The sequence below is a fragment of the Aulonocara sp. 'chitande type north' Nkhata Bay genome, linkage group LG2, assembly GCF_057382095.1.
Source record: "Aulonocara sp. 'chitande type north' Nkhata Bay isolate Kocher_YH1m ecotype deep benthic linkage group LG2, A_spYH_male_GT1.1, whole genome shotgun sequence".
NCBI classification, from domain to species: Eukaryota; Metazoa; Chordata; class Actinopteri; order Cichliformes; family Cichlidae; genus Aulonocara; species Aulonocara sp. 'chitande type north' Nkhata Bay.
Window position 1 is genome coordinate 5295674 of NC_141345.1, and position 72089 is coordinate 5367762.

Here is a 72089-nt window from a genome sequence, read left to right on the forward strand (position 1 = left end):
TAGTTCAAATTGTGGGTAGATAATGCTGTGCTGTCATGTGACCTGTTCTCTCATGTGTGCCTTTCTCTTGTTTTGTATGTATTTCTCGTTTGTTATTTATTCCTATTTTATTCCTGCAATTGGTATGGAATTCATTTTTTTTAAATTGATCAGTGTTTTGAAATTAGATGTGATGAAGATGTGACCTTAATTTACAAAATCAACATCATGTTGGATTCAATGAGACATGAAACTAGTGCATGAAACAGGTCTCAGTAAATGTTCTGATAGACTGCAATACACTGCCCCCTGCTGGTCATTATAAAGTCTGCAGATGTCATTTGACATGAATGTCATATTTGTGAAACAAAATAAAGGACTCTGTAAAATAAATGAAAATCAAATATTTATATACAGAATATTTATGTACAAATGCTGAAAAAGACATTTGAACAAGATGCACACCCAGTAAAATTAAAAAAAAAAAAGAAAAGTCAGTTTTATCATGTGACTATCATGCTGTCATTTCTGCACAATGCACTTTACACCAGATCAAAATAAAACACTGTGAGGTCGTTCTAACCGGAAGCCCAGAGAGCGTCGACAATGCAGCACAATGCCCTGAAGCATCAGCATCAAAATATACTTCAAGTACCAAAAAGTACTCATTGTGCAGAATGCCCTATTTTTGAATAGCTGGACATTTAATTACTTTATCACCAGCTGTGACTACAGCTGATAATCAACCATGTTTCATAGGGATGTGACTACATTTAGAAATGTCACGCATTTTTAGGTATAAAGCAAAAGATGCAATGAAATAAATAAGCTATCACATATTAATCCAAATGAATTCACTGAAATACATCTGCACATTTCTGCAGCCTGACTTATTACACACGTGAACACAGTACACATTTGTTTACTGCAAGCTTGTTTCAGAGATGTGATGCAGTTAAATCTGTATGCGTCTGTTTCCTTGTAGTGTTAGTAGAGATGGTGAACCTGACACAATCCTGTGTTTGGTGTGAAGGAAACCAGTTAACAGCCGGTTTAGTAAAATTCTCTTGAACTCATGGAAAACTCATCGTCGTCTCGAAGTGAGCAGCTGAAGCGTCCCGTGTGATCAGAGGTCCTCGTCGTCCTCGCTCACCATGACGTCGAGCTCTTTGTCTTTCCGTACGACGCTCTCGGTGATGAACTCCTTGTGCTGCTCCTCCAGCTCACGCAGCTCCGCCTGCAGGCGCTCCAGGTGGAGCACTCGCCAGTTCCTCAGCAGCCGGCTGGGGAATGGGTTCATGTCGTTGAAGGCGATGCTGGTCAGCTTCCTGCATGGACACACGCAGGTGGAAAGGACTCGATCACCAACACAGAGGAACTGGAAACTGATCAGCTTGAGTGTTTCTGTTTTATGCTGCTTGATACTTCAGGTACTGCAGTTTGAGCAGGAAATACTGGACTGACTGGACCACATGTATCCGAGAGCTGCAGATACTTAAAAATCTTTAAATCGTTGTTACTGTGATCAGGGAAATTTAAACTTCTCACAAAATTTCAGTAAAAAGGGTTTGAAGCTCAAAGATTCAACAGCTACATCCGCTACACTTCTGAGAGTGTAACAGCTCGTAGATTAAGGCGGGTGGAGGCGAGTGCGTACCTGGCATTGGAGACGGTCTTTGTGAAGAAGCGTAGGTACTGGTAGATCTCCACGCTGTCGTGAATCTTCAGGATGTCGTCCTCTTTGTATTTGAACAGAGCCAGAGTGTATCTGAAGATCACCTGCAGCACAGACACGCATTTCATAACAGGACACTCACGCCACACAATTAATTGGAAACTTTGAGGAGGTGAGTCATAAAATTACTCTTTCAGTTGTGGTGCAGTTGGGCCCTTTACTCATTACAGCTCTGATCGATTTCCAATAAGCCACTTGGTTCCTCAGTTGCCAGATAATATTAACTTACTTGGTAGTTGAGCTTTAAGTTTAAATTAAACTTTTGGGTTGGATCTACGTGGCTGAAGCTGTTGTCAGCATTTATCCCTGTGTGGTATATATTTCTGTGTCTGAACTGTGATTTTATTTCCTGAGACAAACGATGTAAAAGCTGTGCTGCATTTGTCACATTGCAGAAACAAGCCCAAAGCCATTGTCCCGCTCATCGTCTGGATTTACGCTGCTTGTGGTAGACTGTGAGGTCGTTACTAGAATGATCTGCTTTCCCACTCCTATTTCATGTCACATGACAGTTCCCCATGCTTAGTAAACAATGTCTTATTACTCCTAAAATGTAAATAAAGACATCTAAAGGTGAAAACAAAATCATTTTTGTTTCCATGGACACTACTGTGGTGCATTCAAGTGTTGTCTGCATTTCTGTCATGGTGTGTTCGGGTGTATGGTACCTTGGTACCCTCATACAGGAAGGCGTCCCACAGAGGCATCAGGATGTCGCTGGGCAGACTCTCCACAAAAACCACCAGGAACCAGTTGAAGGTGACCAGAGAGACGTCAATGTTGTGATCCTCAAAGTGAGATGCCAGGCGAGGAAGCTTCTCCGCCATGAAGTCCTTCAGCACGCGCTGGTCCGCCTGAGCACAAAGACTCACAGAGATCAGCCTCACTGATCACTAAAACAGATCACAGCAGGCAAGCAGGTGAGTGTGTCTGCTGACCTGAGAGGCCACCAGATTCTTGGTGTAGTAGTCCTGAGGCATGATGGCTTCCACCACTGCCACCAGACACCAGAAGGCGTCTTCGTCACTTTGGAGGACCAGCAGAGCGAGGGCCGCTAACCTGTGGACATTGATGGAAGGTGAGGTTCTGCCTGGAAGGCGGGTCCACATAAGAACTCAGATATAAAATTTATACTTTTGTTCTGACCTGTTGAGTACCTGGCAGTAGCCAATGGCAGGGTTATGCCCGGAGAAGGCCAGAAGGATGCGGCGGAGCTGCTGGAGGGCGGGGCTGGAGGGCGGGGCTGGACGGCGAGGAGAAGTGCTGATTGGTCGTCAGGGTTCGGTGAAGGTCCAGCTGGACCTGCCTGGAGGCAGGATTAGGAGCTGTCCGACTCTTCTCACACAGCTGGAAACAGAACAGGATTACTGAGTGCTCGCCAGCATTCCCAACAGGAAGGAGGAGGAGCCACCTGTGCTCAGGTGCGGATAAAGCACTCTGTTGGCAGAGGTATGAAAATGCGCAGTAAAATCTAACGTGCATAGCTAACTTCATCAACGACATTTTGGGAGGAATAATCACACATCAGCCTTCGGCCATTTTTTGATGAACGCATACGCCCCCTAGAGCGCGCTAACTTTATTAACAGCCACACAAATGTAAAGCACACATCAAACATAAATAAACCATTTGACTGTCTCCATAATTGAGAGCATTTTCTCTTCTTATTTCAACACCCCCACTTGCTCTCATATTATGATGCTCTTAAGTAAACAAAAAAAAACAACAAACAAAAGGTTTCTTCCTCAGTACTGTATACATGTTCGTATACCATGTTAATGCCCAAACATAAACTTCTCAAACTTGAACAGCTTAACTTTTGTTGCAGGCTTTGTCATTACATCTGCAACCATCTCTTCTGTTGAACAATAATCCAGAGTTATTTTTCCTGCACTCACAGTTGATCTCACAAAGTTGTACTTTATGTCAACATGTTTACATCTCTGTCTCGTCACAGGATTCTTCGCCAACGCAATTGCACCCTGATTATCTTCATGAACTTTTGGCGGTGCATATTTTTGTCCATCAATACCTTGTAACAGTTGCATTAGGTACAAAACTTCTTGTAGGGTCGCAGCTAAAGCCATGTACTCCGCTTCACAGGTAGATAATGCAACAGTAGGTTGTCTTTTGGTTTTCCATGAGATTAAAGGACCATCTACAGACAAGCTTATGCAATAACCAGTTGTACTCCGTCTGTCTGTTACATCAGCTGCCCAATCAGCATCGCTGTATGCCCACAACCTCAGTTCTTTGTTGTCACATTTCCTGTAACACAGTTCTTTCTCGGTTGTCCCTTTCAGATACCTCAGTACTAGAGCAGGGCGATATGGCCAAAAATATTTATCATGATATATATTTGAAAATTTGCGATAACGATATAACTGACGATATAATTGATGCGAGACAAAATACAACTCCACAACATTACTAGCGCAAAAAGAAAACCTTCCATTTATTTTCACTTAAATAAGAAGCTGGTTTTTATGTACATTAAAGCTTTATAAAAATGTAACAGTGCAAATACAAATTCCTTGCTGAAAGTTTAACCAAAAGGCATTTCCAGTAGAAATGGGCTGACATATCCTGAGCATAACCATATATAATATCCACTGAAGTTAAAAAGAGGTGCTTTGCAACACTAAACTGCAGTATGCAATACGTATTTTTCGGACCATAAGGTGCACGGGATTATAACGCACATCAAGCGAAACAAAGCAGTCAGATAAATCAAACTTTATTAAACTCATTCTCAGAGGTGGGACCAAGTCATTGTTTTGCAAGTCTCAAGTAAGTCTCAAGTCTTTATCCTCAAGTCTCAAGTCAAGTCTCAAGTAATGTCAGGCAAGTCAGAGTCGAGTCTCAAGTCACTGGTGTAAAAGTCCGAGTAAAGTCACAAGTCTGAAACTTTGAATTTCAAGTCCTTTCGAGTCTTTAAAAAAAACAAACGAAAAAATAATGTTGCAGTTATATGCTAAATGTAAATATTAGACCATGTAATTTTAAAATCTGTGTTTTTCTCAACACATGACAAAATAGTGAACTTAGAAAATATACACAAATTGTGAAATTGCACCTCTTTAAAATGCAGCTCAATTAAACTTAGCTCCAAGAATAATTTTCACCGACAGTTCTGAGATAAGCTGCATGTCATTCTTGGATGCGGTTGTAGGACCAGCTTTAAAATCACATGACAAAAATATCATACACATTAAAAAAAACTGTATCACCAACGTAGCCTGGACAACATTTGCTAGTTAGATGAAGTCAGCTATCTCATCTTAGCATATTTATATGCATATTTATAATCATACGGTTCTTGGAGTGAGCGCATACGATCATGAAGTTTAGTAACTTCAGGTCACTGCAACAAGCCCAGGTACAGTTTACCGACGGATGGGTAGTAGTAGTAGTGGGTAGTAGTGGAAATAATTTCTGGTTCATTACAGAAATGTAGCAGTGACAATAATATTGTATGCTGTAATCGTACTGGGCAATTAGTGATACAAAAAACCTGTTTTATCCTGTGAATAAAAGTATATGTTTTTGTCAATGTACCATAATAACAGAAGCGAAACACAATATTGTGTCAGGACAATTCACTATTTATGCGCAATAAATAAAGGAGCATAGCGCGACAATTTCTGTTCAGCGCCAGACTTGCTTGTAACCTATATCACCAATTATGTTAAGAAAAATGACGCATTAACTACAACAGCAGACTGACCTTTGTGTAAATGCTTGGAGCAGACTAACCTGTGAGCTGGAGTGTTCTGGGACGTTATATTTGGTCTTTGAATGGCTGCAATCCAGTCGCGTCTTTGTTACTTCGGAAACATGGCTTGAACAATTTCTCTTCAATGACGTAATCCGATAACAACCGATCTCTTTACCCGTCGGCTTCCCGTGGCTGTCATGCGACCGGCTATTGCAGTTAATAATACAACAGCTTCTTGACATTTTTGTGTTTCTTTTTATCGCTGTATAACTGATTTTAATTGAAAGCCTGCATGCGCTAGTACCGCTTGCCACGAGTTCCCAGAATCCTTTGCGGTTCTACCCGTGAATGACGTCACATTTTCAATCTCTATATAATATGCATGTTAAATTTTATATTTGGGGTAAAATATCAAGTCTTTTCAAGTAAACCGGTTCAAGTCCAATTCAAGTCCCAAGTCATTGGTGTAAAAGTCCAAGTCAAGTCACAAGTCTTAGAACATTTTTTCAAGTCAAGTCTAAAGTCATAAAATTAATGACTCGAGTCTGACTCGAGTCCAAGTCATGTGACTCGAGTCCACACCTCTGCTCATTCTTCTTGCTTCCTCCACTTCTGTACCATTGATTCATTAATGTTGAATTCTCTGGCAGCTGCTCTATTCCCATGTTGTTGCAGTATATTAATGACTAACCTCGTATTGTGGATGGATTATCTCAGTTGTTCTCCTGACTGAAGTTTGGTCTGTTTACAGCACCCTGCCATGCGATTGCATTTGTCTCTAACCATGAAGAACCTTCACGTTAACCTTTATAAGTGGAAAAGTGTTAGTGTTCGTCCTCCAGCTTCACTGTTTATGTTATGCTAACATAGCTGTGTCGCTAGCGATTACCTAGCACATCATTATATACCAGCTAGCCCAACTTCAGTAACCCTACAAACGTCACTGCTGTTTAGTTTCCTGTCTTCATTTATGTTGGAAGTGATAGCAGAGCTGTACGTTTGATTTTTTTCAGAAATCTCTCAGTCAGAACATGCAATATCATGCTTAGGTAACTAGCGAGCTAACTTCCGCTAGCTTCCCGCTAACTTCTAACTCTGTTAAATGTAATAAATTTTGTTTTAATGGATGCCTGGAAGTTAAACTTTATAGTTACACCTGGTAAAGCAGCAATGCTGATCGTTTTATTAAAGATGAAAGAATTTAGACAGTTTTTAACGCTCAGTGATGCTGCAGTGTTCGTTTGAACTGAAGTATAAGGAGTTTAGGACCCAGATTACTCCCAGATTTAAGAGCATCTTAGTCCGACAAATACGACAATAACGACGGCCGCTTGCATGTTCTGCAAAAAAATGTGCTTTGTCGTGTATCTGATGGACAAACACCAAACCAGTTCCACATCACTGAAGTTGCACCATTTTTACAAACCAATTCTGGTTCATCTGTTTCACTCAACAATCGGCCATGTGCGTATGAAAACAAAGGCACTGCGCATGCGCGTTTTACTCATATTCTATCGCGATATTTCATTTTCCTATTGTTGCCTAACATTATACCGGTATTACTGTGAACGGTATAATATGGCCCAGCCCTACTCAGTACATGTTTTACTGTAGTCCATTTGTCTTCAGTTGGCTCAGTAAAGTACTGTGAAAGTTTACTGACTATAAAACTCAAGTCCGGTCTTGTGCATGTAGCCAAATAGATCAGACTACCAACTGCCTCTCTGTACCTTTTGACATCACTCATCTTTTCTGCATCATCAGCATAGTTCAGTTTTTGCTCACAAGGTGTCTGTCTTTCTTTACAATCCTGCATGTTGAATCTTTCAAGTATTTTTTCCACATATTGTTTTTGTGACATTTTTACACAGTTATCACTCTGGTCAAAATCTATACCAATGAAATGTCTCAGTTTACCCAAATCCTTCATTTTGAATTTTGCTGCAAGCATTTTCTTCACAACAGTTAGTTCACTTTCATCACTAGCAGCAATGATCAGGTCATCTACCCATACAATCAGAATCACCTTCTTATTTTCTGTCATTTTTGTGTAAACACAATGGTCAGCGGGGTTTTGCACAAAGTTGTTCTCACTCAGATATTCATGCAACAACTTGTTCCAATTCCGGCCTGATTGTTTTAGCCCATATAGCGACTTTTTCAACTTGCACACCAGTTTTTCATTTGTGTCGGATTTTACCTCATAACCCTCAGGTTGTTCCATGAATACCTCACAATCTATTGGTGCATGAAGATAGGCAGCTTTAACATCCATCTGGTGTAAAAGCATGTTTTCTTGTGCTGCCTTTTGCATCAACACTCTGATACTAGTCAGGTTAGCAGTAGGGGAAAATGTTTCTTCATAATCCACACCTATCCTCTGACTATATCCTTTAGCAACATAACGTGCCTTGTACTTCTCAGATCCATCAACATTGTTTTTGACTGCGTACACCCATCTACCCCCCACTGTCTTCTTACCCTCAGGCAAAGTGGTTAAGGTAAATGTGTCATTTTCTCTTAGTGATTGCATCTCTTCATCCATTGCACTGACCCATTTCTCTGAGTTAGATGAAGTTATTGCTTCCTTGAATGTTTGGGGAATGTTACACATTGCTCTGTAACAATAATCCATGTTTGTAAGTACTTGATCACAATCCTCCTTATCAGTAACATATTCACTTAAATACCCAGGCCTCTTTCTCACTCTGGAAGGATACCTTGCAGCCTCGCAGTCGAGTTCATTCTCCTGTGACTGGCTGCTCATCTCAGACATGCTTACTGGGATCTGTTCCTGAGTATCTGTGTGTTCTGTACTCACATCAGTCTGTTCTCTGGTCTTGGTGAACCTGTTTGGTGTCTCAAAGTCACCCTCATCATCTGGCACCTTGTCAGTCTGTGTTTGTCTCTCTACTCTTGTTTTAGTCTCAAACTTCACCAGTCTATGCTTCTGTACTTTCCCACTGCCCGGGTAGTAGACCATATAAGCTGGACTGTTCTTGTCATATCCAACAAAAATTCCTTTCTCACACCTTGAGTCTAGTTTTCTCTTGTTCTGCCTGTAGGCATAACACACTGACCCAAATGTCTGCATCCTGGAAAGGTTTGGCCTTCTTCCTGTCAGCATTAAATATGGTGTCTGTTCTGTGCGTCTGTTAAAACATCTATTCCTCACTACAGCTGCTGTTTGCACTGCGTAAGTCCACAACTCTTTAGGTAACTGTTTCTCTATTAACATAAGATAAGATAAGATAACTCTTTATTGTCATTGCACAGTCATACATAGTACAGTAGTACAATGAAATTGGAAAAAACTGTCCCACGTCGGCACTACATATAACACAACACGACACGATATGACACATCACAACGTAACAAACAACACAACACAGTATATTAACTTAGTATAAAAAAGAAGAATAAGTGTATGTGTATTGCACACTGTTATTATTGCACATTAATTATTATTGCACCTTGTTATAAATATAAATATTATTGTTATCGTTTTAAACATTGTTACCTCCCCCTAAAAAGTCCAGGGAGGTATCCAGTCAGGTCAGCTATTTACATTGATCAGGGCTATTGCCCTGTTGTAAAAGCTGTCCTTGAGTCTATTTGTTCGGGACCTCAGCAGCCTGAACCTCCTGCCAGACGGCAGCAGCTTAAACACCTTAAACAGCTTAAACATACACCTGGCCATATCAAAAAGAGTACGCCAATTGCGTTCTGCAGTACCATTTTGGTGTGGTGAGTATGGTGCTGAGGTCTCATGCCTGATTCCATTTTTGCTAAGGAGTGCCTGATACTCATTTCCCATAAACTCTGTTCCATTGTCAGACCTGATACATTTAACTTGCCCATACGGGGCTGTATCAGCCAAAAACTTCTGTGTTGCTTTTGCTGTGTCACTCTTATTTTTCAGAAAATACACAAACACTGCACTGGAATAGTCATCAGTGAATGATAGTGCAAATCTATATCCATCTCTGGACTCTGAGTCTACTGGACCAGCTAGATCTGTGTGTACCAGCTCTAAGGCGGTTTTGGCTCGTGCATCAGGGTCCCTGTTTCTAGTTTGAACAAACTTTCCCTGTGTGCACACTTCACACTTCACCAGCCGGCAGGTGTGGCAAGGCATCCAGCACCTAACCAACTATAAGATCAATCTCGGAGCTGCGGACGGTGACCTGGAGCTGGCAGAGGAGCTGAATATCTTCTTTGCCCGCTTTGAGACCAGGGTACCGGAGGTATTGGAGCCACAGCAGCAACACGCCACCCATAGCAGCACCACCCTCACCCTGGAAGAGCACGAGGTGAGGCGCATGCTGCAGGCTGTTAACCCGAGGAAGGCGGCGGGTCCTGATGGTGTGCCAGGTCGAATATTGAGGGATTGTGCAGGACAGCTGGCTGGGATCTTCACCAGGATTTTCAACAAATCCCTCGCACAGGCGACTGTCCCACTCTGCCTGAAGTCCTCCACCATAGTCCCCTTGCCTAAGAAGCCCCACATCACCGGCCTGAATGACTACAGACCGGTGGCACTCACCCCAGTGGTAATGAAATGCTTTGAGAAGCTGGTCCGCAGACACATCACAGCAGCCCTGCCCCGCAGCCTGGATCCACACCAGTTTGCCTACATAGCAAACCGGTCCACGGAAGACGCTGTAGCCACAGCACTCCATGCTGCATTAACTCACCTGGAAGAGCATGGTAGCTATGTGCGGATGCTCTTCGTGGATTACTGCTCAGCTTTTAACACCATCCTTCCACACAAACTGGTGGCCAAGCTACAAGACCTGGGGCTTCCATACAGCACCTGCATGTGGATCAATAGCTTCCTCTCGGGCCGTAGACAGAGAGTCAGAGTTGGCCATCACACATCCTCAGCCCTGAGTCTCAGTCCACTGCTCTACTCTCTCTACACACACGACTGCACTCCTCGCCACCACAGCAACATCTTTGTGAAATTTGCAGATGACACCACAGTGGTGGGGCTCATTTCCAAGGGAGACGAGTCTACGTACAGAGACGAGGTGGAGCAGCTGACGTCATGGTGTAAGGCCAATAACCTCCTCCTCAACACTTCAAAAACCAAAGAACTCATAATAGACTTCAGAAGGAAAAAGGCAGAGATCCAACCACTATTCATAAATGGGGACTGTGTAGAAAGGGTGGCAAGCTTCCGCTTCCTGGGAGTCAATATAGAGGAGAACCTTTCCTGGAGTGTGAACACCTCCGAGCTGCTGAAAAAGGCCCAACAGAGACTGTACTTCCTGAGAATTCTCAGGAGGAATAACATCACACAGAGACTGCTGGTGTCCTTCTACAGAGCCACCATTGAGAGTGTTCTAACTTACTGCATATGCATCTGGTACACTAGCTGCACAGGGGCTCAGAGGAAAGCACTCCAAGGGATCATTAACACCGCCCAAAAGATCACTGGCTGCCCTCTCCCCACACTGGAAGTTCTACACAACGCCCACTGTTTTAAAAAGGCCCAAAACATCATAAAAGACACCTCACATCCTGGCCACTCCCTGTTCGAACTGTTGCCCTCAGGCAGACGGTACAGGGCAATCAGAGCAAGGACTAATAGACTCAAACACAGCTGTTATCCAACTGCAATAACACATCTGAATACTACAAAAAAATGTCCATCACGCCACTCTTGTGTTAATCTATGCACGGTCTGAAGTAGGGCTGGGCGATATATCGAGTTTTTTAAAAATATCGATATATTTTCATACGAGATATAAGATGTGGCAATATCGTTTATATCGATATAGTCTATGTTACGTTATAATTATACTTGTGGAGCCGCAGGTTTGCCTCTCTTTCGTCCACTTTTGTCTCTACGCAACGTTACTCGGCCTCGCCTCTCCTTCACTGAACACAACTCCCCCTCCCCCATAGCTTCACCTGCAGGCAATGACAAGATGAAAGCGGAAAATCTCCGTTAGCGAGTTACCGTGCGTGGGGCTGGACGGCGTCAACGTGTTAGCGAGCTAACCGCGCTAACGACATGCAGCCAGGAGGGGCTGCACGGCCTAAAATCCTTTCATTTTCTCAAAAATCGACAGTGCGCCTTATGTATGAATTCTGGTTGTGCTTACTGACCGCGAACCGATTTTATGTGGTACACAGCGCTCGGCAATCTGTCAAAAAATGTTTTAATATGACTTTGCTAAGCTACGGAGCTGCACCACTTGATGGATTGTCGGAGGATTACGGCTACCGAGGAGGAGCCTCGCGGAGTGATACGTACTGTGTGTGTTTAAGGACCACAAGTGGCACCTGTTCAGAGACGTGGTGCAGCTGTGAAATCTGTCTCTTTGTTATTATGCTCAGCGTCTATTAGTTTACATTTTGACTGCACAATTGTGAGCTTTTTGTTATGCACAAAACCAACATTGTTTTCTTTTATTTATGGACCATGATTATTTAATAAATGCTGATAATTTATTTTTGAGTAATTTCTTCATGTACATCTACACTGTATGTAAATAAAAGTGCCCGTGTGACATCTGGGACACAGTGTGACTAAGAACTCTCTTTTTGTTCTTAACTTATGGCTTTAAAAAAAAAATCGAGATATATCTTATATCGCCATCCAGCTAAAAAATATCGAGATATGAATTTTGGGTCATATCGCCCAGCCCTAGTCTGAAGCATGTGTGTGGGAATGTATGTGAATGTTTTACTGTTATATCTTATTAGTATTTTAAGTATTCTATTTTATTTATTGAATTTTATTGTTTTATTTATATTTTGATATTGCTAGGGATGATGCAATGATCGGGGACCATTCTTAATTTCGTTGTTCTCATGACAATGAAGTTTCTGATTCTGATTCTGAAATGCAAGACAGATTTGTCTGTTTTTCCTTTGATTGCCATACCATCAACAACCCCCTGTAATTTCTGAATGTCATCATAATTACAGTGACCAAGAATTTCATGCCATGTTTGCATGTCATAGCAACCCTTACACTGGTCTTTACCTTCAGTGTTTACTGTTTGTAGGTAGTACAGTCTGTTGTACTCATATATTGGGAACCTTGTACCGTCTTTGTGTCGCAGGGTGTCTTTTCCTTGCTTGAAGATCATAGTTGCTCCATTTGAGGTAGCTGCTTTCACAGAGAAGATGTCTTGTGGATACGATGGGATGTACAGTGCCTGTTTCAAGGTTGTTTTGTGGCACTGCCCCCTGCTGTCCATCAAGCAAAACTCTGCCTCCCCTCTTTGCTCTGCAACTCCAGTGCACTTGGTGCCGTCAGCCAACTCTAGGTAGTGTGACTTGGGCTAGAAACTTTACATGTGCTGAATGCAGGTCAGCTTTGAAAGTTTATGAGACGTTAATAAGTGCGCCTTCTCCTCTCAGGACATTACGTCTGTGACGGCGTTCACCAGATGAGCGGAAGAGACGACGTCACAGACAGCCGGCTCACGTACGATGACGAGTTGGTCTGCCAGACCACGTGTGAGTCTGTGTGTGAGCAGCGGCAGAGAACAGCTTACCTGCTATTCTATAAAAGACAGGTGACGTCTCCCAGCAAACAGTCAGCATGTCTGTGCAAATATTCAGTGTAACTTGTAGAAAAACCCTCACACTCAGTTTATTTGTGTTTTTCTTTTTCTATTTCTTACTTTCTTTGCCGCACTAGAAAGGCAGCAGAGTCGGGACTCAGATCTGCAGCAACACCTTCATTGTTATTGTTATTATTGTTGTTAGTACTGTTGTTGTTATGATTGATATTGTTACTGTTATGATCAGTTTTATTATTATTATTATCATTATTAATTTTTTAATACATTTGTTTATCTTTATTATTATTAGTAGTAATGTTGTTGTTTATGTTGTTATTGTTATTATTATTACTGGTATTTTTGACATTATTATTATTATTTTGTTGTTATTGTCATTATTAGTAGAAGTAGTATTAGTTATATCATTTTTATATCAGCCTGGAGTGAACAACATGAAAGCATGGATCCATCCTCCCTCACATTCACAATTCAGGCTGCTGGTGTAATCGTGCGGGGGATATTTTCCTGGTACACTTTGGGACCTTTAAATGCTACAGTCTGAGTATTGTTATGACCACAGTGTACCCTCTTCTGATGGCTGAAAGTAAAAGGGGGTCCAGTACCGGTTCCGGTACCAGGCCTACTGACAATTTAACATAATGTAAAATGGTAACATCGTAAACACAATGTTACCATTTAACATAATGTAAAATGGTAACATTGTAAACAGAATGTTGCCATTTAACATAATGTAAAATGGTAACATTGTAAACATAATGTTACCATTTAACACAATGTGAAATGGTAACATTGTAAACAGAATGTTGCCATTTAACATAATGTAAAATGGTAACATTGTAAACAGAATGTTGCCATTTAACACAATGTTAAATGGTAACATTGTAAACATAATGTTACCATTTAACATAATGTAAAATGGTAACATTGTAAACAGAATGTTGCCATTTAACATAATGTAAAATGGTAACATTGTAAACAGAATGTTACCATTTAACACAATGTGAAATGGTAACATTGTAAACAGAATGTTACCATTTAACATAATGTAAAATGGTAACATTGTAAACAGAATGTTACCATTTAACATAATGTTAAATGGTAACATTGTAAACAGAATGTTACCATTTAACACAATGTTAAATGGTAACATTGTAAACAGAATGTTACCATTTAACATAATGTAAAATGGTAACATTGTAAACAGAATGTTACCATTTAACACAATGTAAAATGGTAACATTGTAAACAGAATGTTACCATTTAACATAATGTGAAATGGTAACATTGTAAACAGAATGTTGCCATTTAACATTATGTTAAATATAACTAACGGATTTACTTTACCAAATGGACCATCCCGGCCTTGCCGAATTGGTCTATTTGATTCACCTTTGTTTTTATTGTTTATTTTATTTTCACTTGCTACACATAGGACAGACATGACTGGGGGAAAGAAAGGGGAGAAAGAAAGAGGGAAAGAAAAACAGCAGGGAAGAGGAATGGTGATAAAGGGCAAAAAACAAAAACCAACAAAACAAACAGACAAAAAATATATATATCAGTCACTTCAACTCAAAGAAGTCCAGACGCTTTTCTTTCCAAGCTCCTTTGACTGACTGTTAGGACAACTTATTTATTGCAAGCATGCAGTACAAGAATAACTCGATGTTTCTGACTTTGCATTACGAATTGTTTACCCACTGACAAACATTTCAAATGAAATTAAATTAAAAAACAATTTGTGGTAACCTGATTTTAATTCAAAAAGAATCATTAACAACACTTCTTGTAATGGTGTCAAAATCAGCCCAACTTTTATTTTCAAATGCAAAAAGTAAAAGAAAATGAGCCAACATACTGGACACATATAATTGTCAATATAATTGTTTATAAACAATTATACTGTCATCATTGTTACAGATATGGAAACTTTATTAACAATTTGTCCAAGTAAAAAAATGCCCTGCTAATTGTTGGGGTTTTCTCTCCTATAGCCCTTTCCTTTAAGCTCTTCTTTACATCCCCCCACCCCCACCTTTTCTTTTTTCTTAATAATATAACAATAAAAACAATTGGCTGCATTTTAAATGTGTCAGATCAATGTCTTTATTCAAGAATACAAGAAATGGTAATAGCTGCATGTGTGTTTGTGTGTGTGCATAATATGCATACTTTACTTGTTGGATCCAAATCCCACAAGGAATCAAATAAAACAAGAAGACAAACAAAAACAAAACAAAAATATATTTCTCTCCCTTCCCAGGTCAGGTTCACAAAAGCATTGCAGCTCTTTATTCCTCTTGTACAGCTCCAGAGTCTGTCAGCCAAAAAGAAACTACTGAGGTTCCAACACCCAGTGTTTCTGTAAACACAGATGAAAATGAACAGTCATCCACATCTAAAAGATTTGTAGATTCGAGGGACCGGTATAATACATCTAGTACATCTTTGTTTAAACCTCAGAACACAAAAAGGGAACAAACCATTGTATACAGATTTAAAAGTGCGCAAAGCAACGAACAGTCACCCTCTGAAACAGCTGAGGTTATCACAACCATTGTTTCTGTAAATACACAGGAACAGTCACCCACCTCAAAAAGATTAGTATATTCAAGGGACCAGTGTATCTACTCTGGTCAAAAGAATCCATGCTTCGTACTGATGTCCACAATTCTTTTTTATTCCTCTCACAATCATGGAGCACCGTGAAAACTAGAAACGAGTAAAATAATATCAATAGCACATATGACATCCATCTCAGCCACTTATTTCTTTTCACAAGGTGCACAAGTGCTTAACAAATAACAGCATAATGTTTTTACCGTGTACGCCTTGTAAAACCAGTAGTAGAAAAGTTGTAGGTTCGTGCTCTTGTGGGGGAGACGTATGTTATCCACCACCTCGATAGCTAGCCGAGAGTTCGAGGGTCACTAGAGCCGCCGAGAACGCATGAACTACTTACGGTAGGACGTTTTGCCAAAGTAAGACGTTTTGTCAGAACACCGAGTCCTCAGGAGGATGCAGCCCATGAATTTGGACACGATCTCAGATGCACTTCTGGTGTTGTCATGGCAACCCACACAAACATTTCAGCGTCAGCTACAATGAGGCGGAGCCCTTACTGAAACACTGAGCTCAGGTAGAGTGAAAGACAACATTTTTCCGCATCCAAAACAGCAGCGCTGTTCCTGTGACCTCTAGTAAAGCCTCTACTTGGGAAAAGGGAGTCTTTCATCAAAGCATCCTGCAGAAGTTGAATAAAAATATGCAAATGTTTAAATGATGCAACTTAATGAAGGCTGACAGCAGTTGTACTATTTTACATTGCAGCGAACAGGGGTGACCATTATTTTCAACGTTTTTACAGCATTTTTCACATTGAAAGTGAAATAATATAAATAATGTCTCAATTAAATTGCGTTAATATTTAAAAATACAAAAACTACAGCTTTGTTCACAAGCCAATAAAAATGTACTTGGGCCAGTGGTAAATGAAAATAACACTTATTCAGCACCTGGTTGTTGCGGCTGCATCAGGACACCAGATGTTCAGCCTCCATCCTGTAGGCAGACTTATCCCCGTCTGAGAGGAGTCCAATAATGGTGGTGTCATCTGCAAGCTTAATTAATTTGACAGACTGGTGGTTGGAGGTGCGGCAGTTGGTGTACAGGGAGAAGGGCATAGAAGAAAGAACACAGCCCTGAGGGGAGCTCGTGCTGATGGTCCGGGAGTCCAAGACATTCTTCCCCAGCCTCACTGGTTGCTTCCTGTCCGTCAGGAAGTCAGTGATCCACCGGCAGATGGGATCAGGCACATTCATCTGGGAAAGCAATCCTTGAAGAAGGTCTGAAAGGATGGTGTTGAAGGTAGAGCTGAAGTCCACAAACAGGATCCTAGCATAGATTCTGCAGGACAAAGTGTAGGGCCATGTTGATGGCATCGTCTACAGACCTGTTGGCTCTGTATGCAAACTGCAGGGGGTCCAGGAGGGGGGCCGTGAGGGTCTTAAGATAGGAGAGAACCAGGCGCTCAAAAGACTTCCTGACCAGATGTCAGAGTAGTCTTTTCGTCCAGTGATCTTTGGCTTCTTGAAAGCTATATATGATATAAAAATTATATAAAAACTGTTAATCAGCAAAAGAAATGATATCATAGTTCTTATAAAGAAAGCCTCTATCAAACACCAGCAGTGTAGCAATGTTGTTCACTTACACTGTATATAAAACACTGATTTTGGCTACATCCAGTTTTTACTGTATTATAAACATTTTTTACCATGAAGAGTAAAGTGTTTGGCATTTTTGTCATTGTTATTGAGCTCAGAGATCAGGCCCAGCCCAGTATCTACCTGGTTATGAGCAAGGAGCTGCAGGTGATAACTCAACAATAACCAGGCCATGCATGCATGGATGGATGCATGGATGGATCAGTTTGTAGGCTGTGTGTGGTCAGCAGCAGGCTGCTGGGTGTGGACCAAGAGGGAAAGCCCAGCATGTGAAACCCATCAGCAGAAGGCCAGAACAAAGGTGCACAGACAAACGCAGCCCAGACACTCAGGCAGGACGAGTAAAATAAATGGCAGCAAACACAGTATGATGTGGTAAAATGTGCTTTCTTTCACAAACAGATAGCACAAACAAGAATCACAAGAATCTCCTTTGTGGTTCTTGTTTTTCTTTTGAGTACATTAATAAAAAGTTGAAATAAAGTGGCAATAAAATTCATGCACTGAAGACCACACGAAACCCTAATTCACCCTACTACCTGTTGCCTTCACATTCCATTTGCATCCCTTGTCCACAGAATCAAAAATGACCCTTCTTCACTAAAGATCGAACATAAAGCAATTGCATTTTAAATGGAAGCCCATTTTGCATTAAGAAACACTATCAGCAATCAGAAATTGTGTATATCAGAGTTCTCTGTTTTTACTGTCCTGAAAACTGCATTAATTCAGTGGATGCGGTTAGGTTCAAAACAACGTAATATAAGAGGGCAACCAATTCAATCTAAGAGGGATCCAATTTTTATCCATTCATGTACCAGCTACTGGCTTTTTGCTGTTATGTTCTCATATCGCGTGAGAGTTTATTTGCCAGGTGTCAGAAGTCTAATAATAAAGCTCCGGCACAACGTGGTCGAAGTTACCCGCATATCGGATCGCATCATGTCAGTGAAGATCGACGCCGACCCGACCGTCCTACGGATTATCTCCTGCTATGCACCACAGACCAACTGCCCCGACGAGGAGAAGACAGAATTCTGGCGCGCCCTCGACGACCACCTGCAAACGATTAGCCCTGAGGAACACGTGGCGGTAGGCGGCGACCTAAACGGACATGTAGGCAAGGGGAGAGACGGATATCACCGATTCCATGGCGGCCAAGGATTTGGGACCAGAAACGACGACGGTTGCCGGGTACTGGACTACGCAGAGGCCCACGATCTTGCCGTGACCAACACCTTCAAAAAGAAGCCGGCACACCTCATCACGTACTCCAGCGGCGGCAGAGACACCCAAATCGACTACTGGCTAGTCCGAAGACCCCATCTCAGCCTAGTCACGAACGTAAAAGTCATACCATCAACCAATATTGGCCCTCAACATCGGCTACTTGTGATGGATCTCCGACTCAACCTTGGCCAACGACGACGAAGAACACCAACCACGACGGTGGAGAAGATCAAGTGGTGGCGCCTCCCTGAGGGATCCAATTTTTATCCATTCATGTACCAGCTACTGGCTTTTTGCTGTTATGTTCTCATATCGCATGAGAGTTTATTTGCCAGGTGTCAGAAGTATAATAATGAATAAAGTTCAGGATATGCTTAAAAACTCACCTCAGTATAGCCGTCATCAGAAGGAAGTGCGCTTCACTGACTCATCAACTTGTCTCAGGCTTTCCACAAAGTTTCACAGTTGACCTTAAAGTAAGATGCTGCAAGCTTACCTTGCAGTGTATTACTTTTTAAGGTCTAAAGACCTTAAAGTGCGCTATAGATTGAAGTGATTTGAACTGACAACAGGGCTAATTCAGCACTTCAAGTTAACATCAATAAAAGTTTTTAAATTTTACTCTGATTTCCGTTTGTTTTCATTGCCTGTGCTATCTGTTATTTAGTTCAAATTGTGGGTAGATAATGCTGTGCTGTCATGTGACCTGTTCTCTCATGTGTGCCTTTCTCTTGTTTTGTATGTATTTCTCGTTTGTTATTTATTCCTATTTTATTCCTGCAATTGGTATGGAATTCATTTTTTTTAAAAATTGATCAGTGTTTTGAAATTAGATGTGATGAAGATGTGACCTTAATTTACAAAATCAACATCATGTTGGATTCAATGAGACATGAAACTAGTGCATGAAACAGGTCTCAGTAAATGTTCTCATAGACTGCAATACACTGCCCCCTGCTGGTCATTATAAAGTCTGCAGATGTCATTTGACATGAATGTCATATTTGTGAAACAAAATAAAGGACTCTGTAAAATAAATGAAAATCAAATATTTATATACAGAATATTTATGTACAAATGCTGAAAAAGACATTTGAACAAGATGCACACCCAGTAAAATTTAAAAAAAAAAGAAAAGTCAGTTTTATCATGTGACTATCATGCTGTCATTTCTGCACAATGCACTTTACACCAGATCAAAATAAAACACTGTGAGGTCGTTCTAACCAGAAGCCCAGAGAGCTTCGACAATGCAGCACAATGCCCTGAAGCATCAGCATCAAAATATACTTCAAGTACCAAAAAGTACTCATTGTGCAGAATGCCCTATTTTTGAATAGCTGGACATTTTAATTACTTTATCACCAGCTGTGACTACAGCTGATAATCAACCATGTTTGATAGGGATGTGACTACATTTAGAAATGTCACGCATTTTTAGGTATAAAGCAAAAGATGCAATGAAATAAATAAGCTATCACATATTAATCCAAATGAATTCACTGAAATACATCTGCACATTTCTGCAGCCTGACTTATTACACACGTGAACACAGTACACATTTGTTTACTGCAAGCTTGTTTCAGAGATGTGATGCAGTTAAATCTGTATGCGTCTGTTTCCTTGTAGTGTTAGTAGAGATGGTGAACCTGACACAATCCTGTGTTTGGTGTGAAGGAAACCAGTTAACAGCCGGTTTAGTAAAATTCTCTTGAACTCATGGAAAACTCATCGTCGTCTCGAAGTGAGCAGCTGAAGCGTCCCGTGTGATCAGAGGTCCTCGTCGTCCTCGCTCACCATGACGTCGAGCTCTTTGTCTTTCCGTACGACGCTCTCGGTGATGACCTCCTTGTGCTGCTCCTCCAGCTCACGCAGCTCCGCCTGCAGGCGCTCCAGGTGGAGCACTCGCCGGTTCCTCAGCAGCCGGCTGGGGAGTGGGTTCATGTCGTTGAAGGCGATGCTGGTCAGCTTCCTGCATGGACACACGCAGGTGGAAAGGACTCGATCACCAACACAGAGGAACTGGAAACTGATCAGCTTGAGTGTTTCTGTTTTATGCTGCTTGATACTTCAGGTACTGCAGTTTGAGCAGGAAATACTGGACTGACTGGACCACATGTATCCGAGAGCTGCAGATACTTAAAAATCTTTAAATCGTTGTTACTGTGATCAGGGAAATTTAAACTTCTCACAAAATTTCAGTAAAAAGGGTTTGAAGCTCAAAGATTCAACAGCTACATCCGCTACACTTCTGAGAGTGTAACAGCTCGTAGATTAAGGCGGGTGGAGGCGAGTGCGTACCTGGCATTGGAGACGGTCTTTGTGAAGAAGCGTAGGTACTGGTAGATCTCCACGCTGTCGTGAATCTTCAGGATGTCGTCCTCTTTGTATTTGAACAGAGCCAGAGTGTATCTGAAGATCACCTGCAGCACAGACACGCATTTCATAACAGGACACTCACGCCACACAATTAATTGGAAACTTTGAGGAGGTGAGTCATAAAATTACTCTTTCAGTTGTGGTGCAGTTGGGCCCTTTACTCATTACAGCTCTGATCGATTTCCAATAAGCCACTTGGTTCCTCAGTTGCCAGATAATATTAACTTACTTGGTAGTTGAGCTTTAAGTTTAAATTAAACTTTTGGGTTGGATCTACGTGGCTGAAGCTGTTGTCAGCATTTATCCCTGTGTGGTATATATTTCTGTGTCTGAACTGTGATTTTATTTCCTGAGACAAACGATGTAAAAGCTGTGCTGCATTTGTCACATTGCAGAAACAAGCCCAAAGCCATTGTCCCGCTCATCGTCTGGATTTACGCTGCTTGTGGTAGACTGTGAGGTCCTTACTAGAATTATCTGCTTTCCCACTCCTATTTCATGTCACATGACAGTTCCCCATGCTTAGTAAACAATGTCTTATTACTCCTAAAATGTAAATAAAGACATCTAAAGGTCAAAACAAAATCATTTTTGTTTCCATGGACACTACTGTGGTGCATTCAAGTGTTGTCTGCATTTCTGTCATGGTGTGTTCGGGTGTATGGTACCTTGGTACCCTCATACAGGAAGGCGTCCCACAGAGGCATCAGGATGTCGCTGGGCAGACTCTCCACAAAAACCACCAGGAACCAGTTGAAGGTGACCAGAGAGACGTCAATGTTGTGATCCTCAAAGTGAGATGCCAGGCGAGGAAGCTTCTCCGCCATGAAGTCCTTCAGCACGCGCTGGTCCGCCTGAGCACAAAGACTCACAGAGATCAGCCTCACTGATCACTAAAACAGATCACAGCAGGCAAGCAGATGAGTGTGTCTGCTGACCTGAGAGGCCACCAGATTCTTGGTGTAGTAGTCCTGAGGCATGATGGCTTCCACCACTGCCACCAGACACCAGAAGGCGTCTTCGTCACTTTGGAGGACCAGCAGAGCGAGGGCCGCTAACCTGTGGACATTGATGGAAGGTGAGGTTCTGCCTGGAAGGCGGGTCCACATAAGAACTCAGATATAAAATTTATACTTTTGTTCTGACCTGTTGAGTACCTGGCAGTAGCCAATGGCAGGGTTATGCCCGGAGAAGGCCAGAAGGATGCGGCGGAGCTGCTGGAGGGCAGGGCTGGAGGGCGGGGCTGGACGGCGAGGAGAAGTGCTGATTGGTCGTCAGGGTTCGGTGAAGGTCCAGCTGGACCTGCCTGGAGGCAGGATTAGGAGCTGTCCGACTCTTCTCACACAGCTGGAAACAGAACAGGATTACTGAGTGCTCGCCAGCATTCCCAACAGGAAGGAGGAGGAGCCACCTGTGTTCAGGTGCGGATAAAGCACTCTCTCTCTCTACAGCTGTACCTGCTGATAGCGTTGCATGTGGCACTCTTGGCTTGTCAAAGTTCTGGCTCGGAACAAACAGCGCCACACTCTCTGCCGATACTCCCGAGGGACGCCTTCACGCACCAGAATTTTGAGCTCAGGTGAGATGATGAAGTCATCGTCGGACCTGCCTGCAAGGTACTGAGCCCAGCGGCTCAGCAGGGGGTGCTCCAGACCCTCCTACAGAGACAATGATGTATGATATAAAAAGAGGATAACCATTATCTGTTAAGCATTATGTTACAATTTTACATAATGTAAAATTGTAATATTGTAAACATAATGTTACAATTTTACATTATGTTACAGTTTAACATCATATAAAATTGTAACATTATGTTTACAATGTTACAATTTACAAATTGTAACATTGTAAACATAATGTTACAATTTTACATTATGTAACAATTTAACATAATGTAAAATTGTAACATTGTAAACATAATGTTACAATTTTACATGATGTTAAATTGTAGCTGTTAAGGGTGGTGAGTTAGCGAACCTAGACGCGGACCTCTCGTTTAAGTTGAACAGTGTCTTTATTTACAGTGAAGCCAAAATCAATCCACAGTTATCCACAGTGCAAGTCCCTTCAGTGCTCCTCTCCCCGTCTCCCCTCGTGTGTCCACAAAACTCCCTAGAATCAGTGAAGTGTCCCCTTCCGTCTCTCCGTCTCGATCGCGTCCAGGCTTATTAGGCAGCTCAGAGTGGCAGCACTTACGGGTCGGAGGTAACAATCGCAGCGGAGAAAAAGTGGAGCGAGAGAGGAGAACAAAAAAACACACACACACAGGTCGACCGGTCGGGGCACCGTCCGACTCTGACAGTAACATAATGTAAAATTGTATTATGTTTACAATGTTACAATCCCTACCCTCACCTATGGCCACGAGCTGTGGGTAGTGACCGAAAGAACGAGATCGCGTATACAAGCGGCAGAAATGAGCTTCCTCCGAAGGGTGGCTGGCCTCTCCCTTAGAGATAGGGTGAGAAGTTCGGCCGTCCGGGAGGGGCTCAGAGTAGAGCAGCTGCTGCTCCACATCGAAAGGAGCCAGCTGAGGTGGTTCGGGCATCTGACAAGGATGCCCCCTGGGCGCCTCCTGGGTGAGGTGTTCCAGGCATGTCCCACCGGGAGCAGGCCCCGGGGCAGACCCAGGACACGCTGGAGAGATTATATCTCTCGGCTGGCCTGGGAACGCCTTGGGACGCTTGAGCGGTCAGCAAAAGTCGACTTCCCCCATCACCCACTCATTCACAAAATTTCCCTCGGGCCGTGAACAGGTGATATAGCAATCACTATTACTGACACCACGTGACCCAAAGCTACGCCTATCCACAACATTCCGGCCCCTAATTATTACATTTTTACAGTAATAATTACACATCCAACACCATAACTCACAACACACACTTCATCATATCACAGACACCCAGTGAGACAACATAACATACTCAAAAGTCCACCAAAGTTATTTTCTCATGTCTTCTCTTCTTTTCTTCTGTCTGCACATGGTCAGTCAGTCATAGGCCAGAGGTTACCAGCACTTAGCCTAAATATAGTCAGTCTGATGTACATCTCATAACATTAAAGTCAATTCAAAGTTAGTTATGTCACACTGTGTCAAAAATGTCATAGTCATGGGTCAGAGGCCTCCTGAAGAAGGCATATCTTTGTGATGGGTCTGCACACATGGCTGGTTGGGGTCTTAATCCAGACCTGACGCACAAGCCCCCTTTCATCTGGTGCAGCTCCGGTGACTCTCCCAATGAGCCAAGAACCACGAGGTGCAGAATCATCCACTATAAGGACCACATCTCCAGGAACAAAGTTACGTTTAATCCTTCCCCATTTCTGGCGCTCTAATTCTGTGACTGGGACTCTCTTTGCATATCCTCTAGATATAAGATCTGTCATGAAGGCAGTGTAGTCTTTATGAAAGTCTTTATCTCTGATGAACCTTTTCTTCAAACCTAAGGCTCGTTGCTCAATTGCACAGTTGTCAGGCATTCTTATGTCTCGGTCTTTTAGTGGCAGGGCAATGCTGTAGTGCCAATCCCCCAAAGTCACCATCTTGCTGGCCAATTCCAGGAACTTCAAGTCTTCCTTTGACAGCCCCATCTGTTCATCATTGCTGCTCTCAGGAAAATCCATCTTGAACTGCTGTTTCCATAGCTTGTCCAGTGTGACAGCAGAAACTCTGTTGGCGGTAACTGTTGCCAAACATCCTGGCCTTCCACAGCATTCTCGATTAAGTGGCCCATTCACAGTCCAGCCGAGCACAGTCCTAATGGCAAAGGGTCCATCACCTACACTCCGGATGACCTCCAAAGGTTCTAGAGCTCTGGGCATATTCATGCCAATCAAAAGCTCAACATTGGCCTTAATTTCTGGCAAATGAACATGCTTCAAATGTGGCCAGTCAACCAGGTCCTGTTGATTTGAGATGTTACCAATATCTACAGGCATTTTATGCTGAGTGAAGAGGTTAGGCATATCACAGTACATGTCACTGTCCAATCCAGCAACTTCAAGTTCAGGTACAATGAAACTGTCCACCACTTTCTCCTGTCCCATGGTGCGCAGGAGAATCTTTGTCCTCCTCCCAGCAATATTCAGCTTGTCCATAAGACCCGCTGTACAAAAGGATGCTGAACTCCCTTGGTCCAGAAAGGCATACGTTTCCACTATTCTTTGACCTCTCTTTGATTTTACTTTAACTGGCACAATGGCAAGCTTACAGTCCTGTTCACCGGCCCCAGTAAGACCACTAGTCTGGATCGTAACAGGAATGTTATCTGCCTCATTATTAGGTTTGATTTCATGTACAGTGTAGTGTAAGCATTAAAAGATCATAAAAGGAAACACTAACATTTATGTGAAACTAATTGTAATAAAAAAAATGAACAGGTGCTTTATAGATTTAAAAGAAAGAATCTGAAAACAACACTTTTTTGGTCTGAGTGATCAAAGTAGAAAACAGAACTGATGTTCAAGAACAAACCATAGCTGCACTAATATTACACATCTCCATTGTTGTGGTGAACAGACATGTTGCTTTTAAAACCACATGCAGTGTGTGACCGTGACTGTTCACTGAGACCATGAACGCCACTTCGCTGAAGCCTTCGCCTTCTTCTTCTTCTTCTAAATTGGAAGCAGAAGGAGCACGAGCTGCTTTGATCTACTGAAAGGAAAAAGCAGAATATCTGAGTTGAAACCAGTCAGCTGAAACCAGTAAGACAGGAACAAATTCAATGCAGTGTCTCAGGTGGCTTAGCCTGTTACAACTGTTGATACAAGCTAAATACGGTTAACACACAGTGTCAGGGAGCTCCAGTGTGGGAACTAGTGGCTTTAGGTTTGTAGTCATTTAACTTTCATCCCTTCATTCATTTAATTCAGGAGGAAGAAATGTCAGGTGGGTGCAGGCTGGTTACATGCATTTGGTCCCATGCTGTCTTTAACTTGGTTCACTTTATGGCTGGGCTGTATGTGGGCTTATATCATGTTACTTGGGCAGGAGTTCCTGTCCCCTGTTAGACTTAGAAAGTTTCTCCATAAGTAGAGCTTCTAACTCTTCTAGCACATCTGTGGCTGACAGTTTTTTGGTGGCTCTTTTTACCCCACACTGGTTGTGAGTGTGTAAATAGCCCCACTAGTTATTTTGGGTTGCAGTTAACTTGGGAGGAAGAGGTAGGTCTGCCATGACTAGATGAATAACAATTATCTGGGATACATAAATTTCATAATGCATGCATGTATCTCTATAAACCTGCCTGAGGGCTGCCATTTTTTACATTCAGTTATTTCTTTGTTGAATCTAAATAATGAATGTGTTACAGTTAAACTGACACTGATCAGTGTAAATGGCTCATTGGGACACAGAAACCTTTAAATTAAACCCTATCACCTGATATCGAGTGTCAAACAATATCAAAGCTGTAAAAGCTGTTTACAGTCAGAATTTATAAAACTATGATTGTAAATAAATTCAAACAAGTGAGCTTTTCTCTTTGTGCTGAATATCAACACTGTGATTTCTTAGACTGTAAGCTTTACTTTAGCACAACCAGTTGTAGAAGCTGCCACTCCAAATGTCTTTTGATAACAAGAAAAAAATACCTTTTCAGTCCACGGCCTGAAGTTCTTCTCTGACATCTTCTGCCATCGGCTTTGTCTGCTGGTTTGAAGACAATAAACCACAAAAAGATGATTTAGTCACTTTGTCTGCGTCATGCAGCTCGAATGTGTCGTGTAACGATGTTGAATAGCTGTCGTTATCCCTCTGCTGTGTCAGTAGGATTGTACTGTACAGCATCTCATTGATATGTGAGGAATGCTAATGTAACACGATAACAGACTTGCATCATTAAAACATAAAGGGCAGGAGATATTTAGATATTTTTATATTTATATTACATTTTATAGCTGACGGATATTACTAAATAGATAGAATTTACTAAATAGCTGGATGAACATGAAAAATATGACTATAATAACAAATGACCATGAGAGCCAGTAGAATTAATTCAACTGGACACTCAAAAGACGTCCTTAAATGCTCTTTAAGTGGCGGAACAGATGAACAAACAGTTAATCGCTTACTTGAGATGAAATCTGCTCAGCTACTTTGAAAACAGCTTCTAACTGGTTCATCCTTTAACAGGATGACTGCTCAGGGGTAAGGCCATCATGCAGTCCAGCAACCTTTATGGTTCTGCTTTGATTCACCAGGAACTATTAGGGAAACCTTCCAGCGCCTCCTGTGAAAGACACAGGCATAAACACACAAACATTTATTAACATGTTCCACAGTGTTCCAGTTTGATTTTCTCATCCTGTGGACAACAACGTACATGGATGCAGGTTTATTGTTAACTTTTGTAAGGTTTATTTAGTGAACATATCCAGCTGCAGCTCCACTGTGATCCTGAACTGGATAAGCACTTAAGAAAATGTGTCAATAAATGGACATACATCAACTTACTATATTTATCCAAACAGACGGGACCAATAATGCTTCACTGAGTCAGAGACTTTAATGTCTCTTCTATGTAAGAATGTCTCGTGCTGATATACCTGCAAACTTGACAACAAAGGTTTTTCAGACTGCATGTAGCTCTATGTCAGCTCACACATTTACATTTATGTCACACTTATTTCTGCTTTCCCATTTTATAATTATTACTTACATTTTGATTAGATACCTTGAGTTTGTAAATGATCAGATTACATAATTGGAATAAAATGTATCCAATTCAAGGTTGCGGGAGGATGAAGCCTATCCCAGCTGATACAGGACAAAGACAGGCTGCCAGTTTATCGCAGGGCTAACACAATATGTGTAACAGAAAATCCACTTAAATGTTTGATATTTCTTATAATAATCATAATTATGACTATTATTTAAAGGTTTCTTTATAAATACATTTTGATTTTTTATAACCTCTAAAATATAAACCTGAGCTGTTTCAGATTCTGACCTCTGACCTCACTGCAGCTCCCTCTTGGAAGTATGTCTGCTTCTTGTCCCCAGTGTTGACCACCTGCCCTTGATATCACGTACTGTACCTGAGGAACAAAAAAGGACAAACACTTGCCTTCATTTAAGAAGTACATTCATACAGAGGTAATCTATGGAAACACACTAGTTCAACCTTTGGGAGAAATCAGTTCCTGTGAAACATTTCTGTAAATTAACATCATATGGAGAATGAATGAAATGAGTTCTTCCGGTGACTCAGCAGTCAAACACTGACAAATGAAATCTAGTTAAACTATTAAGCATATTTGCTCTTCTGAAATCTGTGTTAAACAACAACAAACATAAATTAGTAACAAAAATACAGCTGAGTAGATATTACAAACCACCAGCAGCCATAATGCTCAATTTTAATCTTCAAATGTTTCTGAGCCGTCTTCAACCTGCTTTTAACACATTAAAGTCCCACAGTCAATGCAGCCTGACTCAATCCTAGATGTTCAGCACACAGAGGTACCGTTTGAAGTTTAGTGTTAACCTGAGTCACTGATCATTTGCAGTATTACAGAGTCTGGCAGTCTTTGCATGATGTCCACGTCACTATAAGTTTCTAGCTGACTCTCAGGTGTGCCAGCAGGAAAGAGTAATAATAACCTGCATCCTGAGGTTTGTCATGCAGGATTAAATTTACAGTGGCTTTGTTCACACAGCTAGGATTGTATTTTACACTGACCCTGGGTCAGTATAAGTATCATACAGTTTAAACGAAGCACTGAAACTTGCACATATTTATTACAGATGCACTGAAGCTAATCGAGATATTTGCTGTCAACCTGTGGCTGCGATTAATCACTTTACTGAAAACTTTATTAACTAGTAACTTCATCAGTCATGACAGAAGCTAATATTTCTGTGCTAACATCGTTTAACCAGTAACAGCTTTCCTCCAATATAAGCTAACGTTTACACCGTAACTTTAAGCTAGCACCATAAAGACGGTAAAACACGTAATAATATCTACAAATGCATCTTAAAGCTCTTATATTAGCACTCGGTGTATTACTAACATAACCACATTAACATTACTGACACTCGCTGACTTTTAATAGTCATTCTATAAATGCTGTCCGTTTAAATGGTCCTGTACCTGTACACACTGCATATCCACCGGATTCCAGCCAGAGTGGATTCTGGAGTCTTCCACGCTCCTGTTAGTGATCCTCCATCTGGATGGATGAGAACAACCTTCTGAACAATCTAGCAGGTCTCCTTGGGGGGCACGTCTCCCCACCCCCCAAGCGAGGGCCGTGGCACTGAAACTGCCGGCTGAGAGAAGGCTTGAAAAAAAAAGGACATTTATCATTTCTTCTTCAGCCAGCTTTTTTTCTCATCGTTTTTCCAAAGTACACATTAAGCTTCTTCTGCAATAACACACTAATTACACATGGAAACCTACCTACTTCTTTCTTCATCACAAACAATTACACTTTCTGTAAAGTGCTTTCAATAAAACAGAAAAGAAAAGTGTGTTTTGTTTTGTTTTTTTATTCAAGATCTGTTCACATGTACTTAGCAAAGGTGAGTACACAGCATGAGGAAAGCCAAAAGCAAAGAGAGCGTATGAAGGTAATATTGAAGTAGGCTTCGTTTTGAAGTGGTGAAAGGCAAAGGCATGAGTGTAAGGTAATAAGGGGTAATGAGAGAGATGAAGAGCGGGCGGAGGACTTGGCTCAAGCAAAAAGGAAATGCGAGTGCGTTTCCCCGCCCCCCGCGCAGGGCCGTGGCAGTGAGTTCGTGGGGGGTTCGAACTGGCGGAGTTCTGTAGCAGAGTCCCCGCCACATGTCATAAGCCAAACGACCGGCCGAGGGAATACTTAAAAAAAAGGACATTTATCTTTTCTTCTTCGGCCACCTTTTTTTCCCATTGTTTTTGCAAACTACACATTAAGCTTCTTCTGCAATAACACACTAATTACACATGCAAACCTACCTACTTCTTTCTTCATTACAAACAATTACACTTTCTGTAAAGTGCTTTCAATAAAACACAAAACAAAAGTAGCTTTTCTTTTCTTTTCTTTTTTTTTATTCAACATCTCTTGATTGTGATTTTCGGGTAATAAAAGCTAATAAGAGAGATGTAGAGCAGGCGGAGGACTTGGCGAGAGCAGGAAAAAGCAAAAAGGAAACGCCAGTGCACGTCTCCCCACCCCCCAAGCGAGGGCCGTGGCACTGAAACGGCTGGCCAGAGAAGGCTTGAAAAAAAAGGACATTTATCTTTTCTTCTTCAGCCAGCTTTTTCCCCCATTGTTTTTCCAAAGTACACATTAAGCTTCTTCTGCAGCATTATCACACACTAATTACACATGGAAACCTACCTACTTCTTTCTTCATTACAAACAATTACACTTTCTGTAAAGTGCTTTCAATAAAACAGAAAAGAAAAGTGTGTTTTGTTTTGTTTTTTTTATTCAAGATCTGTTCACATGTACTTAGCAAAGGTGAGTACACAGCATGAGGAAAGCCAAAAGCAAAGAGAGCGTATGAAGGTAATATTGAAGTAGGCTTCGTTTTGAAGTGGTGAAAGGCAAAGGCATGCGTGTAAGGTAATAAGGGGTAATGAGAGAGATGAAGAGCGGGCGGAGGACTTGGCTCAAGCAGGAAAAAGCAAAAAGGAAATGCGAGTGCGTTTCCCCGCCCCCCGCGCAGGGCCGTGGCACTGAGTTCGTGGGGGGTTCGAACTGGCGGAGTTCTGTAGCAGAGTCCCCGCCACATGTCATAATCAGAATCATCAGAATCAGAATCAGAATACTTTATTGATCCCTGGGGGAAATTATTTTTTGTTACAGTGCTCCATTTTAAACCAACATTAAGACAAGACAGACAATACGCTAACTAAGAATAGTACAATATATACATATATATACATACATACATACATAAGTCACTCATAAATAAATAGTTGGAAAAGAAACATGTGTAGCTGTAGCAGCAAACAGTGTGTTAAGTGGATGCGTTGTACAGGGAGATGGCCACAGGCAGGAATGATTTCCTGTGTCGTTCAGTGGTGCTTTTCGGTAATCTCAGTCTCTCACTGAACGAGCTCCTGTGACTGACCAACATGTCATGGAGTGGGTGGGAGGTGTTATCCAACATTGTCTTTATCTTGGACAGCATCCGCCTCTCCGACACCACCTTGAGGGAGTCCAGCTCCATCCCCACAACATTGCTGGCCTTACGGATCAGTTTATTAAGTCTGTTGGCATCTGCGACCCTCAGCCTGCTCCCCCAGCATGCAACAGCATAGAGGATCGCACTGGCCACCACAGACTCATAGAAAATCCTCAGCATTTTCTGGCAGATGTTGAAGGACCTCAGTCGCCTCAAAAAATAGAGACGACTCTGGCCCTTCCTGTAAAGTGCTGTGGTGTTTTTAGCCCAGTCCAGTTTATTGTCAATGTGTACTCCAAGGTATTTATAGTCCTCCACAATGTCAACACTGACCCCCTGGATTGAAACAGGGGTCAAGTGTTTCCTGGTCTTCCTGAAGTCCACGATCAGTTCCTTGGTCTTTGCCACGTTGAGCTGCAGATGATTCTGCTCACACCACGTGACAAAGGAGTCGACCACAGCCCGGTACTCTGTCTCATCATCCCTGCTGATGCATCCAACCACCGCAGAGTCATCAGAAAACTTCTGAAGATGGCAGGTCTCTGTGCAGTGGCTGAAGTCTGTGGTGTAGAGGGTGAAGAGGAAGGGGGAGAGGACAGTCCCCTGTGGTGCCCCTGTGTTGCTAATCACCTTGTCAGACACACACTGTGGGAGACGTACATATTGTGGTCTTCCTGTCAGGTAATCAACAATCCAGGACACCAGAGAAGCATCCACCTGCATCGCTGCTAACTTATCACCCAGGAGGGTCGGCCTGATGGTGTTGAAAGCACTGGAAAAGTCAAAAAACATGACCCTCACAGTGCTCGCCGGCTGGTCCAGATGGGTGTAGACACGATTGAGCAGGTAGATGATGGCGTCCTCTGTTCCGAGACGAGGCTGATAAGCGAACTGAAGGGGATCCAGATGTGGTCTTACTATGGGTCGCAGCTGGTCCAGGATGAGCCTTTCCAGGGTCTTCATGATGTGGGAGGTCAGTGCCACGGGCCTGTAATCCTGGGGGCCACTGGGACGAGGCGTCTTTGGTACAGGGACGAGGCATGATGTCTTCCACATCACCGGGACCCTCTGCAGACTCAGCATAAACAGTTTATGAAAGACTCCACACAGCTGGGGGGCACAGGCCTTGAGGACAAGGGGACTCACTCCGTCTGGTCCAGCAGACTTGCCTGAGTGAAGTCTCCTCATTTGCATCTCAACCTGGTATTGAGTGAAGGTGATGGGTGGGGGAGGGGTGTCAGGAATCTCACAGGAGGCAACATGTGAAGAGAGAGGCTGGCACAGTGGTGTGGCTCTGGATTCCAGGCTGACTACAGGTGAGGTTGTGGGGGTGGGAGCAGACACTGTGGTGTCGAATCTATTGAAAAACAGATTCAACTCGTCGGCTCTATTCTCACCTCCCTCAGCTCCCCTGCTGTTGGTTGGCCTGAATCCAGTGATGGTCTTCATGCCCCTCCACACCTCTCTCATGCTGTTCTGCTGGAGTTTCCACTCCAGCTTCCTCCTGTAATTGTCCTTAGCCTCTCTGATCTTGTCCTTTAGTAACACCTGGACCTTCCTCACCTCCTCTTTGTTGCCCCCTCTGAAAGCCCTCTTCTTGTTGTTGAGGAGGGCTTTGATGTCCTTAGTCACCCACGGCTTGTTATTTGGGTAACAATGAACAGTCTGAGCTGGAACAATGGAGTCGGTGCAGAAAGTTATGTAGTCTGTGATACACTCAGTAAGCCCATTGATGTCCTCGGCGTGAGGCTCACAGAGTGTTTCCCAGTCGGTCACCTCGAAACAGCCCTGTAGTTCCGCTATTGCCTCCTCTGACCACCTCCTAACAGTCCTGGTGGTCACAGGTTCCCTCCTCACAATTGGCACATAGCGGGGGGTGAGGTGAATCAGGTTATGATCTGACCTACCAAGTGGGGGGAGGGAGGAGGAGCTGTATGCATCCTTGACGTTAGCATACAGTAAGTCTAAAGTTTTCTCTCCCCTGGTGGGACAGTCCACATATTGTTTGAATGTTGGTAGTGTATTGTCCAGTGATACATGGTTGAAGTCACCCGAGATCACAATAAAGGCACTCGGGTGCTGAGTCTGTAGCCGAGCTATGGCAGAGTGGATAGTGTCACATGCAGCTGTGGGGTTAGCAGAGGGGGGAACATAAACAGTCACCAAGATGACGTGAGAGAATTCCCTGGGTAAATAATACGGCCTGAGTCCAACAGCACACAGTTCAGTGTCCGGGCAACAAATCCTTTCTTTGATTGTTATGTTGGCAGGGTTACACCACCGGTTGTTAACTAAAACAGCAAGCCCACCTCCTTTACGCTTACCGCTAGCGATGCTGTCCCTGTCCGCCCGAACAGTGTGGAAGCCTTCCACGGAAGCATTCTCATCGGGAATGACCTGGTGCAGCCATGATTCGGTGAAACACATCAGGCTACACTCTCGGTATTCCCTCTGACTCCGTACCAGTGCTGAGAGCTCGTCGATTTTACTTGCCAACGATCGCACATTTCCCATCACGATAGACGGCAGACACGGTTTAAACCTCCTCCTCGCTTCGAGCCTCCGCTGTCTCACCGTCACCTTTTTTCTTCTCTTCTGTCCTTGACCTCTGCATCCCCGATGTGTTTTCCTCCAAATTTCAGCTGGTACTTCTGCGGGCACTTCTGCGGGCCTGGCCAGCGAGCCGGCCGGCATCAGGGCGATCAGCTGATCTCTGGAGTAAACAGTCCGTGCGTGTAGGAGATGTGGCGCGGTCCCGTTCCATGATAAAAGTAACAGTTCCACGGCCACCAGAAGAACAAAAACTCTCTCAATCCACATGATTGAGTAAGAGATAGAAAACGGAGGAAAATACAAGTCAGAAAAAAAAAAGAATACGTAAGAAAAAAGAGCTAAACTAAGAGAAAAGCAGGAGCGACTGTAACAGGCTGCACGCTGGTTGGCGCATGCGCACTTTCATAAGCCAAACGACCGGCCGAGGGAATACTTAAAAAAAAAGGACATTTATCTTTTCTTCTTCGGCCACCTTTTTTTCCCATTGTTTTTGCAAACTACACATTAAGCTTCTTCTGCAATAACACACTAATTACACATGCAAACCTACCTACTTCTTTCTTCATTACAAACAATTACACTTTCTGTAAAGTGCTTTCAATAAAACACAAAAGAAAAGTGTGTTTTGTTTTGTTTTTTTTATTCAAGATCTGTTCACATGTACTTAGCAAAGGTGAGTACACAGCGTGTTGGGTCTGGGCCTCTTTGCTTAGGCTGCTGCCCCCGCGACCCGGCCTCGGATAAAGCGGATGAAGATGCATGGATAGATGGACTGATGTTCCAATTGTAACATTATGTTTACAATGTTACAATTTCACATTATGTTAAATTGCAACATAATGTAAAATTGTAACGTTAAGTTTACAATGTTACGATTTTACATCATGTTACAATTTAATATAATGTAAAATCATAACATTAAGTTTACAATGTTACAATTGTAAATATAATTTACCCAATTAATTCTGTCATAACAGAAGTATGACTTCTCTGTGTTATTAATCCGTATTAATATCATAGGGAGATTAATATCCCTACAATATTAAGCATCAGACTTTATCAAATTTTCTAAAAACTTCTTTTGTTGGATAGTGTAGCGCAGCTGGATAGTGTAGTGGTAATACTACACATCTTTGGAGTCGCACGTTCGATTCCCACCCAGTATCCAGTAAGGGTCCTGGCTAGACCCCTCATGCTAACCAAAAATCCCTGGAATGGTGCGGCTACGTCTGCAGTCTCTCCGCTTGAATTTAGAGCTTGCTTGTTTGTTAAATGTATTATTTACTGTTTTTAGTTTACTCCATGACGGGGCTGGATATCGGGCGTCCTGCACCACCCATCCGGTCTGGAGCATAGCGAAACCATTTCTGCACTGTTTGAACGAAGGTGAACTCAGAAACTGCCCCCACCTGCTGAGTCAGGCCATCTAAGACAACAAAAACCCCCAAAAACAAACAAACAAAAAAACAGTAAAAAAGAGGGGTTCAATTAGAGTTCAAATATGAATAACCTCTCGCCAAAAGTCTTTAACAGCTAGAAAGCTGGCAAACTACTAAGCTGATCAACATGAAAGGCACAAGGTGGAAATCAGCAAACTGCTGCCTCACTTTGTTCACCTGTGCTCTATATTTCATGGTCCGGTTGGCTGCAGGACCAAACATTTGGCCTTACACCTTATTTCTTTATGTTTTGCTTCCAAGGTGCCAGACTTGTAGGTAACTTTTTACACTGACATGACCTCAGCAATAGTTTCCAGTCTTTCAACTTCCTTGGGCTTTGGCTGCTTTTTTACTCATTTTCAGTCCAGTCCTTCTACCTGACCATTTTCAGAGAACTCTAAGGAGCTTGGGGTAAAAAGGCAACCGGACTTCTTTAACTTTTTTGAAGACGTTTCGCTTCTCATCCCAGAAGCTTTTTCAGTTCACTGAAGCCTCATAAGAAAGTGACACAATGACATTTAGATAATAAAACTCGCCAAAAATGCACCTTAAGAACACTGTCTCTTTAAATACCCTCTTTTGCTTGGTCTGCTCCTTATTTTTTCCTCATTTTTTCTTACTTTGGAGGACCAGCAGAGCGAGGGCCGCTAACCTGTGGACATTGATGGAAGGTGACGTTGTGTCTGGAAGGCGGGTCCACATAAGAACTCAGATATAATATTTATATTTTTGTTCTAACCTGTTGAGTCCCTGGCAGCAGCCAATGGCAAGGTTGTGCCAGCCAGCAGGATGCTGCTGAAGGGCGGGGCTGGAGTCTGAAAGTAAGAGCTTGTTTAGACTCTATTCTGTGAACAGGCTTGCTCCCACGAATATGTGAATTCATCTGTAAAAGAGTTTAACTCTAATGCACCTGTTCCTCCTGCTCCCTGCTGCAGGGCGGCCTGTTGGACTACGAATGCCAGTGCGGAGCTAAGAAGATCAAAGAGGAGCTGTTGTTCTTGAACCTGCCAAAGTGAGTAACCTCAAATCGGTCCCCAAAGGCCTCAAACCACCACAGTTCAGTCGGTGTCAGTTTTGTTCATGTCATGTCCTCCTTGCATCTTCCTTTGAGCCTCTCCTCTTTGTCTCATCTCTTTCAGTGTGCTGATCCTCCATCTGAAGTGGTTTACGTTCACTCCATCATTCACCGTGGAGAAGAAGAACAGCCCCATTGTTCTGACACAGCAGCTGGTGATCAGCCAGGACACAGCCTTTACTGAAGAGGTAAGGGAAAAGGCACACCGTTCATTTCAAGTATGGATGGAGCCCATTTCTAAGCTAACGGGTGGTGCCGCTGCCCTCTCCCAGTAAACTGCTCGCTATTTGTTGGTCAGCGTGATCAGTCGTTTGGGCTCCTCAGCTTACAGCGGTGAGTGGGTGCTTTCAGACACATGTGCTGAATGCAGGTCAGCTTTGAAAGTTTATGAGACATTAATAAGTGCGCCTTCTCCTCTCAGGACATTACGTCTGTGACGGCGTTCACCAGATGAGCGGAAGAGACGACGTCACAGACAGCCGGCTCACATACGATGACGAGTTGGTCTGCCAGACCACGTGTGAGTCTGTGTGTGAGCAGCGGCAGAGAACAGCTTACCTGCTATTCTATAAAAGACAGGTGACGTCTCCCAGCAAACAGTCAGCATGTCTGTGCAAATATTCAGTGTAACTTGTAGAAAAACCCTCACACTCAGTTTATTTGTGTTTTTCTTTTTCTATTTCTTACTTTCTTTGCCGCACTAGAAAGGCAGCAGAGTCGGGACTCAGATCTGCAGCAACACCTTCATTGTTATTGTTATTATTGTTGTTAGTACTCTTGTTGTTATGATTGATATTGTTACTGTTATGATCAGTTTTATTATTATTATTATCATTATTAATTTTTTAATACATTTGTTTATCTTTATTATTATTAGTAGTAATGTTGTTGTTTATGTTGTTATTGTTATTATTATTACTGGTATTTTTGACATTATTATTATTATTATTTTGTTGTTATTGTCATTATTAGTAGAAGTAGTATTAGTTATATCATTTTTATATCAGCCTGGAGTGAACAACATGAAAGCATGGATCCATCCTCCCTCACATTCACAATTCAGGCTGCTGGTGTAATCGTGCGGGGGATATTTTCCTGGTACACTTTGGGACCTTTAAATGCTACAGTCTGAGTATTGTTATGACCACAGTGTACCCTCTTCTGATGGCTGAAAGTAAAAGGGGGTCCAGTACCGGTTCCGGTACCAGGCCTACTGACAATCTAACATAATGTAAAATGGTAACATCGTAAACATAATGTTACAATTTAACATAATGTAAATGGTAACATTGTAAACATAATGTTACCATTTAACATAATGTAAAATGGTAACATTGTAAACAGAATGTTACCATTTAACATAATGTAAAATGGTAACATTGTAAACAGAATGTTACCATTTAACACAATGTGAAATGGTAACATTGTAAACAGAATGTTACCATTTAACACAATGTAAAATGGTAACATTGTAAACAGAATGTTACCAATTAACACAATGTTAAATGGTAACATTGTAAACAGAATGTTACCATTTAACACAAGGTAAAATGGTAACATTGTAAACAGAATGTTACCATTTAACACAAGGTAAAATGGTAACATTGTAAACAGAATGTTACCATTTAACACAATGTAAAATGGTAACATTGTAAACAGAATGTTGCCATTTAACACAATGTAAAATGGTAACATTGTAAACAGAATGTTACCATTTAACACAAGGTAAAATGGTAACATTGTAAACAGAATGTTACCATTTAACACAAGGTAAAATGGTAACATTGTAAACAGAATGTTACCATTTAACACAAGGTAAAATGGTAACATTGTAAACAGAATGTTACCATTTAACACAATGTAAAATGGTAACATTGTAAACAGAATGTTGCCATTTAACATTATGTTAAATATAACTAACGGATTTACTTTACCAAATGGACCATCCCGGCCTTGCCGTATTGGTCTATTTGATTCACCTTTGTTTTTATTGTTTATTTTATTTTCACTTGCTACACATAGGACAGACATGACTGAGGGAAAGAAAGGGGAGAAAGAAAGAGGGAAAGAAAAACAGCAGGGAAGAGGAATGGTGATAAAGGGCAAAAAACAAAAACCAACAAAACAAACAGACAAAAAATATATATATCAGTCACTTCAACTCAAAGAAGTCCAGACGCTTTTCTTTCCAAGCTCCTTTGACTGACTGTTAGGACAACTTATTTATTGCAAGCATGCAGTACAAGAATAACTCGATGTTTCTGACTTTGCATTACGAATTGTTTACCCACTGACAAACATTTCAAATGAAATTAAATTAAAAAACAATTTGTGGTAACCTGATTTTAATTCAAAAAGAATCATTAACAACACTTCTTGTAATGGTGTCAAAATCAGCCCAACTTTTATTTTCAAATGCAAAAAGTAAAAGAAAATGAGCCAACATACTGGACACATATAATTGTAAATATAATTGTTTATAAACAATTATACTGTCATCATTGTTACAGATATGGAAACTTTATTAACAATTTGTCCAAGTAAAAAAATGCCCTGCTAATTGTTGGGGTTTTCTCTCCTCTAGCCCTTTCCTTTAAGCTCTTCTTTACATCCCCCCAACCCCACCTTTTCTTTTTTCTTAATAATATAACAATAACTTCCAGCTCTTTCAGAAACTTCCAGCTCTTTCAGACAGGGGCAGGTGAGTAAGTGACGGACAAGGTAAGCGACTCATGTTGTAACTGACGTCAGACGCCGGAGATTTTGGCGGAAAATTAAAGCAAATGGTAGTTTAGATTTGAACAAATTCATTTAAGCTTCAGCATTACCAAATACACTTATCAATTGTCTTATAACTAACACTATTTGTCTAAATAATCTCCAACACCCTGGAGAACAACGAGGAGAGTTTAGAGACTCTCCAAGATTACATCGATCAGTGCTTTCAGGATCTCGTGATGAAGAAGACCCCGTGTGCAGCTTCCCCGGCCAAAGCTGAGACGCCGTCGTCGAAAAGACAACGCCCGGCAGATTCCCCCGGCTCAACATCGCCAGCCGGCAAAGATATTGCCGACATATTGGAGTCAATCGACAAGCGATTGTCCAGTTTCGACGCAAGGCTGTCCTTGGTGGAGATTCTTCACCGAGAATTTAAATGCTTGCGAGAATCCCTGGAGTACAGCCAGCAGCAGGTGGAAACGCTTGCTGCTGAAAATGCCACGCTAAGGGAGTCGGTGAAATGTCTCACAGATAATGTTACCCAGCTCAATAGAGAAAATAAAAAAATAAAAGAAACAGTTATCGATCTACAAGCTCGTAGCATGCGTGATAATCTGGTATTTTCTGGTATTCCAGAAGCCGCTGGAGAGGACGCGGAGACCACGGTAAAAAGCTTCATCAAAACCCACCTGAAGCTGCCGGAGGACACTGTGAAGAACATCGTCTTCGATCGGGTACATCGCCTCGGCCCCATTCGGGCTACGGCCGGGAGACCACGTCCTATCGTGGCCAAATTCGGCCACTTCAAACAAAAGCAACATGTGAAAAGCCGCGGCAGGGAATTAAAAGGAACGGACTTCAGCGTGAACGACCAGTTCCCCAAAGAGATCTTGGAACGACGCAGGGTCCTCTTCCCAATCCGACGCGGCTTCATCCAGAAGGGCTCCCGCGCTGTCATCGCTGTGGACCGGCTGTACGTGGACGGACAGCTCCACCGCGACCCCAACATCACTCCGTGGCTGTATTAACCTCACACCAGATAAGAATCAGCTACACCATTTCCCTATCCACTCACACTAACTTGCATTAACATCTGTTTAACTTACCAGTATCAAATCGCATCTTAAAGTGTGATTTCATAGCAGAATTAACACCGTCACTCTCCGTCAGTGATTTAATTGGAATGTTTACGTTTTGTTTCTGTTTTTTTTTTTCTTCTCGTTTTTTTTTTCTTTTTTTTTCCCTCCTCTCTTTTCCCCCTCTTGGTTTTATGCTGCTCACCCCTGTCCTTGGTTTCTTTCTTTATTCCTTTCACTGCCTCGATCACCTGCTTCGACACTCATCCACAAACATCCTTTATTTCGACACATATGCACCATGCGCTCAACGGCAGCACATTTACATCAGTCAGACAGCGCACACAGTCATATAAGATACACACACACACTTAAGCCAAGCCTACTCATATTAGTAACTATGCATACACAAAGTCAGACTCAGGGAGCATCTTGCCACACATTTTTTCTCTCTCTCCTTCTCTTTATTTATGAACAAGTGACGTATTCTCTCCACCTGTCTAAGCAACGCACACAGCATACATCCCTAGTTATACACAAACATCTATGGGTACACTGAGGTTCATTACATGGAATATAAATGGAGCTGGCTCCAGAGAAAAGAGGTTAAAAATATTTAACCAACTCAAAAAACTACAGGCAGATGTTGTCCTATTACAAGAGACCCACAGACCTCTTAGAGGTTCGAATGAACTTAAAACACCTGAGTTTCCTAATGTGTTCTCAGCTTGTTATAATTCTAGACAAAGGGGAGTAGCAATTTTAATACATAAAAATATTAATTTCACAGTACTCGATACAGTTATAGATCCAGAGGGCAGATTCTTAATCATTAAACTATCTATACGTGATAAAAAGCTATGTATTGCAAGTGTATATGGTCCAAATGTTGATGATCCCTCATTCTTTCACGGTTTTTTCAGTGCACTCTCTGAACACTTAGATGGCACACTTGTTCTTGGAGGTGACCTCAACCTTGGACTAAATGAAGACATGGATAGGCTCAATACAGCGGGAACTCAGCGTAATTGGCAGTCCACAAATATAATCAAACAGTATATGAGCGACTTTGGTCTTTGCGATGCATGGCGCTCCCTTCACCCCACCAGTAAGGAATATACTTTTTTCTCACATGTCCATCACTCCTACTCTCGTCTGGATTATTTTTTGGTCAGCAGCTCACTGCTGAACGACATTTCAGACACTGAGATTCACCCTATAGCTGTCAGCGATCATGGTCCTGTATCTTTAACACTAATGCACAAGAATAATACTACGCCGAGAAAAAACTGGAGATTTAATATATCACTACTTAAAGATGAAGACTTTATTAAATATTTTAAAAAAGAGTGGACTTCATATTTGAACTATAATGACACTCCCGAAACATCAGCTTCTGTTCTATGGGAAGCAGGGAAAGCTGTGATGAGAGGTAAAATAATTTCTTTCTCATCACATAAAAAGAAAAAAGAAAACAAAAATATTCAGGAATTAGAAAAAAACATCAAATCACTAGAAGAAGCCTACGCGTCCCACCAAGATCAGGAAACATTGAACAAAATACGCAAAACAAAACTAGAATTAAATGAGATAATTGATAAAAAAACAAAATTCTTAGTACAAAGACTACGCCTACAAAATTATGAACATGGTAATAAATCCGGTCAATTTCTAGCAAACCAGCTAAAAATAAATAAAGAAAAAACAACTATATGTGCTGTTCAAGATTCATCTGGGAACACAATATATGATCCGATACAAATAAACAACATTTTCAGGGATTTCTATAAAACGTTGTATTCACCACAAATAAACCCATCTAAAAAAGAAATTGATCAGTTTTTGGACAACATAACTCTTCCAAAATTATTGGACACTCAAGCAATGGCACTGGATTCACCACTGACACCAGGTGAACTCCAGGAAGCCCTGATAAGTATGCACAATAATAAGGCTCCAGGTCCAGATGGCTTTCCTGCAGAATTCTACAAAGAATTCTGGTCGATTCTAGCACCAGTTTTCTACAGAACGTTGTTGGAAATTAAAGAAAAGGGCAGACTTCTATCAAATATGAATTCTGCAAACATTAATCTCCTGCTAAAACCAGGCAAAGACCCTGTATATCCCTCAAGCTATCGTCCAATATCCCTTATAAATGTAGACCTTAAAATAATCTGCAAAGCTCTCTCAAAGAGACTGGAGAAAATAACCCCCCTCTTAATTCATCCTGACCAAACTGGTTTCATAAAAGGTAGGCACTCATCAACAAATACACGTAGATTACTTAATTTGATAGACTACTCATACAGTAAAAACCTAGAAACTACAATATTCTCTTTAGACGCAGAAAAAGCATTTGACAGAGTTAACTGGAAATTTCTATTTGCAACTTTACACAAATTTGGTTTTGGATCCTCTTTCATAAACTGGTTAAAAATATTATATAATTCCCCAACAGCTTGTGTTAGAACAAATGACCAGACATCCTCCAGCTTCTGTCTCTTGAGGGGCACCAGGCAGGGATGCCCACTCTCCCCTTCACTATTTGCAATTTTTATTGAACCACTAGCAGCAGCAATTAGACAGAATTCAGTAATTAAGGGCATAAAATGCAAGAACGTGGAACATAAAATCAGCCTTTATGCGGATGATGTGTTACTCTTTCTCCAAAATTCACAAACCAATATCTCTGGGGTGATTGAATTGATAAACTCTTTTGCAAGAATATCAGATTACTCAATTAACTGGTCAAAATCTACAGTCCTACCGATTAATTGCTCCTTCCATAATTCCTCTTCTACACCACTGCAATCGGGAAATATAAAATATTTAGGTATTAATGTTTCTCCCAAGCTTGCAGATCTAACTAAATTAAACCATATCCCACTTTTAAAGAAGGTAGAAGATGATCTGGCTAGATGGAAATGTCTACCCATATCACTCATGGGAAGGGTTGCCGCTATAAAAATGATGGTCTTACCAAAAATAAATTATTTATTCTCAATGATCCCAACTAAACCGCCACAAGATTGGTTCAGATCTCTAGATTCATGTATGTCCAAATTCCTTTGGAAAAATAAACCCCCACGTATAAGCTTAAAAACACTACAAAAGACCAAGGATAAAGGAGGACTAGAACTGCCTAACTTTCAGCACTACTTCTTAGCCAACAGGCTTCAGTTTATCTCAGGATGGCTAAAACACACCCTCTTAGATGAACCTTGGCTAGATGTAGAACAAGCACTCTGCAATAATCTAGAGATCTCAGACCTACCATTTATCAGCTCAAACATCCAACGACATGAATGCTTTAAAAGCATCAACATCAGCTCTTCTCTGACAGCATGGTGGGAGTTTCTAAAATTGACGGCGTCTTCATTAATCCCATGCAAACGTACACCTATCTGGAACAACCCTGACATATTACAAAACAATAATATGATAAACTTTTCAGATTGGAGTGATAAAGGAATCAAATATTTAGAACATATACTAGAAGGAACAGAATTTATTTCATTTGACGGACTAGTTACACAATATGGGATCAACAAGAAAAGATTTTTAGAATATCAACAAATTAAATCCATAGTAAAAAAGAAATTTAAACCGGGTCAAGTTGAACTACAAACACCACCAAGTGTGGTTCAATTTCTTACTCTTAAACCCCCCAAATTACTATCCAAAATATACAGAATGCTTTCTAAAACAGATGAATCAATATCACTTCCTATTGCAAAATGGGAAGCGGATTTATCAGTTAACTTAGACCTAAACTTCTGGTCTCAGATTTGCTTAAAAACCTTTCATCTAATTAGAAATCCCAGTCTTCAATTAATTCAATACAAAATATTACATAGAGTGCACTATACAGGTCATCGGATGTTCAAGATGGGCTTTACGTCTACCAACAACTGCTCACACTGCCAAACCAATTCACTGGACAATTATATCCACGCTCTTTGGTTCTGTCCACCAGTTCAGAAGTTTTGGCGCGAGATATGTGAAGACTTATCAAAGTGTCTGAAATGTAACATTCCAACTTCCCCCTTAGTGTGTTTACTGGGCAGCTTAGATAATGTCACTTCAGAAAAGAATATCGCCCATATGGTTTTCACTGCCCTATGCATAGCCAAGAAAACAGTCCTCATGAACTGGAAAAATAAAAATAATCTTAATTCTAACCAATATAGAAATTATCTATTAGATTACATTAGTCTTGATACAGCCTCTGCCACCACATCAGATCAATTGCTCTGGGCTCCTTTGATCAGCTCCATCACCTAGTGGGGGTGGGGGGTCATAGTTTGGTCCCGCCTTCACTGTTGTGATTGGTGTGGGGGTAGGGACAGGCTTAGGGCGTCGGGGGGTTCCCCGGAGGCATCTTCCTTGGTGGGCTCAACCCGGGGTAGCGGTCAGGTCCGGTTAGGGGCTCTGTTGGCTCTCAGGTGACTGTTTCCTCGCGGCTGCGTGCAGCGGGGCTAGGGGAGGGTCTGTGCTGACGGACGTGGGTTACTGACCTGGTAGCCTGGCTGCCCCTGGGTGGGTCCGGGATGGGCGTGAGGTTCTGGGGGCGCTCCGTCTCTGGGCTGGGACCCGGACCGGGCCTCAGGGGCTTGGGTCCTGGTTGGTGTGTTGCCGGGGTTGTGGGCGGGTGGGTGCATGGGGGCCCAGCCCTGGAGCAGGGTGCCGCCGGTGCGTCGAGCCACCTGGGGGGCTCTTCAACTGGTGGGGGAGATTGTCACATCTTGCAGGAGCTTTCCTCTCCTCAGGAGCTCCCTCTGCAGGAGGGGGAGATACAGGAGAGGTGGAGGAAGATCTCAGCCTGGGTGTTTATTGTCTTATGTAGTCTGGAAGATGAGTGGATGGTGGGGTGGGTGCAGTTTTCTCTGTGGTGGGGTTGGGTGGACTGTCCCGGGCTCTGTGGGGCCGGGCGGCGCTGCTGCACTGGGCCCGGTCTGGATGGGCCTGGGCCCCCTTTCCCTGGCGGGTCGCGGAGTATGGGGGTGCCTACTGGGGTCAGCGGGGGAGCTGGCCCCAGGGAGGGGTCACTTGCCCCTCCCTTCCTTCCCTCCCCATCTCCAGCTGCCTCCCTCTTCCCGCTCCACCACAACCACCCACACATGCAGGGCCTTGGAGTAGGGGTATGTCACCAGGGTGCAGAGGAGGCTACCCCCCCCCCCCCCCCCTCTGTCCCCTTCTGGCTGCCTCTGCCTCAATTTTATCCCACAACTTAGACATTCACATTACTCACACTCTCATTACACATACATATAGGATCTTGGGGGTGGGCACGATACACGGAGTCCAAAGTACCATCAGGGTGTACACCCCACCCCTGGCATCGTTGCCCACCTCTCAATTTTAAATACACGTAGACATTGAGGGCTAGCAGGAGGGACCATGCGCTTACCTGCTGCTCTCTGGCAGGTAGCTCCAAGCCCTCCTGGGTTTTAAATGCACCTTAGAACACACATGCATCAACATTACAATGAGCGGGTGGAGGGAGGTTCGGAGTCTTCTCTCACCCCCGTTCTCTGCGACCTGCTGGAGCAGGGGGGCTAGGACTAGGAGGAGGAGTTGGCTGTCCGACTGCGGTCTGGAGTGTGGAGCCTTCCTGCTGCTGCGGAGTCGGGGCGGTCTGCCTCCCCCCACCGCAGGGAAAAGGGAAACACCACCTGGGTCTGGGTGCAGTTCCCCCCTCCAGGGGCGGGGGCACCTAGACCCGGTTTGTAGAGTACGCTTGGGGAGTGTGATTGTGTGTACAACGTCTCTTTATGTCTGTCTCCACGTTGGTTGAGTGTGGAGTAAGTGCATATGAGAGCATGAGGGTGGGAATGGATGTTTGTATCTGTGTGTGCCTGTATTTCTGTGTCTATATGTCAGGTTGGGTGTCAGGCGCCACCTCTCTGGGGACATCTTAGGCCCTCCAAGGTATGGAGGCCTATCTCCCCCTACCACCACTTCCCCTGCCAGTGGCGGACCCCCTCAGACATCGGTGCGTTGGTGGTTCTTTGTGTCCGGGGATGGGCGTCCAGGTACACACCGGCTCACTCCTTGGCGGCCGCTTATCGGGGCCTGGAGCCTGGGGCTCGCTCGGGCCACTTCGGAGGTGGGGTGCCCCCGGCCTCTCGGCCTGGGGCTCGGTCACTCAGGCGCAGCTGGCTGCCGGCGGAGCTCACGGGCGCGTCACTGCAACTCCCCCTGGCTTCTGCTCCGCGGCTGCTGAGTGAGCCCTCATCTGGGACTCTCCTCAGCTCTTTCCGGGACAGTGGCGCAGCTGCCCCTCTGTTGGTCTTCCTTGGTCTCTTGTGTTCTGGGGGCCTCTGGATGTCTGGAGTTTTGATCTCCTCCATACCTGCTTCATGCCCTGGAGGACGGGGCTGTGGCCCCCCCCACACCCTCTAGCAGATTATTACATGAAGGAACCTTTTAAAAAAACAAAAAACAAGCGCGTCCATGCTCACAGGTGTACACACGGGTGATCACACCCACAAACTACACCCTTTTTGGCTCCTACCTCAAAGCACACTGTGTTCTGTTGATCTTATGTGCTGCACAATAATGTTTAACATTTAGTATTTACTGTCATATTCCCATATATCATTGATGTTGTTTATTCTATTACTCTTGTTCTCTTCTGCTTGCTTTCTTTTTTCTTTCTCAGCAGGTGATCCAGGTGATTGATATATGCATTTTTTTTTCTCTGCCCGTTCTGTTGGTTTTTGTCTTTTGCCCTTCTCCCCCGTCCCTCTTCTCAGCTGTTTCTCTTTCCCTCTTTCTTTCTCCCCTTCTTTCCCCCAGTCAAGTCTGTCCCGTATTCATTAAGTGAAAATAAAATAAACAATAAAAGGTGAATCAAATGGACCATTACGGCAAGGCTGGGATGGTCAGTTTGGTAAAGTAAATCCGTTGGGCATCTTTCTTTGCCTTTAGACAACAATTCTGATGGCAAAAGAGCCAAACGGGACAGGCCCCAAAAAAAAAAAAAAAAAAAAAAAAAAAAAAATAATAATAATAATAATAATATAACAATAAAAACAATTGGCTGCATTTTAAATGTGTCAGATCAATGTCTTTATTCAAGAATACAAGAAATGGTAATGGCTGCATGTGTGTTTGTGTGTGTGCATAATATGCATACTTTACTTGTTGGATCCAAATCCCACAAGGAATCAAATAAAACAAGAAGACAAACAAAAACAAAACAAAAATATATTTCTCTCCCTTCCCAGGTCAGGTTCACGAAAGCATTGCAGCTCTTTATTCCTCTTGTACAGCTCCAGAGTCTGTCAGCCAAAAAGAAACTACTGAGGTTCCAACACCCAGTGTTTCTGTAAACACAGATGAAAATGAACAGTCATCCACATCTAAAAGATTTGTAGATTCGAGGGACCGGTATAATACATCTAGTACATCTTTGTTTAAACCTCAGAACACAAAAAGGGAACAAACCATTGTATACAGATTTAAAAGTGCGCAAAGCAACGAACAGTCACCCTCTGAAACAGCTGAGGTTATCACAACCATTGTTTCTGTAAATACACAGGAACAGTCACCCACCTCAAAAAGATTAGTATATTCAAGGGACCAGTGTATCTACTCTGGTCAAAAGAATCCATGCTTCGTACTGATGTCCACAATTCTTTTTTATTCCTCTCACAATCATGGAGCACCGTGAAAACTAGAAACGAGTAAAATAATATCAATAGCACATATGACATCCATCTCAGCCACTTATTTCTTTTCACAAGGTGCACAAGTGCTTAACAAATAACAGCATAATGTTTTTACCGTGTACGCCTTGTAAAACCAGTAGTAGAAAAGTTGTAGGTTCGTGCTCTTGTGGGGGAGACGTATGTTATCCACCACCTCGATAGCTAGCCGAGAGTTCGAGGGTCACTAGAGCCGCCGAGAACGCATGAACTACTTACGGTAGGACGTTTTGCCAAAGTAAGACGTTTTGTCAGAACACCGAGTCCTCAGGAGGATGCAGCCCATGAATTTGGACACGATCTCAGATGCACTTCTGGTGTTGTCATGGCAACCCACACAAACATTTCAGCGTCAGCTACAATGAGGCGGAGCCCTTACTGGGACACTGAGCTCAGGTAGAGTGAAAGACAACATTTTTCTGCATCCAAAACAGCAGCGCTGTTCCTGTGACCTCTAGTAAAGCCTCTACTTGGGAAAAGGGAGTCTTTCATCAAAGCATCCTGCAGAAGTTGAATAAAAATATGCAAATGTTCAAATGATGCAACTTAATGAAGGCTGACAGCAGTTGTACTATTTTACATTGCAGCGAACAGGGGTGACCATTATTTTCAACGTTTTTCCAGCATTTTTCACATTGAAAGTGAAATAATATAAATAATGTCTCAATTAAATTGCGTTAATATTTAAAAATACAAAAACTACAGCTTTGTTCACAAGCCAATAAAAATGTACTTGGGCCAGTGGTAAATGAAAATAACACTTATTCAGCACCTGGTTGTTGCGGCTGCATCAGGACACCAGATGTTCAGCCTCCATCCTGTAGGCAGACTTATCCCCGTCTGAGAGGAGTCCAATAATGGTGGTGTCATCTGCAAGCTTAATTAATTTGACAGACTGGTGGTTGGAGGTGCGGCAGTTGGTGTACAGGGAGAAGGGCATAGAAGAAAGAACACAGCCCTGAGGGGAGCTCGTGCTGATGGTCCGGGAGTCCAAGACATTCTTCCCCAGCCTCACTGGTTGCTTCCTGTCCGTCAGGAAGTCAGTGATCCACCGGCAGATGGGATCAGGCACATTCATCTGGGAAAGCAATCCTTGAAGAAGGTCTGAAAGGATGGTGTTGAAGGTAGAGCTGAAGTCCACAAACAGGATCCTAGCATAGATTCTGCAGGACAAAGTGTAGGGCCATGTTGATGGCATCGTCTACAGACCTGTTGGCTCTGTATGCAAACTGCAGGGGGTCCAGGAGGGGGGCCGTGAGGGTCTTAAGATAGGAGAGAACCAGGCGCTCAAAAGACTTCCTGACCAGATGTCAGAGCCACAGGTCTGTAGTCTTTTCGTCCAGTGATCTTTGGCTTCTTGAAAGCTATATATGATATAAAAATTATATAAAAACTGTTAATCAGCAAAAGAAATGATATCATAGTTCTTATAAAGAAAGCCTCTATCAATCAAACACCAGCAGTGTAGCAATGTTGTTCACTTACACTGTATATAAAACACTGATTTTGGCTACATCCAGTTTTTACTGTATTATAAACATTTTTTACCATGAAGAGTAAAGTGTTTGGCATTTTTGTCATTGTTATTGAGCTCAGAGATCAGGCCCAGCCCAGTATCTACCTGGTTATGAGCAAGGAGCTGGAGGTGATAACTCAACAATAACCAGGCCATGCATGCATGGATGGATGCATGGATGGATCAGTTTGTAGGCTGTGTGTGGTCAGCAGCAGGCTGCTGGGTGTGGACCAAGAGGGAAAGCCCAGCATGTGAAACCCATCAGCAGAAGGCCAGAACAAAGGTGCACAGACAAACGCAGCCCAGACACTCAGGCAGGACGAGTAAAATAAATGGCAGCAAACACAGTATGATGTGGTAAAATGTGCTTTCTTTCACAAACAGATAGCACAAACAAGAATCACAAGAATCTCCTTTGTGGTTCTTGTTTTTCTTTTGAGTACATTAATAAAAAGTTGAAATAAAGTGGCAATAAAATTCATGCACTGAAGACCACACGAAACCCTAATTCACCCTACTACCTGTTGCCTTCACATTCCATTTGCATCCCTTGTCCACAGAATCAAAAATGACCCTTCTTCACTAAAGATCGAACATAAAGCAATTGCATTTTAAATGGAAGCCCATTTTGCATTAAGAAACACTATCAGCAATCAGAAATTGTGTATATCAGAGTTCTCTGTTTTTACTGTCCTGAAAACTGCATTAATTCAGTGGATGCGGTTAGGTTCAAAACAACGTAATATAAGAGGGCAACCAATTCAATCTAAGAGGGATCCAATTTTTATCCATTCATGTACCAGCTACTGGCTTTTTGCTGTTATGTTCTCATATCGCGTGAGAGTTTATTTGCCAGGTGTCAGAAGTCTAATAATGAATAAAGTTCAGGATATGCTTAAAAACTCACCTCAGTATAGCCGTCATCAGAAGGAAGTGCGCTTCACTGACTCATCAACTTGTCTCAGGCTTTCCACAAAGTTTCACAGTTGACCTTAAAGTAAGATGCTGCAAGCTTACCTTGCAGTGTATTCCTTTTCAAGGTCTAAAGACCTTAAAGTGCGCTATAGATTGAAGTGATTTGAACTGACAACAGGGCTAATTCAGCACTTCAAGTTAACATCAATAAAAGTTTTTAAATTTTACTCTGATTTCCGTTTGTTTTCATTGCCTGTGCTATCTGTTATTTAGTTCAAATTGTGGGTAGATAATGCTGTGCTATCATGTGACCTGTTCTCTCATGTGTGCCTTTCTCTTGTTTTGTATGTATTTCTTGTTTGTTATTTATTCCTATTTTATTCCTGCAATTGGTATGGAATTCTTTTTTTTTTTAAAATTGATCAGTGTTTTGAAATTAGATGTGATGAAGATGTGACCTTAATTTACAAAATCAACATCATGTTGGATTCAATGAGACATGAAACTAGTGCATGAAACAGGTCTCAGTAAATGTTCTCATAGACTGCAATACACTGCCCCCTGCTGGTCATTATAAAGTCTGCAGATGTCATTTGACATGAATGTCATATTTGTGAAACAAAATAAAGGACTCTGTAAAATAAATGAAAATCAAATATTTATATACAGAATATTTATGTACAAATGCTGAAAAAGACATTTGAACAAGATGCACACCCAGTAAAATTAAAAAAAAAGAAAAGTCAGTTTTATCATGTGACTATCATGCTGTCATTTCTGCACAATGCACTTTACACCAGATCAAAATAGGTCGTTCTAACCGGAAGCCCAGAGAGCTTCGACAATGCAGCACAATGCCCTGAAGCATCAGCATCAAAATATACTTCAAGTACCAAAAAGTACTCATTGTGCAGAATGCCCTATTTTTGAATAGCTGGACATTTTAATTACTTTATCACCAGCTGTGACTACAGCTGATAATCAACCATGTTTCATAGGGATGTGACTACATTTAGAAATGTCACGCATTTTTAGGTATAAAGCAAAAGATGCAATGATATAAATAAGCTATCACATATTAATCCAAATGAATTCACTGAAATACATCTGCACATTTCTGCAGCCTGACTTATTACACACGTGAACACAGTACACATTTGTTTACTGCAAGCTTGTTTCAGAGATGTTGTCAAGTGTTCCTCTGACTGTGAGGTGTCCACACTTGAAAAAGACCAGACTTTGAATTTCACTCAACTTTATTTAGACCAACTAGTTTGATAGCTGGTAGGTAGCAGCAGGTAAAAAACCTTTCAACACAAAAATAAAGAACATTTCATTAACCGTTCAGATAAATTACACAGAAGACAGATGAAATAACAAAATACACTTCAGTAAAGCCATTTACCATGTGGTTAACTGTGTTAATTTAACTGTGGTTCTTAAATAAATATACACAATGTGTCTTCTTTGCATTTAACACTTTTTTATAAACAATTGTATTTTAAAGTATACATTTTAGAGTTCAAACATTTTAATAGACTTTAACTAAGGATTTTCTTTACAAAGAATTATTTTCTTTAAATCAAAACCAAACATTTATTCACTAGTTTTACAATCCACCCAAGGATTTGGGGTAACTATTGTTAATATTAATTAACATAAATATGTGGGAACACTAACTGCACAAACAATTTATTCAAACTTAAACATTCATTTTTGTCAATATAATTAAACTTAAATGCAGCAACTATTTCCCTAAGCGTAAAACATTTGCACAACTGAGCTTCCATAGTCCCAGATACATCTGCAAAAGCAAAATGTGAACTCAAGAGCTTACCGATAGCCTGTCTTGTTCAAAGTCTTCCTCACAGTGGAAAAGTGCTTTGTTTGCCGTCCTCTCAGTATGTTGCACCCGGGTCAAATGACTGCTGCATGCATTTAAAGGTTTACTAGGCACGCCCACCCTTGATTGCTCTAATGTGGCTCACCTGGCAGGGCGGCGCACACCAGGCCGTGCTTAGTTGTTGATTGCACCCAAGGTCTAATCAGCGGCCGTGGGTAAGCAGCAGCACCGAACAGGTAGAGGGCAGGAGGAGGAAAAGAGGAATAACAGCCACACCTACTAGGTCAGCGCGACACCTCCCACTCGATCTTTGCTCAGCACTGTCTGGAAAGATCGCACTCAGGTGGGCTGGTCCCTTACTTGATCTTCCACCGGTAAAAGGACCACAAGACGCCGGATGTCCCGATGTAAGGTGGTGCCCAGCTCAGGACTTGTGGTAGCAGGTTTTGGACTCTTGATCGCAATGCTGGAACTTGGAGTGACCCTCACATGCACATCTCGAACGATCCCTTTAGAATCAGGATTCACGCTGATGACTTTTGCGAGTCTGAACTGCCCTCTAAGGGCATTTTGGTCGCAGAGCCAAACTATGTCTCCAACAGCAATGTTTCTCTCTGCAGTATGCCACTTACTGCGGATGAACAAGTTTGGTCCAGCGAGTTGGCTCCAGGACCTCCAGAAGTTGTTGACTTTGGTTTGTATTTCCTTCAGCCTTTTGAAAGGATAATTTGAAGTCGACAGTTTTGAAGTCCCCACTTTGTGTGGCTCGACCAAGCAACAGATTATTCGGCGTGATGTAGTCAATGCGATCTTCTCGGCTCTGAAATCTGGCATCAATGGGTCTCTCATTTGCAAGGTTGGCGGCTAGCTGGAGTGCTGTCAGAAACTCACTAAAGGTAAGAGCCTCTGTATTGCCGAGAGTATGGAGGGCTCTCTTGGTAACTCTGACAGCAGCTTCGGCGGCCCCATTTCGGTGAGGTGAGTCAGCGGGAAGAATCTTCCATGCCCAGGTGGTCTCATTTTTGGCAGAGTATTCTTCAAGCGACTCCTTGTTTTGTTGTTTCAGGTAAGCATACATTTCTTCCAAGACAGGTTTGGCGCCGACAAAGTTTGTACCAGGATCTGACCAGATTTTTCGGGGATGGCCTCGGACAGAAGTGAACCTCTGGTAGGCAAGCAGGAAGCTCTCTGTTGATAGTGTGCTCGCTAGTTCGACATGAATGGCTCGGCTTGCCATACAGCAAAACACAACTCCCCAAACTTTCATGGTCACTCTTCTCTTGACATCATCCCTCACATGATAGGGTCCAAACAGGTCAACAGATGTAAATTCGAATGGTGCAGCAGGATTTGACCTCTCTTCAGGTAAGTCTCCCATTACTTGCTTACAGGTTCTTGCCTTTGCCTTCTAGCAGATGATGCACTGGTCAACGACCTTTTGGGCAATAATTCTTCCTCTGACAACCCAAGCCTTCATTCTCATCCGCAGTAAAGTTCCTGCCACTCCGTTATGTCCCTTGCTGTGTGCTTCTCTGGCAAGGAGGGTGGATAACCAGGCTTGGAATGGTAGAAGGGGAACGGCTTTGCGGTCTTTTTTGAAGGTTTGGATTCTGCCACCACAAACTAGAAGTCCACTTGTTTGGTCTCTGTAAACGACTAGTCTGTCTGTTGTGGTGCTTGGGAAGTTGACGCCCTCTTGTGCTGCTAGGCAAAGGTCTCGAAAAGCATCTTGTCTCTCGCAGACTGTGAGGACACCCGAAGATGGTACTACCTCCCACTTTTCTTGGTCTCTGGTCTTTGATCTCATGAACTTTTTGGCAACCCTCCAGACCCACGCCACGGTCCCAATCAGCCTTCTCAGGTTGCTGAATCGCCTTTCGTCGATTAGCTGTTGGGTTGCTATTCCTCGTGGTCTTCTCGACTCTACGTGTACTGAGTCCTGAGCCGCCTTGATGTGCATTCTGGTAAGGACCGCAACAAAAGTCTTTTTCTGTAGCTTTGTGAGCGTTTCTCGAGCTTGGGCAGCGACTTCTCCGGCGGATTTCTTCAGCCACTCATCTTCAGGAAGTTGGAGAAACTTTGGACCCGACTGCCACTCGGAGTCCTCGGTTAGGGCATTCGGACTGGCCCCTCTGGTGAGGATGTCTGCAATGTTTGCTGACCCAGGAATCCACCACCAATCCTGGGCATCAGTGCTACTCTGGATTTCACCAACGCGGTTTGCGAAGAAGGTCTGGAAACCGTAGCTCTCACGCTGGATTGCACCCAAGACGGTCTGGCTGTCAACGAGGTGGTACCATTTTTTGACCTGGATTCTGCAGTGTCTCTGGAAGTAGGTCTTCAGACGGGCAGCAAAGACTGCGCCACACATCTCTGCTTTAACAGGATCGCCTTTGTGATTGAGAGGCGTCAGTTTGGCTTTGGACTCTACTAGTCTCACAATGACACTATGGCTGCAGCTCCAGCGAAGGTACATCACTGCACCATATGCATGTTCACTGCCATCAGAGAACGTGATGGCACTGGGCTCTGCACAAGGATCTGGTGGAGTCAGGGCTCTAGTGAAATGCAGTTTCTTCAGGTCAGCATACTCTTCCAGAAGCTTTATAGCATCTTCTCGGAGACCTTCAGACAAGGCTGCGTCCCATGTGTCTTCGAGGCAGTGCTTTACTTTTGCTTCTTGGAAAGCTCTCCTTACCAGGATGGCACCCTTTTGTTTGACGGGAGTCACTAGACCGAGTGGGTCGTATAGGCCGGAGACTTGGCTTAGCAGTTCTCGCCTGGTGAGTGGATCAGGTGTTTGCTCTCTGACTTCTTCTCTGAGCAGGTCTTGACCAAGGCGCATTTTCCTCCTTTTCTTTGAGAAGTTCACTGCAACCATGACATGAAGCTTGTCATCATTGATGGTGTAGCCAAGGCCAAGGGCTTTGTTGTCATCTTCCATCAGCTGGTTTGGCAGGATCATAGTCTTTGGCTCTGATCGGGGCAACTCTTTCTTTGACTCCTCCCTCCCACTTTGACTGGAGTAGACCCAAGGCTTCATGTAGAATCCTCCAGCTCTCAGGATGTGCTCGATGTTGGCTGTTAGGAGTCTCAGATGGTCGAGGTCATTGTGTGATGTCAGGATGTCATCGACATAAACATCTTCTTCCAGCACACGTTTCTCCTCTGTGAAGTGACTGAATGAAGGTAGGTTTGCAGTTTCTCTCATGGCGACTTGGGCTATGCAACCAGCAGGTTTGTCTCCAATGTTGACTCTTGTTATGGCATAGTCTTCTATGTCTGCATCTTCTGTGTCACGCCACAAGAATCTGTGCAAGTGGACTTCTCGATCTTCCAGCCAGACGGAGTTGTACATCTTGCGGACGTCACCAAGGGCGGCGTAGACACCAGCTCGGAACCTCAGCAGGACAGCTCTTATCGGGTTCAGGACATCAGGACCTTTGATGAGGATGTCATTCAGGCTGAGGCCTCTGTACTTCTGGCTGCTGTTCCACACCAACCTCACTGGGGTAGAGACAGAGTGTGGATTTGGCGCGATGAGGTGGCTTATATACCATACTGGCCCAGTCCAACTCTGCAGGACTTCTTTGGACAGCTTCACTGCAGCTCTGCGGTTTACCATCTCATGAACTTGTGCAGCATAGGCCTTCTTCCATTCAGGTTCTTTAGATAGCTTCATCTCGGTTCTGATGAATGTTGCTTCTACTGCTTTCCTGTTATTTGGCAAGGTTGCTGGATCTTCTACCCATGGGTATTTAGCATGCCAATGCGGTTCACTGTTGTGGGCATCTCCAGTTGAGTAAGTCAGGCCATTCCTCACGATCTCCATCTCCCTCTCTTCTGCAAGCGTCATTTCTTTACCCCCTGGCTGGCAGCTCCCACAACGACACCCTCCACATCTCGGCTGGCAAGCGGCTCCGATGCTTTCCCACCTCCACCACTTCAGAAAGTCTCTGCTGCTGGTAGCTGTGGTGGATAGAGTCTCAGGGTGATCAGGGTGCTGACAGGAAGCTAGGTCTTTAGTGAACTCTTGGTACTTGAGTGCAGCAGCTCTCATTGATCTTGCGAAGTGAGTTTTGGAGGTGTGGGCCATCAAAGTGACTTCCTCAAAGAGGTCTGGATGCGTGCCCCCGATTGTTTTGCCAAGTGGACCGTCCCAGAGAACCAGGTCACCAATGGAACGGATCTTTTGGGGCACCAGCTGTCCTTCTTTATGGCTGATTAGAAGCTGGATCTCTCTGGGTCTGATGAGATCTTGGAGAGGGATGTCAGGGAAGATCTTTTGTAGCTTCTGAGGTGGAACATGTCTTTCCACTTCAGCAATCTTGTCAAGACCATAGCAGACTAACTGGTGAGGCTTTAAAGTTCCTTTTGAGGTGTTGACACGGATCTTGAGAAGGTAGCGCTTGGTTGCCACAGACACCTTCATACCTCCGATACCCTGGATGACAAGCATGACGTCTTCACTGCGAAGGTTGAGCTTACTTGCGGCTTTATGGGTTATGTAGTTTGTGTCAGATGCTAGATCAATTAGTGTCCCAATTCTCTGCCCATCATTGGCGATGACGTCAAGGAGCATCAGGATCACAGGGTACTCTTTTAGACCAGTCTCCTCCAGTAGACCTCTCTCTGCTGCCATGGAGTTGAAGGCTCGTGATGAGACGTTGCAGAAAGCTTTCCGACACTCCTGCGCTAGCTCTGGCGATAGTTTAGAGATGAACTCTTCTTGAACCTCTGTATACCTCCTCCCCTCAGCTCTCGCCGGACCAGACTTGGGCCTTTGTGATAAGGGTCGTGGCAAGGGACAAAGAAGGTAATGATGCTGGTCTTTGCACTCTGGTTTTCCACACAGGTAAGTAGTCTTTCTGCAGGGTTCATCGTGGATCTCGAGGCATCTCTTGCAGGCTCCAAGTTGCTGCACTGCATCCTCTTTCTCCTGTAACTTTGTGTTGGTTCGAAACCGTCTGCAGATGTAGAGCTTTCTCTTGTGCTTTGGGTCCCCACAGATGATGCAGCCTGCTGGATCAGTACTGGATTTAACTGACTTGGTACGGGCGTACTTTACTGGGAACTTTATTCTCTCCTTGGCAGGGTCGATGTCTCTCAGCTGGTCTAACTGCTCGTAGATGGACTCTTGAGATTGGAGGTATGCGAGCAGCTTGTCAAACCGGTTCTGATGAGTCACAGCATTCTTTGGATCAGCAGCGTGGGTAAGCCAGTCTTTCTTTAGGGACTCAGGCAGCTTGCTTTCAATAGACTTTATTACCAAGAGGTTCTTTATGGCATTTGCTTCATCCAGCTCACTCAAATCATAGAGGGCCTTTTCAACTGCGTGGATAAGCTCTATAATTCTTCTAGGCTGGTTGCTACGAACAGGAGGGATAGCTTGAAGCTCCTCAATGATTTCAATGGCGATGGTGGCTTGATTTCCATAGCGGTTCTCGAGGACTCTGAAGATCTCATCGGCTGAGGTGTATGTGGACAGGCGCAGATCTTTGGCCACTTTATCATCGAGGCTATCGAGAAGTTGGAATTTCTTTACTTCCACGGACCCGGTTGGTTCACCTTGCTTTTGCAGAGCCTCCCATTCCTTCCGCCATCTGTAGAACTCACGCTGGCTGCCGGTGAACTTCGGTAAAGCTGTGGCTTTCAGTTTTATGGCTGCGACCGAGGCTGTGTTGCGGACTGTGACAACTGCTTGGTCGGCATCTCTTTTAATCCTCTCTGCTTTGATAACGGCGGCCTTCCCTGACACCAGCTTTGGAAGGCAGGTTTCGAGCTCCATCAGTCGACGATCACAATCTCGCCTCTCAGCAGGTGGCGCCCAGCAGTTCCATGTCTGGTGTGCCTGCTTAGCTTTCTTCACCAGTTCTTCTAGATGGTGGAGCATAAAATCATATGCCTCCAGGGGTGTATCAGGCTGAGTGGATGTGACGTTCTCACACGCCATTTCTGCTGATTTCAGAGCAAGGGTCAGTTCTTTTTCACCATATGATGTCCACAGTGTCTCTCTGATCAGGTGCTTCACCTCCTTCAACTTCTGCTCACATTCTTTCTCCGTTTTTTCGACGTCTGCTCTCTGTTGGCCCATCAGCTCCGGTGTGCCCTCTGCTTCACACTGCGTGATGTAGGCGGCTTCAAGCTCCTCGTTCGCGTCAATCACTTTGGAGCCCTCTACTGTGAGTCTCTTGAAGGAATCCTGCAGCTCCTCTACAGACATATCCATGTGGGTCCTTATTATATGGTTGGTGAGTCTGGAAAACAGTCTCTTTGCAGTGGTTCGCTCTATTTTCAGCTCTTCGAGTGACTTGGACTCAGCCATTCTGCTTTCTTGGTTATTGGTTGGACAGGCAAACGGCGTGCGATTTCCTCCAGGCCCCCAGGTGGAGTCTTCTCCGTCTTTGTGGTGAGCTTTTGTGGAGTCTTCACTGGTCAAGGCCGGTTTCTCTACTGGCCAGGCCGGTTTTTTACTGTCAAGTGTTCCTCTGACTGTGAGGTGTCCACACTTGAAAAAGACCAGACTTTGAATTTCACTCAACTTTATTTAGACCAACTAGTTTGATAGCTGGTAGGTAGCAGCAGGTAAAAAACCTTTCAACACAAAAATAAAGAACATTTCATTAACCGTTCAGATAAATTACACAGAAGACAGATGAAATAACAAAATACACTTCAGTAAAGCCATTTACCATGTGGTTAACTGTGTTAATTTAACTGTGGTTCTTAAATAAATATACACAATGTGTCTTCTTTGCATTTAACACTTTTTTATAAACAATTGTATTTTAAAGTATACATTTTAGAGTTCAAACATTTTAATAGACTTTAACTAAGGATTTTCTTTACAAAGAATTATTTTCTTTAAATCAAAACCAAACATTTATTCACTAGTTTTACAATCCACCCAAGGATTTGGGGTAACTATTGTTAATATTAATTAACATAAATATGTGGGAACACTAACTGCACAAACAATTTATTCAAACTTAAACATTCATTTTTGTCAATATAATTAAACTTAAATGCAGCAACTATTTCCCTAAGCGTAAAACATTTGCACAACTGAGCTTCCATAGTCCCAGATACATCTGCAAAAGCAAAATGTGAACTCAAGAGCTTACCGATAGCCTGTCTTGTTCAAAGTCTTCCTCACAGTGGAAAAGTGCTTTGTTTGCCGTCCTCTCAGTATGTTGCACCCGGGTCAAATGACTGCTGCATGCATTTAAAGGTTTACTAGGCACGCCCACCCTTGATTGCTCTAATGTGGCTCACCTGGCAGGGCGGCGCACACCAGGCCGTGCTTAGTTGTTGATTGCACCCAAGGTCTAATCAGCGGCCGTGGGTAAGCAGCAGCACCGAACAGGTAGAGGGCAGGAGGAGGAAAAGAGGAATAACAGCCACACCTACTAGGTCAGCGCGACAGATGTGATGCAGTTAAATCTGTATGCGTCTGTTTCCTTGTAGTGTTAGTAGAGATGGTGAACCTGACACAATCCTGTGTTTGGTGTGAAGGAAACCAGTTAACAGCCGGTTTAGTAAAATTCTCTTGAACTCATGGAAAACTCATCGTCGTCTCGAAGTGAGCAGCTGAAGCGTCCCGTGTGATCAGAGGTCCTCGTCGTCCTCGCTCACCATGACGTCGAGCTCTTTGTCTTTCCGTACGACGCTCTCTGTGATGAACTCCTTGTGCTGCTCCTCCAGCTCACGCAGCTCCGCCTGCAGGCGCTCCAGGTGGAGCACTCGCCGGTTCCTCAGCAGCCGGCTGGGGAATGGGTTCATGTCGTTGAAGGCGATGCTGGTCAGCTTCCTGCATGGACACACGCAGGTGGAAAGGACTCGATCACCAACACAGAGGAACTGGAAACTGATCAGCTTGAGTGTTTCTGTTTTATGCTGCTTGATACTTCAGGTACTGCAGTTTGAGCAGGAAATACTGGACTGACTGGACCACATGTATCCGAGAGCTGCAGATACTTAAAAATCTTTAAATCATTGTTACTGTGATCAGGGAAATTTAAACTTCTCACAAAATTTCAGTAAAAAGGGTTTGAAGCTCAAAGATTCAACAGCTACATCCGCTACACTTCTGAGAGTGTAACAGCTCGTAGATTAAGGCGGGTGGAGGCGAGTGCGTACCTGGCATTGGAGACGGTCTTTGTGAAGAAGCGTAGGTACTGGTAGATCTCCACGCTGTCGTGAATCTTCAGGATGTCGTCCTCTTTGTATTTGAACAGAGCCAGAGTGTATCTGAAGATCACCTGCAGCACAGACACGCATTTCATAACAGGACACTCACGCCACACAATTAATTGGAAACTTTGAGGAGGTGAGTCATAAAATTACTCTTTCAGTTGTGGTGCAGTTGGGCCCTTTACTCATTACAGCTCTGATCGATTTCCAATAAGCCACTTGGTTCCTCAGTTGCCAGATAATATTAACTTACTTGGTAGTTGAGCTTTAAGTTTAAATTAAACTTTTGGGTTGGATCTACGTGGCTGAAGCTGTTGTCAGCATTTATCCCTGTGTGGTATATATTTCTGTGTCTGAACTGTGATTTTATTTCCTGAGACAAACGATGTAAAAGCTGTGCTGCATTTGTCACATTGCAGAAACAAGCCCAAAGCCATTGTCCCGCTCATCGTCTGGATTTACGCTGCTTGTGGTAGACTGTGAGGTCGTTACTAGAATGATCTGCTTTCCCACTCCTATTTCATGTCACATGACAGTTCCCCATGCTTAGTAAACAATGTCTTATTACTCCTAAAATGTAAATAAAGACATCTAAAGGTGAAAACAAAATCATTTTTGTTTCCATGGACACTACTGTGGTGCATTCAAGTGTTGTCTGCATTTCTGTCATGGTGTGTTCGGGTGTATGGTACCTTGGTACCCTCATACAGGAAGGCGTCCCACAGAGGCATCAGGATGTCGCTGGGCAGACTCTCCACAAAAACCACCAGGAACCAGTTGAAGGTGACCAGAGAGACGTCAATGTTGTGATCCTCAAAGTGAGATGCCAGGCGAGGAAGCTTCTCCGCCATGAAGTCCTTCAGCACGCGCTGGTCCGCCTGAGCACAAAGACTCACAGAGATCACAGTCCACCAGATTCTTGGTGTAGTAGTCCTGAGGCATGATGGCTTCCACCACTGCCACCAGACACCAGAAGGCGTCTTCGTCACTTTGGAGGACCAACAGAGTGAGGGCCGCTAACCTGTGGACATTGATGGAAGGTGAGGTTCTGCCTGGAAGGCGGGTCCACATAAGAACTCAGATATAAAATTTATACTTTTGTTCTGACCTGTTGAGTACCTGGCAGTAGCCAATGGCAGGGTTATGCCCGGAGAAGGCCAGAAGGATGCGGCGGAGCTGCTGGAGGGCGGGGCTGGAGGGCGGGGCTGGACGGCGAGGAGAAGTGCTGATTGGTCGTCAGGGTTCGGTGAAGGTCCAGCTGGACCTGCCTGGAGGCAGGATTAGGAGCTGTCCAACTCTTCTCACACAGCTGGAAACAGAACAGGATTACTGAGTGCTCGCCAGCATTCCCAACAGGAAGAAGGAGGAGCCACCTGTGCTCAGGTGCGGATAAAGCACTCTCTCTCTCTACAGCTGTACCTGCTGATAGCGTTGCGTGTGGCACTCTTGGCTTGTCAAAGTTCTGGCTCGGACCAAACAGCGCCACACTCTCTGCCGATACTCCCGAGGGACGCCTTCACGCACCAGAATTTTGAGCTCAGGTGAGATGATGAAGTCATCGTCGGACCTGCCTGCAAGGTACTGAGCCCAGCGGCTCAGCAGGGGGTGCTCCAGACCCTCCTACAGAGACAATGATGTATGATATAAAAAGAGGATAACCATTATCTGTTAAGCATTATGTTACAATTTTACATTATGTTACAGTTTAACATCATATAAAATTGTAACATTATGTTTACAATGTTACAATTTACAAATTGTAACATTGTAAACATAATGTTACAATTTTACATTATGTTACAGTTTAACATCATATAAAATTGTAACATTATGTTTACAATGTTACAATTTACAAATTGTAACATTGTAAACATAATGTTACAATTTTACATTATGTAACAATTTAACATAATGTAAAATTGTAACATTGTAAACATAATGTTACAATTTTACATTATGTTAAATTGTAACATTGTAAACATAATGTTACAATTTTACATTATGTTACAGTTTAACATCATATAAAATTGTAACATCATGTTTACAATGTTACAATTTACAAATTGTAACATTGTAAACATGATGTTACAATTTTACATGATGTTAAATTGTAGCTGTTAAGGGTGGTGAGTTAGCGAACCTAGACGCGGACTTCTCGTTTAAGTTGAACAGTGTCTTTATTTACAGTGAAGCCAAAATCAATCCACAGTTATCCACAGTGCAAGTCCCTTCAGTGCTCCTCTCCCCGTCTCCCCTCGTGTGTCCACAAAACTCCCTAGAATCAGTGAAGTGTCCCCTTCCGTCTCTCCGTCTCGATCGCGTCCAGGCTTATTAGGCAGCTCAGAGTGGCAGCACTTACGGGTCGGGGGTAACAATCGCAGCGGAGAAAAAGTGGAGCGAGAGAGGAGAACAAAAAAACACACACACACAGGTCGACCGGTCGGGGCACCGTCCGACTCTGACAGTAACATAATGTAAAATTGTATTATGTTTACAATGTTACAATCCCTACCCTCACCTATGGCCACGAGCTGTGGGTAGTGACCGAAAGAACGAGATCGCGTATACAAGCGGCAGAAATGAGCTTCCTCCGAAGGGTGGCTGGCCTCTCCCTTAGAGATAGGGTGAGAAGTTCGGCCGTCCGGGAGGGGCTCAGAGTAGAGCAGCTGCTGCTCCACATCGAAAGGAGCCAGCTGAGGTGGTTCGGGCATCTGACAAGGATGCCCCCTGGGCGCCTCCTGGGTGAGGTGTTCCAGGCATGTCCCACCGGGAGCAGGCCCCGGGGCAGACCCAGGACACGCTGGAGAGATTATATCTCTCGGCTGGCCTGGGAACGCCTTGGGACGCTTGAGCGGTCAGCAAAAGTCGACTTCCCCCATCACCCACTCATTCACAAAATTTCCCTCGGGCCGTGAACAGGTGATATAGCAATCACTATTACTGACACCACGTGACCCAAAGCTACGCCTATCCACAACATTCCGGCCCCTAATTATTACATTTTTACAGTAATAATTACACATCCAACACCATAACTCACAACACACACTTCATCATATCACAGACACCCAGTGAGACAACATAACATACTCAAAAGTCCACCAAAGTTATTTTCTCATGTCTTCTCTTCTTTTCTTCTGTCTGCACATGGTCAGTCAGTCATAGGCCAGAGGTTACCAGCACTTAGCCTAAATATAGTCAGTCTGATGTACATCTCATAACATTAAAGTCAATTCAAAGTTAGTTATGTCACACTGTGTCAAAAATGTCATAGTCATGGGTCAGAGGCCTCCTGAAGAAGGCATATCTTTGTGATGGGTCTGCACACATGGCTGGTTGGGGTCTTAATCCAGACCTGACGCACAAGCCCCCTTTCATCTGGTGCAGCTCCGGTGACTCTCCCAATGAGCCAAGAACCACGAGGTGCAGAATCATCCACTATAAGGACCACATCTCCAGGAACAAAGTTACGTTTAATCCTTCCCCATTTCTGGCGCTCTAATTCTGTGACTGGGACTCTCTTTGCATATCCTCTAGATATAAGATCTGTCATGAAGGCAGTGTAGTCTTTATGAAAGTCTTTATCTCTGATGAACCTTTTCTTCAAACCTAAGGCTCGTTGCTCAATTGCACAGTTGTCAGGCATTCTTATGTCTCGGTCTTTTAGTGGCAGGGCAATGCTGTAGTGCCAATCCCCCAAAGTCACCATCTTGCTGGCCAATTCCAGGAACTTCAAGTCTTCCTTTGACAGCCCCATCTGTTCATCATTGCTGCTCTCAGGAAAATCCATCTTGAACTGCTGTTTCCATAGCTTGTCCAGTGTGACAGCAGAAACTCTGTTGGCGGTAACTGTTGCCAAACATCCTGGCCTTCCACAGCATTCTCGATTAAGTGGCCCATTCACAGTCCAGCCGAGCACAGTCCTAATGGCAAAGGGTCCATCACCTACACTCCGGATGACCTCCAAAGGTTCTAGAGCTCTGGGCATATTCATGCCAATCAAAAGCTCAACATTGGCCTTAATTTCTGGCAAATGAACATGCTTCAAATGTGGCCAGTCAACCAGGTCCTGTTGATTTGAGATGTTACCAATATCTACAGGCATTTTATGCTGAGTGAAGAGGTTAGGCATATCACAGTACATGTCACTGTCCAATCCAGCAACTTCAAGTTCAGGTACAATGAAACTGTCCACCACTTTCTCCTGTCCCATGGTGCGCAGGAGAATCTTTGTCCTCCTCCCAGCAATATTCAGCTTGTCCATAAGACCCGCTGTACAAAAGGATGCTGAACTCCCTTGGTCCAGAAAGGCATACGTTTCCACTATTCTTTGACCTCTCTTTGATTTTACTTTAACTGGCACAATGGCAAGCTTACAGTCCTGTTCACCGGCCCCAGTAAGACCACTAGTCTGGATCGTAACAGGAATGTTATCTGCCTCATTATTAGGTTTGATTTCATGTACAGTGTAGTGTAAGCATTAAAAGATCATAAAAGGAAACACTAACATTTATGTGAAACTAATTGTAATAAAAAAAATGAACAGGTGCTTTATAGATTTAAAAGAAAGAATCTGAAAACAACACTTTTTTGGTCTGAGTGATCAAAGTAGAAAACAGAACTGATGTTCAAGAACAAACCATAGCTGCACTAATATTACACATCTCCATTGTTGTGGTGAACAGACATGTTGCTTTTAAAACCACATGCAGTGTGTGACCGTGACTGTTCACTGAGACCATGAACGCCACTTCGCTGAAGCCTTCGCCTTCTTCTTCTTCTTCTAAATTGGAAGCAGAAGGAGCACGAGCTGCTTTGATCTACTGAAAGGAAAAAGCAGAATATCTGAGTTGAAACCAGTCAGCTGAAACCAGTAAGACAGGAACAAATTCAATGCAGTGTCTCAGGTGGCTTAGCCTGTTACAACTGTTGATACAAGCTAAATACAGTTAACACACAGTGTCAGGGAGCTCCAGTGTGGGAACTAGTGGCTTTAGGTTTGTAGTCATTTAACTTTCATCCCTTCATTCATTTAATTCAGGAGGAAGAAATGTCAGGTGGGTGCAGGCTGGTTACATGCATTTGGTCCCATGCTGTCTTTAACTTGGTTCACTTTATGGCTGGGCTGTATGTGGGCTTATATCATGTTACTTGGGCAGGAGTTCCTGTCCCCTGTTAGACTTAGAAAGTTTCTCCATAAGTAGAGCTTCTAACTCTTCTAGCACATCTGTGGCTGACAGTTTTTTGGTGGCTCTTTTTACCCCACACTGGTTGTGAGTGTGTAAATAGCCCCACTAGTTATTTTGGGTTGCAGTTAACTTGGGAGGAAGAGGTAGGTCTGCCATGACTAGATGAATAACAATTATCTGGGATACATAAATTTCATAATGCATGCATGTATCTCTATAAACCTGCCTGAGGGCTGCCATTTTTTACATTCAGTTATTTCTTTGTTGAATCTAAATAATGAATGTGTTACAGTTAAACTGACACTGATCAGTGTAAATGGCTCATTGGGACACAGAAACCTTTAAATTAAACCCTATCACCTGATATCGAGTGTCAAACAATATCAAAGCTGTAAAAGCTGTTTACAGTCAGAATTTATAAAACTATGATTGTAAATAAATTCAAACAAGTGAGCTTTTCTCTTTGTGCTGAATATCAACACTGTGATTTCTTAGACTGTAAGCTTTACTTTAGCACAACCAGTTGTAGAAGCTGCCACTCCAAATGTCTTTTGATAACAAGAAAAAAATACCTTTTCAGTCCACGGCCTGAAGTTCTTCTCTGACATCTTCTGCCATCGGCTGGTTTGAAGACAATAAACCACAAAAAGATGATTTAGTCACTTTGTCTGCGTCATGCAGCTCGAATGTGTCGTGTAACGATGTTGAATAGCTGTCGTTATCCCTCTGCTGTGTCAGTAGGATTGTACTGTACAGCATCTCATTGATATGTGAGGAATGCTAATGTAACACGATAACAGACTTGCATCATTAAAACATAAAGGGCAGGAGATATTTAGATATTTTTATATTTATATTACATTTTATAGCTGACGGATATTACTAAATAGATAGAATTTACTAAATAGCTGGATGAACATGAAAAATATGACTATAATAACAAATTACCATGAGAGCCAGTAGAATTAATTCAACTGGACACTCAAAAGACGTCCTTAAATGCTCTTTAAGTGGCGGAACAGATGAACAAACAGTTAATCGCTTACTTGAGATGAAATCTGCTCAGCTACTTTGAAAACAGCTTCTAACTGGTTCATCCTTTAACAGGATGACTGCTCAGGGGTAAGGCCATCATGCAGTCCAGCAACCTTTATGGTTCTGCTTTGATTCACCAGGAACTATTAGGGAAACCTTCCAGCGCCTCCTGTGAAAGACACAGGCATAAACACACAAACATTTATTAACATGTTCCACAGTGTTCCAGTTTGATTTTCTCATCCTGTGGACAACAACGTACATGGATGCAGGTTTATTGTTAACTTTTGTAAGGTTTATTTAGTGAACATATCCAGCTGCAGCTCCACTGTGATCCTGAACTGGATAAGCACTTAAGAAAATGTGTCAATAAATGGACATACATCAACTTACTATATTTATCCAAACAGACGGGACCAATAATGCTTCACTGAGTTAGAGACTTTAATGTCTCTTCTATGTAAGAATGTCTCGTGCTGATATACCTGCAAACTTGACAACAAAGGTTTTTCAGACTGCATGTAGCTCTATGTCAGCTCACACATTTACATTTATGTCACACTTATTTCTGCTTTCCCATTTTATAATTATTACTTACATTTTGATTAGATACCTTGAGTTTGTAAATGATCAGATTACATAATTGGAATAAAATGTATCCAATTCAAGGTTGCGGGAGGATGAAGCCTATCCCAGCTGATACAGGACAAAGACAGGCTGCCAGTTTATCGCAGGGCTAACACAATATGTGTAACAGAAAATCCACTTAAATGTTTGATATTTCTTATAATAATCATAATTATGACTATTATTTAAAGGTTTCTTTATAAATACATTTTGATTTTTTATAACCTCTAAAATATAAACCTGAGCTGTTTCAGATTCTGACCTCTGACCTCACTGCAGCTCCCTCTTGGAAGTATGTCTGCTTCTTGTCCCCAGTGTTGACCACCTGCCCTTGATATCACGTACTGTACCTGAGGAACAAAAAAGGACAAACACTTGCCTTCATTTAAGAAGTACATTCATACAGAGGTAATCTATGGAAACACACTAGTTCAACCTTTGGGAGAAATCAGTTCCTGTGAAACATTTCTGTAAATTAACATCATATGGAGAATGAATGAAATGAGTTCTTCCGGTGACTCAGCAGTCAAACACTGACAAATGAAATCTAGTTAAACTATTAAGCATATTTGCTCTTCTGAAATCTGTGTTAAACAACAACAAACATAAATTAGTAACAAAAATACAGCTGAGTAGATATTACAAACCACCAGCAGCCATAATGCTCAATTTTAATCTTCAAATGTTTCTGAGCCGTCTTCAACCTGCTTTTAACACATTAAAGTCCCACAGTCAATGCAGCCTGACTCAATCCTAGATGTTCAGCACACAGAGGTACCGTTTGAAGTTTAGTGTTAACCTGAGTCACTGATCATTTGCAGTATTACAGAGTCTGGCAGTCTTTGCATGATGTCCACGTCACTATAAGTTTCTAGCTGACTCTCAGGTGTGCCAGCAGGAAAGAGTAATAATAACCTGCATCCTGAGGTTTGTCATGCAGGATTAAATTTACAGTGGCTTTGTTCACACAGCTAGGATTGTATTTTACACTGACCCTGGGTCAGTATAAGTATCATACAGTTTAAACGAAGCACTGAAACTTGCACATATTTATTACAGATGCACTGAAGCTAATCGAGATATTTGCTGTCAACCTGTGGCTGCGATTAATCACTTTACTGAAAACTTTATTAACTAGTAACTTCATCAGTCATGACAGAAGCTAATATTTCTGTGCTAACATCGTTTAACCAGTAACAGCTTTCCTCCAATATAAGCTAACGTTTACACCGTAACTTTAAGCTAGCACCATAAAGACGGTAAAACACGTAATAATATCTACAAATGCATCTTAAAGCTCTTATATTAGCACTCGGTGTATTACTAACATAACCACATTAACATTACTGACACTCGCTGACTTTTAATAGTCATTCTATAAATGCTGTCCGTTTAAATGGTCCTGTACCTGTACACACTGCATATCCACCGGATTCCAGCCAGAGTGGATTCTGGAGTCTTCCACGCTCCTGTTAGTGATCCTCCATCTGGATGGATGAGAACAACCTTCTGAACAATCTAGCAGGTCTCCTTGGGGGGCACGTCTCCCCACCCCCCAAGCGAGGGCCGTGGCACTGAAACTGCTGGCTGAGAGAAGGCTTGAAAAAAAAGGACATTTATCATTTCTTCTTCAGCCAGCTTTTTTTCTCATCGTTTTTCCAAAGTACACATTAAGCTTCTTCTGCAATAACACACTAATTACACATGGAAACCTACCTACTTCTTTCTTCATTACAAACAATTACACTTTCTGTAAAGTGCTTTCAATAAAACAGAAAAGAAAAGTGTGTTTTGTTTTGTTTTTTTTATTCAAGATCTGTTCACATGTACTTAGCAAAGGTGAGTACACAGCATGAGGAAAGCCAAAAGCAAAGAGAGCGTATGAAGGTAATATTGAAGTAGGCTTCGTTTTGAAGTGGTGAAAGGCAAAGGCATGAGTGTAAGGTAATAAGGGGTAATGAGAGAGATGAAGAGCGGGCGGAGGACTTGGCTCAAGCAGGAAAAAGCAAAAAGGAAATGCGAGTACGTTTCCCCGCCCCCCGCGCAGGGCCGTGGCAGTGAGTTCGTGGGGGGTTCGAACTGGCGGAGTTCTGTAGCAGAGTCCCCGCCACATGTCATAAGCCAAACGACCGGCCGAGGGAATACTTAAAAAAAAGGACATTTATCTTTTCTTCTTCGGCCACCTTTTTTTCCCATTGTTTTTGCAAACTACACATTAAGCTTCTTCTGCAATAACACACTAATTACACATGCAAACCTACCTACTTCTTTCTTCATTACAAACAATTACACTTTCTGTAAAGTGCTTTCAATAAAACACAAAAGAAAAGTGTGTTTTGTTTTGTTTTTTTTATTCAAGATCTGTTCACATGTACTTAGCAAAGGTGAGTACACAGCGTGTTGGGTCTGGGCCTCTTTGCTTAGGCTGCTGCCCCCGCGACCCGGCCTCGGATAAAGCGGATGAAGATGCATGGATAGATGGACTGATGTTCCAATTGTAACATTATGTTTACAATGTTACAATTTCACATTATGTTAAATTGCAACATAATGTAAAATTGTAACGTTAAGTTTACAATGTTACGATTTTACATCATGTTACAATTTAATATAATGTAAAATCATAACATTAAGTTTACAATGTTACAATTGTAAATATAATTTACCCAATTAATTCTGTCATAACAGAAGTATGACTTCTCTGTGTTATTAATCCGTATTAATATTGTAGGGATATTAATATCCCTACAATATTAAGCATCAGACTTTATCAAATTTTCTAAAAACTTCTTTTGTTGGATAGTGTAGCGCAGCTGGATAGTGTAGTGGTAATACTACACATCTTTGGAGTCGCACGTTCGATTCCCACCAAGTATCCAGTAAGGGTCCTGGCTAGACCCCTCATGCTAACCAAAAATCCCTGGAATGGTGCGGCTATGTCTGCAGTCTCTCCGCTTGAATTTAGAGCTTGCTTGTTTGTTAAATGTATTATTTACTGTTTTTAGTTTACTCCATGACGGGGCTGGATATCGGGCGTCCTGCACCACCCATCCGGTCTGGAGCATAGCGAAACCATTTCTGCACTGTTTGAACGAAGGTAAACTCAGAAACTGCCCCCACCTGCTGAGTCAGGCCATCTAAGACAACAAAAAACCCCAAAAACAAACAAACAAAAAAACAGTAAAAAAGAGGGGTTCAATTAGAGTTCAAATATGAATAACCTCTCGCCAAAAGTCTTTAACAGCTAGAAAGCTGGCAAACTACTAAGCTGATCAACATGAAAGGCACAAGGTGGAAATCAGCAAACTGCTGCCTCACTTTGTTCACCTGTGCTCTATATTTCATGGTCCGGTTGGCTGCAGGACCAAACATTTGGCCTTACACCTTATTTCTTTATGTTTTGCTTCCAAGGTGCCAGACTTGTAGGTAACTTTTTACACTGACATGACCTCAGCAATAGTTTCCAGTCTTTCAACTTCCTTGGGCTTTGGCTGCTTTTTTACTCATTTTCAGTCCAGTCCTTCTACCTGACCATTTTCAGAGAACTCTAAGGAGCTTGGGGGAAAAAAGCAACCGGACTTCTTTAACTTTTTTGAAGACGTTTCGCTTCTCATCCCAGAAGCTTTTTCAGTTCATTGAAGCCTCATAAGAAAGTGACACAATGACATTTAGATAATAAAACTCGCCAAAAATGCACCTTAAGAGCACTGTCTCTTTAAATACCCTCTTTTGCTTGGTCTGCTCCTTATTTTTTCTCATTTTTTCTTACTTTGGAGGACCAGCAGAGCGAGGGCCGCTAACCTGTGGACATTCATGGAAGGTGACGTTGTGTCTGGAAGGCGGGTCCACATAAGAACTCAGATATAATATTTATATTTTTGTTCTAACCTGTTGAGTCCCTGGCAGCAGCCAATGGCAAGGTTGTGCCAGCCAGCAGGATGCTGCGGAGCTGCTGAAGGGCGGGGCTGGAGTCTGAAAGTAAGAGCTCGTTTAGACTCTATTCTGTGAACAGGCTTGCTCCCACGAATATGTGAATTCATCTGTAAAAGAGTTTAACTCTAATGCACCTGTTCCTCCTGCTCCCTGCTGCAGGGCGGCCTGTTGGACTACGAATGCCAGTGCGGAGCTAAGAAGATCAAAGAGGAGCTGTTGTTCTTGAACCTGCCAAAGTGAGTAACCTCAAATCGGTCCCCAAAGGCCTCAAACCACCACAGTTCAGTCGGTGTCAGTTTTGTTCATGTCATGTCCTCCTTGCGTCTTCCTTTGAGCCTCTCCTCTTTATCTCATCTCTTTCAGTGTGCTGATCCTCCAGCTGAAGTGGTTTACGTTCACTCCATCGTTCACCGTGGAGAAGAAGAACAGCCCCATTGTTCTGACACAGCAGCTGGTGATCAGCCAGGACACAGCCTTTACTGAAGAGGTAAGGGAAAAGGCACACCGTTCATTTCAAGTATGGATGGAGCCCATTTCTAAGCTAACGGGTGGTGCCGCTGCCCTCTCCCAGTAAACTGCTCGCTATTTGTTGGTCAGCGTGATCAGTCGTTTGGGCTCCTCAGCTTACAGCGGTGAGTGGGTGCTTTCAGACACATGTGCTGAATGCAGGTCAGCTTTGAAAGTTTATGAGACGTTAATAAGTGCGCCTTCTCCTCTCAGGACATTACGTCTGTGACGGCGTTCACCAGATGAGCGGAAGAGACGACGTCACAGACAGCCGGCTCACGTACGATGACGAGTTGGTCTGCCAGACCACGTGTGAGTCTGTGTGTGAGCAGCGGCAGAGAACAGCTTACCTGCTATTCTATAAAAGACAGGTGACGTCTCCCAGTGTTTTTCTTTTTCTATTTCTTACTTTCTTTGCCGCACTAGAAAGGCAGCAGAGTCAGGACTCAGATCTGCAGCAACACCTTTATTGTTATTGTTATTATTGTTGTTAGTACTCTTGTTGTTATGATTGATATTGTTACTGTTATGATCAGTTTTATTATTATTATTATCATTATTAATTTTTTAATACATTTGTTTATCTTTATTATTAGTAGTAGTAATGTTGTTGTTTATGTTGTTATTGTTATTATTATTACTGGTATTTTTGACATTATTATTATTATTTTGTTGTTATTGTCATTATTAGTAGAAGTAGTATTAGTTATATCATTTTTATATCAGCCTGGAGTGAACAACATGAAAGCATGGATCCATCCTCCCTCACATTCACAATTCAGGCTGCTGGTGTAATCGTGCGGGGGATATT

General features: G+C 42.9%; 2 protein-coding genes and 2 pseudogenes across 7 annotated transcripts; all 4 read right to left on the bottom strand.

Moving 5' to 3' along the window:
• Positions 1-20206: 20206 nt before the first annotated feature.
• On the bottom strand, positions 20207-23635 carry LOC147337333 (TBC1 domain family member 2A-like; annotated as a pseudogene).
• On the bottom strand, positions 23170-29108 carry LOC147337334 (uncharacterized). 4 transcript variants are annotated; one of them, XM_086303907.1, is made up of 4 exons: positions 28924-29108; positions 27785-27865; positions 26900-27057; positions 23170-26474 (listed from the first exon to the last, which is right to left on the bottom strand). In XM_086303907.1, the coding sequence occupies exon 4, from the start codon at positions 24917-24919 to the stop codon at positions 23930-23932; it is 990 nt and encodes a 329-aa protein (XP_086160033.1). In that variant the 5' UTR covers positions 24920-26474; positions 26900-27057; positions 27785-27865; positions 28924-29108; the 3' UTR covers positions 23170-23929. The 4 variants fall into 4 exon arrangements, with proteins under 4 accessions (XP_086160033.1, XP_086160049.1, XP_086160041.1 ...); XM_086303923.1 differs by having other exon boundaries at positions 23170-26465; positions 27778-27865; XM_086303915.1 differs by having other exon boundaries at positions 23170-26471; positions 27778-27865.
• A 30294-nt stretch (positions 29109-59402) lies between these two features.
• Positions 59403-62967, bottom strand: LOC147337335 (TBC1 domain family member 2A-like; annotated as a pseudogene).
• Positions 62500-68413, bottom strand: LOC147337336 (uncharacterized). 3 transcript variants are annotated; one of them, XM_086303936.1, is made up of 4 exons: positions 68247-68413; positions 67101-67188; positions 66223-66380; positions 62500-65797 (listed from the first exon to the last, which is right to left on the bottom strand). In XM_086303936.1, exon 4 carries the CDS (start codon positions 64249-64251, stop codon positions 63262-63264), a length of 990 nt encoding a protein of 329 aa, XP_086160062.1. In that variant the 5' UTR covers positions 64252-65797; positions 66223-66380; positions 67101-67188; positions 68247-68413; the 3' UTR covers positions 62500-63261. The 3 variants fall into 3 exon arrangements, with proteins under 3 accessions (XP_086160062.1, XP_086160080.1, XP_086160070.1); XM_086303954.1 differs by lacking the exon at positions 68247-68413 and having other exon boundaries at positions 67108-67294; XM_086303944.1 differs by lacking the exon at positions 68247-68413 and having other exon boundaries at positions 67101-67294.
• Positions 68414-72089: the final 3676 nt, after the last annotated feature.

Coding starts and splice junctions, on each gene's coding strand:
- LOC147337334 (XM_086303907.1), bottom strand. CDS start 24,919: ATGGACAAGCTGAATATTGCTGGGAGGAGGACAAAGATTCTCCTGCGC.
- LOC147337336 (XM_086303936.1), bottom strand. CDS start 64,251: ATGGACAAGCTGAATATTGCTGGGAGGAGGACAAAGATTCTCCTGCGC.